The sequence below is a fragment of the Schistocerca serialis genome, chromosome 5 (assembly GCF_023864345.2).
Source record: "Schistocerca serialis cubense isolate TAMUIC-IGC-003099 chromosome 5, iqSchSeri2.2, whole genome shotgun sequence".
Classification (NCBI taxonomy): domain Eukaryota; kingdom Metazoa; phylum Arthropoda; class Insecta; order Orthoptera; family Acrididae; genus Schistocerca; species Schistocerca serialis.
Window position 1 is genome coordinate 484,424,698 of NC_064642.1, and position 72,089 is coordinate 484,496,786.

The following is a 72,089-nucleotide window of genomic DNA, read 5'->3' on the forward strand; positions in this document are numbered from 1 at the left end:
AGCAACCATTTAACAAACTACCATTCACTGTGCAGTGAACATCGACACTCCACTGCGACCACACCCAGAAGCAGCAGTCTTTATATGGTTTACGGTGGCCATAAGCATCTTCGGCTGTTGGTGAACTGCTGCCAACTCCTCCTGTGTCTGAAAAGAGCACGTACATGCCCAATCCATCTTACTGACAAAAATTAAACTGTGAAAATAACCAGAAAACTAGATATGTAACTTTCTAGTCTCCTAGTGCTTCATCAATGGAGGCTGGCAATTGATGGAGCTGTAGTAATCAGTCAGCAGCCATCCAAAACTAAGAAACAAAAAACTGACTGAATCTTCCTGGCAGATTAAAACTGTGTGCCCGACCGAGACAGCCTAGTGAAAATAATATCTCACATTGAGTATAGTAGTGACTTCAGTAGTTGGCAACAGTTACATAGCCTTTTCCCAGTTTAAAGAATGACTGTCAAATCACACCACAACTCTTACTGAATTATTCTTGAACAGTTAAACCTGCTTAAGTCGTCATCTACGCCTTATGACTGGAATCATCAATACATATAAAATTAACATCAGTGGCAGCAATAATGTCATGATACTGTCAGAACATATTTAGATACAAACAATAATTACCTTTCAATAAAACTCAGTTAGATACGCAGTAAATTTTGAACTTCAACAACAAAAAAATACATTGAAAAGTAAAGCTAAACTGTTTGCTACATTGAGATTTTTTAATAAAAGTATCATTGTTCGTATTTTCAATGTTCTCTCTGTTTCTTATTACTTACTTTGGTACTAGATTTTCACTAAGACCCCTTGAGAAGTCGCGAAAACCATCTAATTTTTGTGCAGAATTTGTTGTGTGTTAGCTGTGAGGACGGTTCTAACAGTAATTGAAACCCACATCACAACATGCGTGAAAAATTCAACTAAGTGCTCAAGTCCTTACATATTTAAACCCCGAACTCATTTTTACATGAGTATAAGACACCTGGTCTGGGCAAGAGTTCTAGCCTAGATGTACATTCGTATTTATCATGTTCATCTAGAAGTAATGAAAGAAACAGAGTCCTATCATGATGCTGACGTTATTTTGCACTCCAGTAGCCTCAGTACATTTTTGGAAAATAGCTTTTCTTTAAGAAGAGAAAAAACTGACTTTTTATCCTAAGATAGACAGCGATACTTTGCAACTAGTAGATCTGATATTTTAATAGCTAATGTCGCCACTGCACCTTACGATTAACGATATCCATCTCTCTCTCTCTCTCTCTCTCTCTCTCTCACACACACACACACACACACACACACACACATACACACACACACACACACACACACACACTCACACACACACACACAAACACCGTGACTTTGATATCTGTTGAAAAAAACTACATCCTATTGCAGCGATAAACTGTAATTACGACATCTTTACTTACTGTAGGTAACTTCTTACATTGCATCAATTACTTCATTCGTGAAGAGTACTTTCCCCTCCATATGACATGATTCATTGTTTTCAAAGGCTTTACCACACATAGAAGAAGACAACATTGCACATTTGCCATGCATAGTGCATCTATTTATTACGAATGTTGTGAATTTGGATTACTTAAAGACATTTATGTTTTATTAAATATCAAGTAGTGGAACAAGATGATTTGCAGATCAGATATTATTTAATATTTGACCAGATGTATTGTGTTATGGATCCCAATCCTTTTTCAGAGTTCAGTGTTTCTGGTCACATCATTTCTAAAAACGTATTCATAATTTCTAATAAATTTCAAATTCTTAACTTTCACTTACTCAAATTAATGGATAGTACAAGTATACTATAAACCAAAGTGAGTGATTATATTGACTTTATATTCCGTACTCTAAATAACTAGTGAATTCTTATGTACCTAGAAAGTGCCATTCCTGATTAATGATAAACCAAAACAAACAAGAGATTGTGACTGGAAATGGTAATGGTCATGCCGTGCACAATACATGAAAACTACTTATTTGTATTTTCAGACTCTGTCAAGTATCAAGATTTATTTCAGTCAACAGTAACAGGACTCACACTCGTGTCGCCAAGTTTAATATTGCCGACGATAGTTTTAGGCTCAAACTATGAAAAATGTAACTTCATGGAAATATAAAAGAAAGTCTTTCAATAGAGGTTTATCACTGCTAATTGTTTTAACTCGATGACTTCTTATCTCACTCCTTCAGAAATGGAGCCAGTAATACTGTAACACTCCTTACTCCTTATTTGTATCAGGGATTTGGAACTGGACGAGAATGACCAGATAGGTCGTCACAGCTGCCACGAAGCTCTTCAGCAACGACAAATCCAGCGCGAAGAAGCCAGCTGCGCTGTAGTGTAGTGGACTGCGTGCCAGCTGTTCCTCAAACAGCAGCAGCTCTTCCTGGCAGCCACTGCTAGCAGGCACTGGTAACATCTGAAGTTTGGTGACCAGCCGCTGTGTGCGGCTAGCTTCCTGAACGACCATCTCGCTGCTGTAGGCTAATATCACCAAGCGAAGAACCATCAGGCCAGTCCATAGTGACAAACTAAGTAATGTGTGTGTTTTCTGTGGGCCTTGCAGAGTACTATCTATGTCAAACAAATAGATTACAAAGAAGTACATGTTCATTACAATACATACAAAATAACTGGAAATTTCTGATAGATTTGGCACACCATAGGCATTGTTTACAGATGTTGCTATTTGATGAAGAAGACAGTAATTTTTACGTATCATTTTCAGCAGCACGCAACTTTTCCGTCTAAGTATAAGTTCGTGTCGATTTGACACATTCTTCGGTGGTCCATTTAAAGTTGTTTCATCCTCACGCTTTACTGTAGGTAGGTGGACATAGCTGACGAATAAACAGTTAGCACGTTGCGAATTTTTATTTACTGAGCAAGAGCGTAGTGCTTCTGTAATCTTGATAGTAAGGTCATCTTCTGTACGGATACCGAACACCTGCAGTAAATACTTATTAACTTGCCCAAACCACCTTCTTATGAGCAAGTTAAAGACCAGAAACTGTATCGTAATGATGTTTGTCAAAGTCTGAGTATAAAGAACACGCATTACTCGCGAGAAATAAAATGAGTCGCCTGTAAGAAAGAAAGTATAACCTGTTACAACAGCCAAATACGCGCTCAGCGTGGCCGTTGCCCATTTGTGAGAAGATCCCAAATGGAATAACTCTGTGTGCTTGACGTGGTTCATGTACGTGGTCATCGAAGCAAGTCTTAAGCAAAATGTGTCAACATCTCGTTGCTTCAATGTACAGCTACACAGAATAAATATCAAAGCAATGCTCGTGGCAAATATAAGGGTGCACAAGTCACAGAACAACACTAAACGATTTGAATACTTCTTTCTGTTTGTCAGCCTTACCGTTATGTCATAAAGGACAAAGAAAAGGAGCACCAGTGCTATAGATAAACTGTAAAATTTAGCCTTCTTACTCACTACCACTCGAGCGTTCTCACTGTTAATGTATACTGGAGCACAACTAAATATTTTACAGAAAAAGAGAGAAATCCGAAGTTCGCCAAGTAAGCCACATAGTGCGTTCATCTGTGGTGATGCCATTTTCACTAACCTGCAGTCTATGGAGTGCCAGCACACCTCACCGATGTACTTTACCTAATGAGAGTACACCGATTTTATCAATAGCCATTATATCGAGAAGAAAGCCGTAGGTAATCAATATGTCTATTGAGAAACAGTTTCCTGTCATGTATGGAGAATAATGGGCTAAATACATAGAACTTATACTGTACGTATTCACTTTTACAAGCGCATCAGATTATGGGCATCGACAATAAAAACTGTGGTACATTTCGGGGAAATAAAAGCAGATACCGGTAGGAGCTCAAATATTAACATACAGTTTTCCAATTTATGTATTATTACTGTAATCTTTAATTTTAAATACCAATTTATTTAAAAAATTTCGAATTGATGGTTTCCAGAAAACACCAGTTTGGTTTACAATCGCACTGCACAGCTTTTGATTTAAAATGTTGAGAGTCTTTCAATAGACTGCTGGCAGGAACTAAGCAGTGTGATACATTTAACAAGATAGCAGTGTTCTCTCTTCTGTTTGCATCACTTTCGCTGAAATATTTCATATGAGAACTGAGATAATTTAGTTCGCTGGACCAGCACTGTTCCACACCATACGCTAGCTAATGATATTAACATTAGCACTCTGTTCAACATATTGTCAGCTGGACTTAAAATTTTACTTGTTTTCATCATCACAGTGCTCATTGCTGAGTGTCGTGACCCCCATGAACGAAGCGTTTCCATTTCAAACGGTTAATAGCTGTCCTTAGAGCCTTCCAAAGAAGTTGAATGGAGAACTTGACTTGTTCTATCCAATAACTTACATTTCTACTGACACGAGAAGAAAGGCACCTGGAGACGAACGTCCCGATAATGGACACATTTACTCTTATCTCGGTCCGTTCTATACCCAGCATCGTGGGCCACCACCAAAACTCAAAAGCATCAATGCGCTCCTTATCTACGGCCGTGTTTCGCAGCCATTAAGAAGACGGGAAAGACGAGTGTTTCAATAAGCCGATCCGTATGCTGTTTATTATCGCCCTGCTCTGCCCGATCTTTCTGAGCTTCCTCATAGCCACGCGCCCTAGCGTGATCCGACTTCTTATCTCATCTTCACAGCTCCGTGTGTCGCAGATAGTTGACTGAAGGTAGATGAAAAATTAGATGATTTCCAATTCCTTCTATCGATCTGTGAGTTGAATATGTGCTCTTCTATCAATTATCAAGAGTCTGGAACTACTGAGATTGTTATCTAATCCATACGTTTCTTAGTAGGTCAGCTAGCTCAACTTAGCTGTTGGCTAACGGAAAAGTGTCACAGCAAACGGGGGTTGTTAATAATTTTCCCACCAATTGCGATGACTTTAGTCCACCCATCAAGGACATTACTACAGATGTGTTCTGCAAAGGTGTCGCACAATTGGTGGGAAAGGAAACAACACTTTCTGAGCATGCAGAAATGTATGAAGAAGTCAGACGTGCCAGCACTTGTCTTCATAGCTGCGAGGCCATTATCGTGGAGACTTGTGATCAATGCTATCAAGAGTGGTGGGATACCGAACTCTACAAGCACCTGCCACAACATTCACCAGATAAAACAGCCAAAGGTTGTCTTATAGTCAAGGAAGCAAGATGAGATCAGGAACACAGATCTCTCACGACTTCTCAACTTTTTCTCGTATGTTGAAGATCTGTTCATTAGTTCCTTTCCATCAAATAAAACCTGCTTCTTTCGATGGATATGTAAGACTGAATGTACGGCTTCAAACGCTGGTTTAAGATGAAGAGCAAAATTTTACTTACATGTGATATGACAGCTTTTGCTCAGTAGATGGTGCAGTTCCTGATTGCCCCTTTCTTGTTTAGGAACAGAGACGTTGACCAGTCTTCCGGCTACACCCAAGTTTCAAGTGGTTCAAATGGCTCTGAGCACTATGGGAGTTAACTTTTGAGGTCATCAGTCCCCTAGAACTTAGAACTACTTAAACCTAACTAACCTAAGGACATCACACACATCCATGCCCGAGGCAGGATTCGAACCTGCGACTGTAGCGGTCGCGCGGTTGTAGACTGAAGCGCCTAGAACCGCTTGGCCATTCCGCCGTCACACCCAACTTTCCCACATTCTCTTACACAAAGAAAGAAGCACAACCTCTTTTTGCCCCGTTTCCTTGAGTGTCTCCTAAGACACACCGCCTAGACGAAGAGAGTTTTAGTTCTTCAGATGTTGAACTGAGTACTCTATTTTCTTGAGCAAGATTCTAGGTTTCAGTGCAAGTTGGTCAACTGCTTGATTGTCCAAACCGTTGTTGAACCCAGACTACAACTTTTCACAGTAGTGTTTCCACCTCGCAACAATGTCTTCCTTGTCTCTGACAAGATAGCCATTCTCGTCATCTACCACCCAAGCACGAATACCAAATTCATCTAAGATGCTATTGCGTTTCTTGAATAGATCACGTATTCTGCTGTGATTATGATTTTGTTCTATCTCATCACTGGTATCGTCAATCAAATGTGATATGTACTTCCTACAGTTCCTTGAATTTCTCTGCACATGTTCTTATATCTGTCTTGATGCCGAGTAGTGTGGATTCGAAATTTCTTCAGATTGCTTCTCTCTTCAATTAGTTGTATTGTGCATTGTGATATCCCAGGATGTTCTGCACTTTGCAGTCGTGCAGATGTCAAAAGCTACAGGGAAACAACGTCCTTCATTCGGGCCCATGTCCATGATACTCGCGGTACCTTATAAAGATTGATGACGTGGAGATTTGATTCACCATATTTCAGTAGAGCTTCTTAGTGTATGAGTCCTGGCTATCTTTCTCCGCTTCTCTTCCTAGATTTGAGCTAAATCTGCATTTTCGTGGATAGGAAACATTCGTCACTTGCACAGCCAGGACTTCAGTCAAAGACCGAAGTCTGCTAACGTCTCCGCTCTATCCAGCAGGCAATCTGGTTTCTAAATCTGTCACCAGGTGATGTTAGAACAGAGAGTTACAGGCGGTCACCTCGTTACTGGCACAGAAATTTAGTAAGTACCTGCTCCGTTCAGTTTTCTCATCTGGACCATGCTGCGCAACCACAGATTTCAAGTTTTTATCTCGGGTATTATCTCCAGTTTTAGCTTTGAAATTATTGACTCTCCTCTTTGAGCGATCTTATTACTGACTTGTTCCAATTGCTTATAAAATTTCTCTATTTCCTCATTCGACACTCAGTTGGTAGGGGCCTAGATCTAAATGGTGTTAAGTTTACTTTGACAAGAATACAGTTAGAGAAAGAGGTCTGTCATTAACGGATTCGTAACCTATATCACAGCTGTTCAGATTCCGAGGATTGACTGTTGGAATACAATTTTTATTTTGGTCCTTCTCCCTGAAAATCACATGGTGTTCCCTCCTTCGGTCAAGAAATGACCACTTCCTTTCCATTCAGTGTCACTAAACCCGATAATATTAAGCTCATAGGCATTCATTTCTCTTTTTGCTACGGCAAATTATCCTGTCTGAAGCGGTTCGTGCACAATCCATGTTGCAGTCTGGTTTTACCTGACCTCGTTACAGTTCTTCACCTAGCCAATAGGCAATTATTTAATATTGAAGTTGCTGCACTATTACTCATAGATAACGTATGTCATAAAGCTCACGACATTTATGTAGCACATAACAAAAGGGGGACTAAAACCTACTGCTCAGAAACCGTTATTAAACAAAGACTTACCGATGTATAAGAAAAAAGTAAAATTATGATGAAATGTGCAATGAATCAGGCAGCTGAGATCTCAAGGTGCTGTAACATCCACGAGATAAATTTTAGCTACAGTGCGACGAGAGGAAATTATGCCTCTAACAGTTATAAACATTATCTATTCAGCATTTGAAAAAAGAGTGAAAACGATGATAAATATCAATTATTTATATAATATTTTATGATGTAGTTGGACATATCGTTGTGTATCATACAAAGACAATGATAAGTGTAAATTCCTTTTATGATCTGCGTTTGTCTTCCTTTGTTTTTTTTTTACCTTTTGTTGGTTGGCTTTTGTAGGTTGCGGACGCATATCAAACTGAAGTCTGTTAAGAATTGTAATTATTTGTTAATTATTACTTGAGAATAGAGTTCATTATTATTATAAATATCAGTGAATAATTATTTGTAACTTTAATTCCTCTTTCAGTAAGCATCATCTGTGTTAATTATTTCTTCCCGGTGCAAGGAGCGCAGCCATTGATGATAGCGATTTGCATCGCGTTTTTGTCTATGTTTTCCTTAGAAAAAAAATCAAATGTTTGCTTGATGAAGTCTAAATAGTGCGCAATACGAAAGTGAAGTTTAATAAGCATTACAAATTCTTATCCTATTTGCTCTAACAATAGAAAGTCTCCATCAATTGTCTGCCGCCATCTTAACAATTATATCAGCGGCAAATTCAAATTACGCAACTCTGCAGACATAAATGCCGAACGTAATACAAATGTGTAAAAATAAATGTGCACCGGTGGTCCAGAACTCATTTTAATGAAAATGATTCGAATCAGATTGGTTCTTTAAAAACAGTGCTCGTAGCAGGATCCTTATAACAAACTTTTCTAGCTGATGTATGGAGCAGACATTAATTACGCTCGAGTTGCGAAGAATATTATTTCAGGTAACATACGTCAGTGTTGTGCGCGGCTGATATTCGGTGGTTTTAATGATCATTTTGCTGAAGATAACTATTTCCATCATAATCAATAGTTGTATAGAATCTGTTGTATGGACTGTGATTTACTGACGCTTACACAGCTTACAGACAACACTTTAACACAACGTTAACTTGGAGAACTTTAGCAACTTGACCAATTCTTTAGCCGGCAGAAAAATTATTCAGTAATTAATCAATGTAATAAAATAAGATTATCATTTTCATTTACAAATTAGTTAAATACCAAACCACTGAATAACACAGCGAACGCCACAGTGCCTTCGTAGGTCTGAGTGATACGTTACATGATTCCACACTCTATAAAATGTTGATCATTGTCCTATTTTGAGAAATGACTAACATTGTAATTTCAGTGGTCTGTCACATGGTTCTATTCAGTATTTACTCTGTCTGAAAATGTCTCTTTTCTTTACTGTGCTGGGAGAATGGACACTCGTAGTGACAGTTGAAGCCAAATACAACATTTTCTCTTGTGCGAAGCAGCTCAGGCGAGTCGGCATCGTCCTGGGTGGCGGGTGGTCACTTCGAAACACAGGGTTCTTTCCCTAAAGCTTCTCAAAGGACGCGAAATTATAAGAACGCAACAGGTTGCCCGTGACTTTTTGCCCGTTCTTGTCTGTCGGCAGGACAGAGCGTGGCCTTTGAAGTACAGGAAGTTTCGTTGAGCCCCTGAAGTGTTCGCAGGTGTACGAAGTTGCTCTCCCTTTTTGGGCACTGAAGTACGCGACTCCGCCATGTTGTACTTCCACAGAGTGAGAACCTTTTGTATTATGAGAGCTCCAGCAGCCGTCCCCCTGGTTTTTGGTTTTCCCAATGAGCGGTGAGACAAAAATCAGTGGGAAAGCCTTCAGACAACTAAGATACACACAGTGGGCTCTGTTGAAGAATTTTAGCAGTTTCCTCCCAGCGATTTGTGCTGGAAAGAGAAATCTTGGGGTGTCAGGCTGGTAGTTGTGACAGACTCTTTCCTCTAGGACGAGGTGTTCTGAAGCGAGAGTATGTGGCTGCAGAGAGGGCGGCGAGTGGTGTATCGATCAGGGAACTCCGAGTTTCGATCGCCAAGATGCTGGTCTGTGGCCTTGGACTAGTTTACTGTTTGAGTAAGTGTCGTAATTTCACACCAGTGCAGTCTTTTCATTTCTCGCAACTTGAATTGCATTTGTATTAACTCGGATTTGTGTTAGTTCAGATTTAGTATTCAGTAGTTCCCTGTATTGAATTTTTGAGGTGCACAGACCTACTGGGACACTACCTGCACATCCGCTAGCAGTGTACCTTGTTATTTGATTCAACTGCTCTTAAATAATGGGGTATCACCCATACTAATGTAATTGTTACTAAAATAATCACAATCAATTGACTGGTTTGATAAATCGGTCTTCTTTGTGAAGAATTTTGGTTAATAATTAGCTTAAGGTGTTGCACACCTAAGTTCATTACTCTCTGAACATTTAGTGGATAATTAAGATTCCACGATTTTTAGTTTCAAGGTAGCTTTATCTTATTTTACCATTCTTGCTGCAAATTTTACTTTTTATAAGTATCATTGACTTCAGATTGTATTGTATATTCCACACGATCAAAATAAACTATATTTATTACAATTAATTCATTTAACTTATTTCACTCAACTTGATGACTCTTAAGAGGTGGCCCTTCATTAGTGAAAATTTTATAAATAGGTTCTGTCACATTTTTTATTTTAATCTGTGCTTTCTTTGCGCCAGCGGTCACTTGCAATGATGTTACCCTCTCCGAGTTCAGTTTGAGGACTTATTAGAGACAAGACTTGAGTGTTGTATCCTGGGTGAATGATTATTCAACGAGAACAGACTTTTTTTCTTTTTTTTAGGCGAGAATTCGAAGCGAGAGTTTTCCTTTCCTTCTGAGTTCGTGAGAGTGGCAGGCAGATTACACGGTCCCTCATGAACCCCAGAATGTCTCATTTCAAAATACAATCAATATAAAAAGGACAGATCAAGGAGAGAAAGTAACATTTCAATATACGCATACGTATCTGCTGTATGAATTACGCCGACATAGAGCACATCGTCACTCTCTGCCACTTGGCGGTATATGAAATCGTTAAAAACCGTTATTTCATTTCTGGATCTTACTTCCCCTCCAGTTACTACTGTATACAGTATCATCAGTAATGTCCTACAAAAAAGACACCTATCAGCCTGCTGTCTATAACGTACAAAATATTCATAAATATTTTCAAATGGATAGCAAAAAAAATTCGATATTAATCAGAGAGAGTATCAAGCTGATTTTACAAGTCGATATGGCACTATGGAATACTGGTATTTCGCGAACGAATAGTGGAACTGAGCAGTCACAATGAATTTTAACTTCCTCTGCGGCTGACAGAATTGCGTGGGATTTTGTCACAGTTCTACAAACCCTTCCCTTCAGTGAAACAATCACTGAATCAGTCTACAGGTTAGCGCAGGAGATTTTGAGGTGTCTCATATTTACTTCATGGTCATAACATTAAAGTGACGTAGGTATTTGTGAACTCTGGTCCCACACACAGTGGTTACTGGGCTGTTCGCTGGGGCTCACCTCAAATCAATTGTTTTAAATGGCCTTACAAGGGACGATTGGCTGCTTAAGAGAGAGCCAAGTTAGCGCTGTTATACGCAGAAACAAATACGCAGAAAGAAATTTCTATGACCATTTTAATAAAAATTGGGCTCCCGCTAAACACACAATATGTGGCTAGTATCAGCTATTGGAAAATAGCGGGATATTGAAACCAAAGTGGCTACGTGTCCTTCACATTCGATCACCTGAAAATGTGGAAGCTATGCGGGAGAATACTAGACCGCTCTCTTCAACACGTTCTTCATTCAGACCTTCATTTTTTGCTGTACAAAATGACAGTGCTCCAAACTTTCTCTATTAGCAGAAAGGAGACAGACGTAATTCTACTGCTCGGGTTATGCTCAGGGAACGAGAAGGATTTCCTCACAACTTCTGGATCTCTGACAAGGCTGACGTCCATGTTAATGGCGTGGCCAGCAAATAAAATGTCATGTTTTAGACCACTGAACGTCCATTGACCTTTCGTGAAGGGACAATTACGGCTAAAATGTGTTTTAACTGCCATATCAAGCCACGAATTAATTGGACAGTAAATTCCTGAACTTTGTTCTACTCGACTGCCAACGCACACGCTGGCGTTTGTGCAAGATGGAGCCCACTCACAGACAGCCAATGTTGTTGTCGACTTTCAGCATGAAGCATTTTAAGAAAGAATGCTTTCTCGCCGCTTCCCTAAGTGTCTTCAATGTGGTCAAATTTAGCAAGCTGACTGCCCCATCATCAACCACTGTGATTATTTTCTTTGAGGTTATTTAAAAGATGAACTCTTCCGTCAGCATCCTCGAGATCTAGTGGAACTCAGAGCTCGAGTCATGGAAGCGTACAACGCAAAAGATGTAGAACCGAGCCGGCGAGTAGAGCGGAATATGAGTGTTCGTCTTGAACAACCACGATAGCCACATTGAAAATGTTCTCCATTGATATCAATTCTCCATGAGTTTATAACTATATTTATGTAGTCCGTGATGTTATGTGTCACAGTAATAAAATAACTTTTAGTACACAACATCTATTGAACCACCCAGTACGTTACTCCGTAGAATAATATATGCATCTCATACATTTATTATACTATGATGAAAACATATACATGCCGACAACACGTTTGGACAAATGTGCACAATCACAAGCTCGTACAATCTTACATCTCCAGATCTAGTTCCCCAATCGCGACATCCTACGTGTAGTGAATGACCATTAACGTTCCTTTGTAAGAACAAGGAGAACAGTCAGCAACGGCATGGTGGATTGAGTGTAAGGAGGCGCCACAGTGACAACTCGCAGAACTAGCGCCACCCCACTCTTGTTTTAAATAACCACAGTTGCCTTGGTCTTCTCATATATTGTTCACGATCCTCCAAGGACTTCTGGGGAGATCATATTCTTGTATCCACGTGGAATGGTTTTCGAATAGATGACTGCTGACTACAGATTACTGCTCCCACTGCATTTTCCGTGAGCGGTTGAAACTGCAAGAAAACCCAATAAGCTTGTTTGCTATACATTACGGCAGTTTCATCGATTTCAAGTGTTGCTACAACTACATCTACATCTACATTGATACTCCGCAAGCCACCCAACGGTGTGTGGCGGAGGGCACTTTACGTGCCACTGTCATTACCTCCCTTTCCTGTTCCAGTCGCGTATGGTTCGCGGGAAGAACGACTGTCTGAAAGCCTCCGTGCGCGCTCTAATCTCTCTAATTTTACATTCGTGATCTCCTCGGGAGGTATAAGTAGGGGGAAGCAATATATTCGATACCTCATCCAGAAACGCACCCTCTCGAAACCTGGCGAGCAAGCTACACCGCGATGCAGAGCGCCTCTCTTGCAGAGTCTGCCACTTGAGTTTATTAAACATCTCCGTAACGCTATCACGGTTACCAAATAACCCTGTGACGAAACGCGCCGCTCTTCTTTGGATCTTCTCTATCTCCTCCGTCAGACCGATCTGGTACGTATCCCACACTGATGAGCAATACTCAAGTATAGGTCGAACGAGTGTTTTGTAAGCAACCTCCTTTGTTGATGGACTACATTTTCTAAGCACTCTCCCAATGAATCTCAACCTGGTACCCGCCTTACCAACAATTAATTTTATATGATCATTCCACTTCAAATCGTTCTGCACGCATACTCCCAGATATTTTACAGAAGTAACTGCTACCAGTGTTTGTTCCGCTATCATATAATCATACAATAAAGGATCCTTCTTTCTATGTATTCGCAATACATTACATTTGTCTATGTTAAGGGTCAGTTGCAACTCCCTGCACCAAGTGCCTATCCGCTGCAGATCTTCCTGCATTTCGCTACAATTTTCTAATGCTGCTACTTCTCTGTATACTACAGCATCATCCGCGAAAGCCGCATGGAACTTCCGACACTATCTACTAGGTCATTTATATATATTGTGAAAAGCAATGGTCCCATAACACTCCCCTGTGGCACGCCAGAGGTTACTTTAACGTCAGTAGACGTCTCTCCATTGATAACAACATGCTGTGTTCTGTTTGCTAAAAACTCATCAATCCAGCCACACAGCTGGTCTGATATTCCGTAGGCTCTTACTTTGTTTATCAGGCGACAGTGCGGAACTGTATCGAACGCCTTCCGGAAGTCAAGAAAAGTAGCATCTACCTGGGAGCCTGTATCTTCGTCATAGAAGGCAGCCGTCATCGCCTCCTTCCACTTCTGTACGCTGATCTGCAGGCAATTGTCTGTGAGCAGAGATGATCATGAGAGGGAGCCAAGCCCGGTTTGTACGGTGGGTGACCAAAAAGTTCTCATCGAAAACGCTACAGGGGCCTACTCATTGCTACTGCAGTGTGTGGCCAGCAGTTCTCTTTTTTTTGGTCATCAGTCTACTGACTGGTTTGATGCAGCTCGCCACGAATTCCTTTCCTGTGCTAACCTCTTCATCTCAGAGTAGCACTTGCAACCTACGTCCTCAATTATTTGCTTGACGTATTCCAATCTCTGTCTGCCTCTACAGTTTTTGCCCTCTACAGCTCCCTCTAGTACCATGGAAGTCATTCCCTCATGTCTTAGCAGATGTCCTATCATCCTGTCCCTTCTCCTTATCAGTGTTTTCCACATATTCCTTTCCTCTCCGATTCTGCGTAGAACCTCCTCATTCCTTACCTTATCAGTCCACCTAATTTTCAACATTCGTCTATAGCACCACATCTCAAATGCTTCGATTCTCTTCTGTTCCGGTTTTCCCACAGTCCATGTTTCACTACCATACAAAGCTGTACTCCAGACGTACATTCTCAGAAATTTCTTCCTCAAATTAAGGCCGGTATTTGATATTAGTAGACTTCTCTTCGCCAGAAATGCCTTTTTTGCCATAGCGAGTCTGCTTTTGATGTCTTCCTTGCTCCGTCCGTCATTGGTTATTTTACTGCCTAGGTAGCAGAATTCCTTAACTTCATTGACTTCGTGACCATCAATCCTGATGTTAAGTTTCTCGCTGTTCTCATTTCTACTACTTCTCATTACCTTCGTCTTTCTCCGATTTACTCTCAAACGATACTGTGTACTCATTAGACTGTTCATTCCGTTCAGCAGATCATTTAATTCTTCTTCACTTTCACTCAGGATAGCAATGTCATCAGCGAATCGATCATTGATATCCTTTCACCTTGTATTTTTATTCCACTCCTGAACCTTTCTTTTATTTCCATCATTGCTTCCTCGATGTACAGATTGAAGAGTAGGGGCGAAAGGCTACAGCCTTGTCTTACACCCTTCTTAATACGAGCACTTCGTTCTTGATCGTCCACTCTTATTATTCCCTCTTGGTTGTTGTACATATTGTATATGACCCGTCTCTCCCTATAGCTTACCCCTACTTTTTTCAGAATCTCGAACAGCTTGCACCATTTTATATTGTCGAACGCTTTTTCCAGGTCGACAAATCCTATGAAAGTGTCTTGATTTTTCTTTAGCCGTGCTTCCATTATTAGCTGTAACGTCAGAATTGCCTCTCTCGTCCCTTTACTTTTCCTAAAGCCAAACTGATCGTCACCTAGCGCATTCTCAATTTTCTTTTCCATTCTTCTGTATATTATTCTTGTAAGCAGCTTCGATGCATGAGCTGTTAAGCTCACTGTGCGATAATTCTCGCATTTGGCAGCTCTTGCCGTCTTCGGAATTGTGTGGATGATGCTTTTCCGAAAGTCAGATGGTATGTCGCCATACTCATATATTCTACACACCAACGTGAATAGTCGTTTTGTTGCCACTTCCCCCAGTGATTTTAGAAATTCTGATGGAATGTTATCTATCCCTTCTGCCTTATTTGACCGTAAGTCCTCCAAAGCTCTTTTAAATTCCGTTTCTAATACTGGATCCCCTAACTCTTCTAAATCGACTCCTGTTTCTTCTTCTATCACATCAGACAAATCTTCACCCTCATAGAGGTTTTCAATGTATTCTTTCCACCTATCAGCTCTCTCCTCTGCATTTAACAGTGGAATTCCAGTTGCACTCTTAATGTTACCACCGTTGCTTTTAATGTCACCAAAGGTTGCTTTGACTTTCCTGTATGCTGAGTCTGTCCTTCCGACAATCATATCTTTTTCGATGTCTTCACATTTTTCCTGCAGCCATTTCGTCTTAGCTTCCCTGCACTTCCTATTTATTTCATTCCTCAGCGACTTGTATTTCTGTATTCCTGATTTTGCCGGGACATGTTTGTACTTCCTCCTTTCATCAGTCAACTGAAGTGTTTCTTCTGTCATCCATGGTTTCTTCGCAGCTACCTTCTTTGTACCTAAGTTTTCCTTCCCAACTTCTGTGATGGCCCTTTTTATGGATGTCCATTCCTCTTCAACTGTACTGCCTACTGCGCTATTCCTTATTGCTGTATCTATAGCGTTAGAGAACTTCAAACGTATTTCGTCATTCCTTAGTACTTCCGTATCCCACTTCTTTGCGTATTGATTCTTTCTGACTAATGTCTTGAACTACAGCCTACTCTTCATCACTACTACATTGTAATCCGAGTCTATATCTGCTCCTGGGTACGCCTTACAATACAGTATCTGATTTCGGAATCTCTGTCTGACCATGATGTAATCTAATTGAAATTTTCCCGTATCTCCCGGCCTTTTCCAAGTATACCTCCTCCTCTTGTGATTCTTGAACAGGGTATTCGCTATTACTAGCTGAAACTTGTTACAGAACTCAATTAGTCTTTCTCCTCTTTCATTCCTTGTCCGAAGCCAATATTCTCCTGTAACCTTTTCTTCTACTCCTTCCCCTACAGCTGCATTCCAGTCGCCCATGACTATTAGAATTTCGTCCCCCTTTACATACTGCATTACCCTTTCAATATCCTCATACACTTTCTCTATCTGTTCATATTCAGCTTACGACGTCGGCATGTATACCTGAACTATCGTTGTCGGTGTTGGTCTGCTGTCGATTCTGATTAGAACAACCCGCTCACTGAACTGTTCACAGTAACACACCCTCTGCCCTACCTTCCTATTCATAACGAATCCTACACCTGTTATACCATTTTCTGCTGCTGTTGATATTACCCGGTACTCATCTGACTAGAAATCCTTGTCTTCCTTCCACTTCACTTCACTGACCCCTACTATATCTAGATTGAGCCTTTGCATTTCCCTTTTCAGATTTTCTAGTTTCCCTACCACATTCAAGCTTCTGACATTCCACGCCCCGACTCGTAGAACGTTATCTTTTCGTTGATTATTCAATCTTTTTCTCATGGTAATCTCCATTCTCATGGAGAAGGAAAATACATGACAGGTAAGTTATGTGGGGGTGCGTGAAATCAGGTGAAACTTCGCAGCGGTTACCCATACTTGGCGGGAGACACTGCTGTTCTAGGCATCTTCATGCCATCATTACGAACTCAGAACTTAAAAGGGCGATGTGAGGCGATGGACAGGCACTACCCAACACATCTGGGCAAAGCTTCATCGGATTTTCAATGTCGTTTCCATTTCGCAACCCATCGGCCCTTACTTTCCGACTAACCCTCGTAGAAATTCCAAACAGAGAGACGAGGCAGGCCAGTCGGAGATCGTATCGTTAATATTGTTTTCGGCAGTCTTAAAAGAAAATTTCAGATCGTTAAATTCGGTAAACAAAGAAGAAATATACTTTTATCCAACGTGCACGCACCTTCTTTGTGTTGATGAAGACATAGTACTGTTTTCCTCTAGTGTAGATCTACCAGAGGAAAGAATGGTAGAACTTAATACAGCAAACGTCATTCTACTCCTTTAAATCAGTAGGTCTAAAATAATGAACGCTGAAAAAGTTGGAAAGATAGTTGCACATATTAAGATTCAGATCCAAGAGTAAGCAGATGAATTCTTCTTCTTATTTCAATTGAGGATGGCGACAGGCTGAATAAATGTATGACAATGAGGTAATGCATAAACTGTACATGCAGTAACATGATCATCGGTGAAGGAAACAGTATCTTGAATTAGAATCATGATATTATGAAATTTTGTTAGATGAGCGTCACAGGTTTCTCATTGACGCATGACGTAAGGTTTAACTAACCCAAGATCCTTAACTCTAAGCGATGCTTGTAGCTATCTGAGAATTCTGTAATCCACTTCCGATTTGAACTTTGGAATGGAAACTATATCCTGCAAGTCTTCTCACTGCTTTTCAAACATAGAAATTCAATTCCACATTAAAAATTCCACAATTTCTGTTTCTCCGTACATGTCATTTATCTCTAAATTTCGACATTTGAAATCTAGCTCGCCCAACTCTAAAGACCGCCCTTTTGCCTCAAAAAATGAAATACAACCTCCAATAATCACTTCCAGTCATTAAGGTCTATACGAATACCTGAACTTATCATCCAGTGTTATGGTACAAACTGCTAAACTGTTACGTTAATAATTTAAGTGCCAATACACTTGTCTTTGTCGCTAATTACCAAAGAAGTATAAAGTCAGACCTCATAAGAAATGTTTTAAAACTATCTGTGACGAGAACCAAGTAAAACTATACTGACGACAGACAAGGTAACGAGTAAAGTTATCTTCCTTCACTGGAGGCTCTATATCGTCTCAATATAACATTTTTTTAAAAATACGATGTTTTATGAGAGATAATAAATGGTGCCTCTGGTCTTGTAGCATTTGTCTACGACGTCAGAGATCCCACGAGGTTAACGTGGAGACTCCATTATTCGCTAACAACATTAACTCCAATAATACATGGGATGTTAAGGTCAATTATATTCAAAGTACTGACGTCTGATTTAATATTTCTGGTCATTACTATAACAGAGGTTTGTTGAACTATTGAAGGCAGCAGGGATAAAATATAGGAAGCGAAAGGATGTTTACAACTTGTACAGTAACCAGACGGCAATTATAATAGTCGACGGACATGAAAGGGAAGCAGTGGTTGAGAAGGGAGTATGACGTTGTACATCTGTCAGATACTGCAAACGACTTGAGAGAGCAGTTGAACAAAATGGATAGTTTCTTGAACGGAGGATATAACATGAACACCAACAAAAGCAAAATATGGATAAGGGAATGTATTCCAATGAAATCAGGTGATGCTGAGTGAAATACATTAGGAAACGACACTCTCAGAGTAGTGGCTGAGTTTTGCTATTTGGACACCAAAATAACTGATGACCCATAATTTACAGGGGATGTAAAATGTAAAGTGGCTATGGCAAGAAAAGCGTTTCTAAAGAAAAGAAAATTGTAAACAGTAAGTATAGATCTGAATGTTAGGAAGTCTTTTCTGCAAGTATTTGAATGGAGTGTAGCCAAGTATGAAAATGAAACACGACCGATAAACAGTTTAGACAAGAAGAGAATGTGGTGCTCAAGAAGAATACTGAAGATCAGGTGGGTAGATTACGCAACTAATGAGGAGGTATAGAACAGGGAGGAATTGGCAGAAAATAATTTTTTGTCACATTCCGACTCGAAGAAGAGAGCAGCTAATACGACACATTCTGAAACATCAAGGGTCGCCAGTTTAGTATTGGCGGAAAGTGTGGGAGGTAACAATTGTAGAGGGAGACAAAGATATGAATAAAGTAACCTCGTTCAGATGGAAGAACGTTGCAGTAATACTCAGAGATGAAGAGGCTTGCAGACGATAGAGTAGCATGGAGAACTGCATGAAACCTGTCTTTGGACTGGAGACTACAACAACATATAAGTTTGCAGAATCCTCACGATAAGAGCAGCTTAGCCAATGCCTTAGCCCTGTCATCCACATCGTTTCATCATTGTGACACATTGTGGTTGCTGAATAACGCACAGAGCGTACAGCAACGATGGACTGGTGGCGCGTACCAGGCTCTAGTTTGCAATCTCCTGGTTCCCCATACTTGCACTTGAGGACCCTCAGGCAATATTACCCATTGGCTCACATGGCTTACCGAATTTCATAGACTGGTCGAGTCTGTGGAGGACACGACGAGGAGTCCCATCTCTTCACGCTACCAGTTGCAACGTTTACGCTCAATCATCAGTGGAAACCTATTTTGTTATTTACACCTGAGTTGTCTTACATTGGAGACGTACAAAACTCGAGTGTTTTTTATTCATATGATAACGTGAAGCTAATACTCTCTATTCAGGAAGATCACTACACATCACATATTCATCTATGTTGAAAATATGTGTTACATTTTTATCTACTTCTTACGTAAAAGTACTTGTTCGTGAGGCTGTTACTTAGCTGCGAAAGTATCTATATTTTGTATGTTGGTGACATTTACATAACTTGTTGAAAGGATGCTGTCAGTTCTCATTAAACGACTATGAAGCTTTGCACAACAGTGAGTAAATTGCGTGAAACACTTTAGTACATGTAAACATTTTTTAAAAGAGGAATCACATTTACGCTCCGCAAAAGAGATCTTCGATGACTCGATGGAGACATATCAATTATGATCTGAAATACATGAGGAGGATTATTCAGAAGAGGATACTGGTTACATACATTTCAAGGCAAAGAAAAGCGTTTTTGCATATTTATATAGTGGTAGATAAGGTGACCTATTCTCATTGTTACTGTTTTCATTATTGCAATTATATGTTATTCATATTATATACAATTCATTTTGTTTGTGTTTCAAAGGCTTCTACTTCAATTTGTTGTATTGCAGGAGTTTGACAATTCGAATTTTCAGGTCACGATTCTTTCAAATTAATATTCTTTAATTGTGACCTTCAATTGTGAGTTTTAGCACTTTTGTAGATCATTCATAAATATTAGGCTCTCTTAGAATGATGGCGAATGTTTTCCAAAGGTCTCAACTGAAAGTATCCTTGGCTTCACACATCCTTTACAAAACAAATATCCCTTATAGATTTCAAATATTCTTATGCTACGATTTGCTTCCTAGACTTATTAGATCTACTTTTCACCTAAGGTCATGTTTTTTCACTACTTTGATCCATTCGAAACTATATATTTATTGTGGGGCATGGTAGACAATCTGTCGATGAGATTAATCCCCTGGTGTCAATATTGGCACTTAGCTCCCAAATACTTGGTACAGGTGTCTTGCGTATACCGCGATGCACTATATCAAGTTACATGTGCATTGCGCATTGTTCTTAGGCAGATGGGAGAACTGTATTGAACTTCAGAAACTGCATAGGAAAAGTCTCAGTGTACAATTAATGTAACATCTAACAAAATGGGCACTTATGTTCGTTCATAACATCTAAAATCACTAAACGGTCTGCTTTCAAAGTTTCTGGGTACAGAAAGTCTCCTCTCGAGTGCAACAATTATGCAGTATGATTCTTGTTATAATTATAAATAGATAGTTTTGTTTCATGACAGCTGATGGTTTCTGACATAACATTTAACACACACATATACACAATTTAGGGTGCATGAGGAAATTAACGAATCAATAAATTTACTTATAGTTCCCAAATATCGTCCAATCCTCAAACAGTAGGAATACACGTTAGTAGGGGAACAAAGACAGTACCAGCGCAATTTTTTATTATGGGTTGCCACATTCAGGGGCAAGTATACATTCAGAGGCAGACCAATGGTTCTCTTATGATTGACAGGTGCTCAACCTATTGTTCTGCCAAGCAGATTATGACTCCATGAAGATAATCCGTCCATAATCCAATATTCAGTTAAGTGGATGTTGATGTCGCCCTTATCCTCTCACCCTCTCGAAAACCTGGCATCAAGCACAATATCTAATTAGCTGATTCATATTATTAATTAAGTGGAGGGAAAGTAATTTGTGGTAAATGGCTCAATTGCGCTACCTTTAGTATTCACGAGCTGCTTCAGGTTATTCAAAAAGCCCTCCTGCCCCGCTACCATCATATCAATTTGATTTCCTACCTCAGCTTTCCTTTCCTCCCACCCACTTCTGGATATATTTATTGTTTGACTGAAGTAAAATGGAATATTGTTTAAACAATTTAAACAATGTGATGAATATTGTTCATTTAAAAATTTACAGGATATGAGGTGGTATATGGAATATAGTTAATTTAAGTAATTTGTCAGGAAATCGACTGCAGTGCATGGACTATTAAAAACGATTGCGATGCTTTTTTCAATCAGACCGCATAAAGAAACTCATAATTACACTGTCACAGATCGCGTAAACGTATCACAGAACACTCCTTGTGTCTCACAACTCATGCAGGTTACCCGGCTGCATGTCCCAGGGCCTGTGACGTCTGTCGGCTGCCTCACCATGCATGCCTGTGCAGCAAGACGCTTGGGCTTACGCCAAGGGGGCCACGCAACCGCCAGGATCCTTGCCGGCCGCTGGGAGCAGCAGTGAGCTGATCCCCGGGACCAAAAGCTTCAGGAAGCGGCAACCCTTTGACAATTGATACCTGAGAAATTTCAGTTGGTTTCTCCCGCCATCTAAAGTAGTCTGTATGCGTGAACAAACCTGTCAGATACCACTTGAGAGACGCCTTCCTTCCAAAGCAAACATCTGACTGGGAATTGATCCAGTAATACTGCTGAAGGTAATAAATAATTAATTTTAGTCACATTATCGAAATGTAAGGGATATAAGGCGGACGCCGTAGTTATTTCATACACACACACACGCACAATTTGACAATGTTTGAAAAACAGAAGCCGGCTGATTCGAAATACACTATAAAATAAGATCATTGCGTAGAGAGGGTTGTAGTTTGCTTTGCAGATGCCACAGTATCTAGCATGGAATATTTCCTTTCACCTTGCACTGTAAGCTGTCTCAGCTCCTCTGGCACATTTTCTTGTGGTACACTTCAAGTTCTGCTTCAGGAGTTATTAAATCTGGTGCAAAATGTCATGCCTTGAAGATGTTACAAACGTTGCTTTAGAATATGTGCCATGGCAAATATAAATTAAATCCTTAATACAGCGTGTAAAGAATTTGCTTCACACAGTTTAAAACTACTCGACATAAAAGATATTGACAATTTGCAGTAGTCTGCGTGCGTAAAAAATAGTATTATGTTCATGACAAGAAATTTCATTAAATATTCCAAACCTATTATTATCTGACGTCACGATTGGAAGCTGTGATGTATGAAATAATAGTTGCAATTTCGGATTTCGGGATGAATTTATACCGTCATGGTTATAGACTTCCCTACAGCTAGAGGTCCGCTAAGTGTACTGCCTTTTTTTAAAGTATTATAGTATTCCTAAGTGGACTGTTTCTCACCAGGACGAAGAAGGAAGTAGGAAAGGGTCTACCACGATCTATTCACGGCTACATGCCTGAGAAGACTGAAAACAGTCTAACATCCCACATACTCACCTTCCGGACGTCCACGCGCAGTGCGCTGTGCCGCAGTACAGCGACAATGCTCAGTGCCCGGAGATAACTAATGCCGGAAATGCGGCCAATGGTTGCAGTTGCCGAAGGTAGTGTGTGCGAGAGAGAGGCACGTCAGCCATGGTGGATCTTTCCATGGATGACATGAGTGGTAGAAACTCGAATGCTATCAGTACCCCCAGCGCCAACTCTCGTCATATTGAATCTTCTCAAATTACGATGGGGTATACATGCAACACACGCGGTCCCAAAGGCAGCTCAGTGCCAACTGGATATTAGTTCACCTCCGGTAGCAATGATCCCATAAGCTAAAAAACAAAATCATGGAAACCACCAAAATCTGATGTAAGACGTATTTATTTATTGATAGACAAACAGTCTCGGTCAAGCGACCAACTTCAAGACACAGAGGAACATTTCATCAGTTTACACTGTAGCATAGATTTCAGATCAAGAAATTACTGTATTCTTTACGCTTCCAACAAGAATGTCTATCTACATCTACATTTATACTCCGCAAACCACCCAACGGTGTGTGGCGGAGGGCACTTTACGTGCCACTGTCATTACCTCCCTTTCCTGTTCCAGTCGCGTATGGTTCGCGGGAAGAACGACTGTCTGAAAGCCTCCGTGCGCGCTCTAATCTCTCTAATTTTACATTCGTGATCTCCTCGGGAGGTATAAGTAGGGGGAAGCAATATATTCGATACCTCATCCAGAAACGCACCCTCTCGAAACCTGGCGAGCAAGCTACACCGCGATGCAGAGCGCCTCTCTTGCAGAGTCTGCCACTTGAGTTTGCTAAACATCTCCATAACGCTATAACGCTTACCAAATAACCCTGTGACGAAACGCGCCGCTCTTCTTTGGATCTTCTCTATCTCCTCTGTCAATCTGACCTGGTACGGATGCCACACTGATGAGCAATACTCAAGTATAGGTCGAACGAGTGTTTTGTAAGCTACCTCCTTTGTTGATGGACTACATTTTCTAAGCACTCTCCCAATGAATCTCAACCTCGTACCCGCCTTACCAACAATTAATTTTATATGATCATTCCACTTCAAATCGTTCTGCACGCATACTCCCAGATATTTTACAGAAGTAGCTGCTACCAGTGTTTGTTCCGCTATCATATAATCATACAATAAAGGATCCTGCTTTCTATGTATTCGCAATACATTACATTTGTCTATGTTAAGGGACAGATGCCACTCCCTGCACCAAGTGCCTATCCGCTGCAGATCTACCTGCATTTCGCTACAATTTTCTAATGCTGCAACTTCTCTGTATACTACAGCATCATCCGCGAAAAGCCGCATGGAACTTCCGACACTATCTACTAGGACATTTATATATATTGTGAAAAGGAATGGTCCCATAACACTCCCCTGTGGCACGCCAGAGGTTACTTTAACGTCTGTAGACATCTCTCCATTGATAACAACATGTTGTGTTCTGTTTGCTAAAAACTCTTCAATCCAGCCACACAGCTGGTCTGATATTCCGTAGGCTCTTACTTTGTTTATCAGGCGACAGTGCAGAACTGTATGGAACGCCTTCCGGAAGTCAAGAAAAGTAGCATCTACCTGGGAGCCTGTATCTAATATTTTCTGGGTCTCATGAACAAATAAAGCGAGTTGGGTCTCACACGATCGCTGTTTCCGGAATCCATGTTGATTCCTACAGAGTAGATTCTGGGTTTCCAAAAACGTCATGATACTCGAGCAAAAAACATGTTCTAAAATTCTACAACAGATCGACGTCAGAGATATAGTTTTGCGCATCTGCTGGACGACCCTTCTTGAAGACTGGGACTACCTGTGCTCTTTTCCAATCATTTGGAATCCGCCGTTCCTCTAGAGACTTGCGGTACACGGCTGTTAGAAGGGGGGCAAGTTCTTTCGCGTACTCTGTGTAGAATCGAACATGTTGTATTAAATAAAATGCGCCTAAGTCGTCAGTAAATTTTAAACATCAACCACTGACATTCAGTACTGATAAATTGTTAAATCAAAGGTAAGATATTTCTCACCCCCCGAGCTGTTGATAAAATTAACTATGGTGGTAATTTAATGCACCTCTCGTACCCGACATTGATACTGCATTTCCGCTGCGATTGGTAACGACCTCGGTAGATGAAAATGACCAACTACCTATCGTACAGAACTAAAATTGGCTCAGCTATGGAGAAAAAATTCACAAAAGCAAGATTCACAGCCACAGTTTTAGAGGTTTATATGCCTAGTAGCTCCATAGATGCTGAAGAGGTTTATAAATGAATGTAAGGTGAGATAACAAAAACTATTCAGATTTTTAACGAAGACAGAAATGTAATAGCAATGCTTGACTGGAATTCTAAGGTATAAAAAGAAAGATATGGATTACATGAAGGGGAACCGTGGCATCTTTCGTATATCTTAGGATAATGTGACAACATGGGAATTCTATGATGTGCATAGAACTAGTGAAGCAGAGGCCATCTTTTGGAATTTCTATGTTGTTGCATTATCCCAGGCCATACCATATATTTACCAGGGCTTATCGAGCTACCCTTCTCATATATATATATATATATATATATATATATATATATATATATATATATATAAGGTGTTATCAGTGTTTAAAATATGTTCTCCGCCAAATGCTATCCATCCTTCCATTCTTTCCACAATGGCCCTTGCTTCACTAGTCCAATGCACGTTGTGGGGTTTCCATTTTGTCGCATTACCCTAAGATATATTATATTTGCATAGTTTTATATATATCCTGGAAGGATGTTTTTATTGCCGTGTCACTGAAATTGCAATCAAGTCAAACCACGTACTGTTGCTTCCTGAGCGACTGTCATACGGACACAGAAACTACTCATAGAAAATTGACCAAATAGACAGTCTATAACTCACGGAATGAAAAATGTTGAGCTTAAACCATTGATGAAGGTAATCAAAGTTTTCTCTCAGAAATTCGTATAAAATGTTTTCCGAATGTTTTTCAGTAAACTTCAAATCAAAACATTCCAAAGAACATTTGGATCACTTGATCCACTGGTATGAGCAGTTTCAAGGCCACATATAAGTGAAAGTGTCGTTTTTCCAATCACACGTTCCTGCCAAGTGGTTGTGTTGTGAGCAATGAATGTCGTTTATGCTTTCACAGGGATATATCACTGAAGGAGCAAAAACGAAAAAAAAGGGGAAACTTAGCTTATTCAGAATTATATAATACGGGCCGTGCCCCTGCAATTGAGAAACTGAATTAAGACGTCTGAAGATTAAAATTGCATTTAAATAGAAACAGAGACATGACAGTGGTACTAGGCCCACGGCTACAGCTTCTGTTTACCAGAGTGTGAGATAAACCCTCCAAACAAATGAATTCTGACTGCCTTAATAAAATTCTCTAACAGTAAACATTCCATAAGTATGAGACGAGCTGTTGACAGAAATCTCTTATCTTTGTTGCACACTACTCTTATCTAGTACACCATATTAAGAATTCATGTAGCGTTATTGATTTCAGACAGTATTAAAATTAAAGTTACAGATCTCATATTGTACTTCAGGTTCATTTGTTTCGGTCTGTTGAGAGCTACAATAGCATAATGGCACTTCAGAGCGACTTTTCGAGCTGAGACGGCAGGATGCGGCCACGCCGCTGTCATGGGCGCTCACCTGGTTTCGAACGAGGGACCTTTTCCTGTCTACTTAGTCTGAGCAGCCAACAGCGCACCAGCCGCTCGTCCCTGCTCTTCAGCAGTCCTGACCTCGAGTCCGGGCACTGTCGTGCCACTGTGACGGAGTGACCTTCGTTATTAGGGAAGACTTGGTGGACGGCCGCGACCGCTGTGAGGCCGCATCCTCACGTCGCAGCTCGCCTCACGCATCTGATCCGCCAGCGCCACACTCTGTCTCCCGGGCAGCCTCTGCAGATACGACTCCGTAGTATGGAATACAATCAGAAAAATATCTGAACCATATGAATTAGTAGAGAACAAAAGGGGAGTTGTTGTATCTTCACCTTTACCTGCTTCTGCTGCAGTAAACAAACCCCACCTTTGGCAGACAACCCAACCCACGTCCAGTCAGCCTACTTATCTCTCCTTTGCACTGGTGTCATGAGTGACACTTCCTCGAGAAGGCGGATAAAGGACATAATCCTGGTCACACAGGTTAGCCTGCTGGGGCCTCTGGGTTGACGGTGGCTTCTCTGCCCCATCAACGGTGTCTCTTAAGTCAGCAGTGCAGCTGGCGGCACCAGCGTCCATCCGGTCGAACTTATGTCTCCACAGATGATGAACAAAAGCTAGACGTGCCGAGGGTCGACCTCAATAGCCTGCACTCCCACTAGATAGTTGCGAATGGCACAAGGGCTGAGACTACACACTGGACTGTCAGCAGCCCGCACCCAGCTATCAGACATTTGTTAACAATATATATGAAGATAGTAACTGTTCTCGAAAGAACAGATATCATTGATGACCATCCAGCTCCTCTAGAATATATGATAATAAATTGAAACCCTCAGCTGCCGACAGGTATTGTTGATAAACCTCGATGGGGGCAGCTGTAAAGGTGTGCCCCGACTGGGACTCGAACCTGCGATCTCCTGCTTACATGGCAGACGCTCTATCCATCTGAGCCACAGAGGACACAGATGAATACTGTAGTGTCGCGGAATAGTAAAAAGTTGGAAACGTGGAAAATGGTCACAGTTTCGTTGCCTATGCCGAGAGCCACAGGCAGTAGGTTAGCCTAGAGGTAAGACGATTGCACATGTATGGAATGTGTCGTCACGCCGGGGCAATGGCCTGGTTATACACAACAGGCGAGAGCAAGCTGCTTAGCCTGCAGGTTTGTGTTGGACGGAGGCTTTTGTAGAGTGCAAGACAGGGATATAGCGTCAGCTGTACTGCATTTCACAACTTTGCGTAAGTCTGCCGTAACAACACGTAACTCTGTCGCCCTAAGGGGCGAGTACGACAGATGAATCAGCAGTATAAGTGGAACGAATGCGTTCATTACAAACGAGCATGACGTCAGGACGTCGCTCGTGCTTCCTTTAAATACGCCAGCTTTGATAGCAACAAGGCACTCGCAGTTAGACTTACAGTTAGATGCGTATTGGGTCGCTGCATAGCGCTCAGCTCGGTGATCGACATGTTAATCATTATTAAGGAGATGTTACAGTAAGGGTGGCCCATCCAGCAGCAGACGTGAGGGGACAGTACTAGCTCTGGTCCTCTCCGCTGCAGCTGTCAATCATCAACCCAGGATTAGCAGACATCGCGGCAGACTCGCTCGCCGCCAATGCTAACCACATCAGTGAGCCATCATCGAGATCGTGTGGGGCCTAGACCCTGTGCATCCGCCATAACAACCGGGTGAGCCGACGACGCGGGTGGACTGCAGCCCGTTCCACCCGTCCACCGCGGACGAGCCTCCAGGAGGAGCAGGGAAGAAGACGGGGTAGGATGGAGTACACTCCGCACTACGAGAACGCCTCTCGTGCCGACAGCGCTGGGACTCCAACCAGGAGCCTCCCGCTGTCCACCGCCGAGCCGGCCGAATTATGAAGTAAGGATATTCCTCCGCTACGTCACAGCACGCGGCGCTGCGCTAGCAAGACTGTGCGGCCCGGAGCTGGTGTCATCGCTACGAGTCAGCGAGGACTCAAGGAAAGTCGTTGATATCACCAAGCTCAGCCAGCCTGTGTTATGCGGGCCACATTGTACTCGGCAGGAATAAAGGTTTTATGAATTAATAATTTTTCTTTGGCGTTTCTGACACGTCCACAGTCATTTCCTAGCATCTTGACAACTGGAGAGGTCACCGCTCGGCCATCCAGTCCACCATAGGCGACCGGGACCTGAGGGCACCTACAGTACTGCGACTACAGGAACTTATCCCTTGCAGGTTTCCCGTGAGACCCACATTCCCAACTGTCCACAAATTACACACATAATGTACCTAACAGAGCCGGCCGTAGTGGCCGATCAGTTCTAGGCGCTACAGTCTGGAAACGCGCGACCACTACGGTCGCAGGTTCGAATCCTGCCTCGGGCATGGTTGTGTGTGATGTCCTTAGGTTAGTCAGGTTTAAGTAGTTCTAAGTTCTAGGGCACTGATGACCTCAGTAGTTTAGTCCCATAGTTCTCAGAGCCATTTTTTACCTAACATATGTTTGCCCATCCATTCCTTACTCGCGCTCATTAAGGCAATGATTCCCGTAAGAGTTCAGGCAACCTGTGTGCATTCGCACAGACGAGTGCAAGGGGTAAGTCACTGCAGTGGCACTATTCATCTGTGTCCTCGGTGGCTCAGATGAATAGCACGTCTGCCATGTAAGCAGGAGATCTCGGGTTCCAATCCCGATAGGGGCACCCATTTTCAGCTCTCCCCATCGAGGTATATCAACAACACCTGTCGGCAGCTGAGGGTTTCAATTAATTATCATTTATTCTAGAGAAGCTGCACGGTCATCAATGATATCTGTTCTTTCGAGAAAAGTTTTATATATAGTTAAAGACTACCCAGCCATTGACCTTCGTCCGTGCGAATGCCCACAGGTTGCCTGAAATCTTACGGTAATCGTCACTTTAGAGTGCGCGAGTAATGAGTGGACGGGCAAATACCTGTTATGTACATTACGTATATAGACTGTGGATAGTTGGGAATGTAGCTCCTGCGGGAAGCATGCAAGGGATAAGTCCCTGCAGTCGCGCTATTCGTGTGTGTCCTCGGTCGCTCAGATGGATAGAGCGTCTGCTGTGTAAGCAACAGATCCTGGGTTCGATTCCCGGTCGGGGCACACATTTTCAGCAGTCCCCATCGAGGTGTATCAACAACACCTGTTGGCAGCTGAGCGTTTCAATTAATTATCATTTATTTGTTAAAAAGCTTGGGTATTTTTGCTGGCGCTTCCCGTGCGTTCTGCGGCTGTGGGTATGGAAATAACGTCGTGTCGTGGTGTTCTCTCGCCGTCATCTCTACTAGTGACTCAGGCTTCCATATTTTCACCTTTCAGAGGCTCTTTTTTTAAGGTATGGAACCTGTATATTTATTATTGCGCAGTGCATAGGCCTCCTTACAACGTTCTTCTTTATCGCTAGTATGACTATATCTCCCAGCTTCTGTGATTTCATTGTGCTCCGTATGCAGACTTGGGGCTATGTCGTTCCCCCGCGCTGGCTAGCTTCCATGTCCGCCGCAATTCGCTCAGTATTCTCCCCTAGCTGGCAGTCTACACGCCATTGACACAGGTCGTTCGGCTTCCGTGAGCTGCCCAGATAGCACCTGGACGAATTTTTAGTGTCCACTGAACTTACCATAACAGAACATAACTATATACATAAACTGAGTGAGTTTAAGAACATCCTGGTCTATGTAGTTCTCAGAGAACTCTACAGGATGTGTTGTAATGTCAACAACTTAAAAGCTTTTTTTTTATTGTTGGATGATTACAATCTCATCCAATGATGACAGTACGATACAGGAAGATAAGTGTCAAGAACACAACAATGTTTTGTGGTACACACAAAAGAATTGTCTGAACTAAAAGGAGATGAGAGGATGAAAATCACTTGAAGATTTTATAAATGGGAAGTTAAGTCTCAAAAACTCAACAATATTTTGGAGTGTACGCAAGAGAACTGTCTGAACTCAAAGGATATAGGGGGATGGAGATTGGTGAACTGATGTCAAGCAAATCAGAATAGAAAAATTAGCAAATGCCGCTTCAACATGCTTCAGTTACAAATATCACCATATTGCGTTGAGAAAATATTACAGAGCTGAAGCGCTTTTACTATGATCGAGTAGGTTATCTGGAAGGATTCGCGACAGAAATATTTCGCATTCCTGCAGTCAATCACTGGATACATCATGAACGCTTTGATACATCATCCTCACCAAGAGTAACTTACTATGCCAATGATAGCTCTCTCCCATGTACATCTGGAATGACATTAGAAAGAAATTAATGCTAAATACATTTACACGCTGCCACGAAAACCAACAAGTTCACTCGGAACGGAAGAAATGCAGCTACAGTTCAGTGACACTGATGTACATACGCCGGAAATTTGAGAGAGCGCGCTGAAAAGTAGTTCCGATGAACTTTTTTACGAAATCTTAGAGCTTTTTCAATAAAACAAACGTTGTATTTCTCTGACAAGTGATCAACTGCAATTTGCTGAGTTTTGTGGTGTTAAATATTGGAACCGTTATTTATAGGATTTGTTCTCCTAATTGTACCCGTAAAACTTATATGATTTGTAAAAAATAAGTAAAAACGGAAGTAGTAATTCTTATATTCCAAAAGGTCAAATTGAGGTTTTCTCTGGCTTGGGAGTATCCTTTCATCAAAATCATTATGATAGTACTTATGTTTACTATATAGTATGCCATCATTTAATTTCTACCGTGTAACGGAACAAGCTAAGGTGGTGCACTGAAAATAATCAGCACCACTGTCTATACATAATGTACTTTGTCTAATAGTGCAGCTGATGGTGTACTCTTCAATTGAGTTGCGGTTGAGTTGTAGAACCCATATACGATATTCAGGCAGTAACGAAATTGAGTAAAGTTGATTATGTGTGAAGAATACCTTAAAAGCCTGAGATTCTCCAATTTCCACCTCTTTTCACTTAATATTGTGTTACGGTGGAATATTCTAACGTTCCTTCCTCTAAACACATACGAATGAGAATAAAATTCTTCATAATTGGCCTTTGAAGTGAATTTAAAATTAATTAGCTCTTGTAATTCCACAGATGAAACTTCTAGCAATATTATAGCGTGGTACTTTCTGACGATGATGATGATGATGATGTTGTCTTCAGTCGTGAGACTGGTTTGATGCAGCTTTCCATGCTACTCTATCCTGTGCAAGCTTCTTCATCTCCCAGTACTTACTGCAACCTACATCCTTCTGAATCTGCTTAGTGTATTCATCTCTTGGTCTCCCTCTACAATTTTTACCCTCCACGTTACCCTCCCATGCTAAATTTGTGATCCCTTGATGGCTCAGAACATGTCCCTTCTTCTTGTCAAGTTGTGCCACCAACTCCTCTCCTCCCCCCCCCCCCAATTCTATTCAATACCTCCTCATTAGTTATGTGATCTACCCATCTAATCTTCAGCATTCTTCTGTAGCGCTACATTTCGAAAGCTTCTATTCTCTTCTTGTCCAAACTATTTATCGTCCATGTTTCACTTCCATACATGGCTACACTCCATACAAATATTTTCAGAAACGACTTCCTGACACTTAAATCTATACTCCATGTTAACAAATTTCATTTCTTCAGAAGCGCTTTCCTTGCCATTGCCAGTCTACATTTTATATCCTCTCTACTTCGACCATCATCAGTTATTTTCCTCCCCAAACAGCAAAACTCCTTTACTACTTTAAGTGTCTCATTTCCTAATCTAATTCCTCAGCATTACCCGACTTAATTCGACTACATTCCGTTATCCTCGTTTTGCTTTTGTTGATGTTCATCTTATACCCTCCTTTCAAGACACTGTCCATTCCGTTCAGCTGCTCTTCCAGGTCCTTTGCTGTCTGGCAGAATTACAATTTCATCGGCGAACCTCAACGTTTTGATTTCTTCTCCATGGACTTTAATACCTACCCCAAATTTTTCTTTTGTTTCCTTTACTGCTTGCTCAATATACAGATTGAATACCATCGGGGACAGGCTACAACCCTGTCTCACTCTCTTCCCAACCGCTGCTTCCCTTTCATGCCCCTCGACTCATAACTGCCATCTGGTTTCTGTACAAATTGTAAATAGCCCTTCGCTCCCTATATTTTACCCCTGAGACCTTTAGAATTTGATATCTTATGGTATTTTTATTGCCTGAATTGTGTACTAGACTCTCGCTTTTGTTTGCCAATTGAGCAATTTGAACATCAGTAGGCCATTAGTACTATTATTTTGAGTATAAAAGTACGCCATTTCACAACACATTTGTAGCATTAAAGTAACAATCTGACGCTGAAGATGTCAAGAAGGATTTTACTGAAACAGACGCTGTCCGTGGGGTGCGAACTGTTTATCGTATTAAATGGGTTCATATCCTGTTTTAATGCTTCTGGCATAGATTACACTAGTTTTCTCCAGTTCGGTCCCACAGCGTCAGTAAAGGTGGTTCTGGAATGTCAGCTACTTTTATATAGTGTTGGGATGAGACTCGGGATAAATGTAGCAAAACAATCTCACTATACGATCATTATTCCGCAACCATCTTCAGTGGCATATTAAATGCCCTAAAATTACATTCGTTTTCTTTTTCAAATGTAAGACTAAATTATGTACTTTTTATTGAAATTGAAAAGGTGCGAATGCTACGATCAGATTGCACGTTGTCGTGTAATTGCAGGTCCTCTTAACAGTGTCTGGAAAAGTTACATATCAAGAGAGTTGTAAGGAGTAATCGCTGACACTTCTCACATTTATGCGCTTGCCTTTATGAATTACATTCAAATTTTCATCAAAAGGGTCTTAATACGTATTTTATTTATCTCTTTAATGATATCTTACATTCCATGAACAAGGAAATTCCAGCAAAAGGCTTTACTATATGTCTCAATAATCAGCTGGAATGACATTACATAAATTGTACAGTATTTTAGTAGGAATATTTCACACAGTGAGTTCAGTTTTTTGATCTTGGATATTCTGCAACAGCTACAATGCTTTTGCCTAAATTCTATATTGGCAACCGGATCACAGAATCACATTTTCGTAACCCATTACTTGACCCCAACTGCGACATAAGTTCAGATTTGGCTCAAACCCTACTGTGTAACGATACAAAAGCGTAGAACCATGCGAAGTCGCCCTTGGGCTCGACTACGCTTCGACCAGCAAGATGTCGATACACGCGAAAGAAGGTCAGTTTCCGGCCGCAAGGGTGTGACACTCAACGTCCCAAGAAAAGGACTGGTATCGTTGAAGCTCTTTATGATACCTCTTGAGGCTTCCCCTTGTCGATTCTGAGCGGGAGTGTGTCTGAAATGTTTTCCTCGATCATTCACAGGAAATCCGCGTGATTTCTATGTTGAACGAGGCGGTTCTGATCTGCCGCCTAGAGAAGAAATCAAATGTGAATAAGAGGGGCTGTGACGACGTTCCTATATTGTGGCACATCCACGGTGACGAATACCCGATTTTCCATAAAATTTGTTGACAAAGTGACATGATTAACCCACTTTACACGTCACATGAGCTTCTGAGCTCTGGCCTTGTTCCCGCGTATGTCGACACCTTTATCGTCGAATCCATGGGTTGCGTCGCAGGGCGCCACGCTTTCGTACCGTTACAGAGGATGTTTGTAGCCACCTTCGAGCCAAATTTTTAACTTATGTATCGTACCTGGCGACAATTAAGACTTTCAAAAAAATGAACCTTTATGCGCAGGTGAGTTACAAGAGCTTCATGAGAAAATCTGCTGCAAAGACATGGGTACAAAAATGTTCAAATGTGTGTGAAATCTTATGGGACTTAGCTGCTAAGGTCATCAGTTCCTACGCTTACACACTACTGAACCTAAATTATCCTAAGGACAAACACACACACACACACACACACACACACACACACACACACACACACACACACCCATGCCCGAGAGAGGACTCGAACCTCCGCCGGGACCAGCCACGCAGTCCATGACTGCAGCGCCCTAGACCGCTCGGCTAATCCGGCGCTGCTAGACATGGGTACAACACTTCGTAACATTCAAACGCTAAAGACGTCAGTCTAGAAATTATAAAAGAAATTTCTATTACGTCATACTGTAAAAATGCTGTTATGTTACATTGAAGTGTATTAATTGGTTCTGAAGTTTCCCGGCAGAGCTTCTGCTTGTGGCTGCGTGATCAACTGCTGCACGAATCGCCTTGCTGCTTACTGAGACTGGGCAGACCGAACTCGACGAGAATGACGAGGTAGATGGAGATGGCGATGGCGGCGATGCAACTCGTCAGCAGTGACCTGTCAATGTGGAAGAGTGCGGCAGCACTGTAGCTGATTCGGTCGCAGCTCAGCTGGTGGGTGAAGTTGTGCAGATCCGTGTGGAGCCTACGGTCTTCCAATGGAGTCACCAGTAGCAGCAACTTACCAACCAGCTGCTCGATATGGTCGACCTCCCGCATCACCGCGTCACTACTACACGCTATGCTCAATAGCCGCCAAAGTGAGAAGAACGACCACGGTAGATACTCCAATAACACTTCTCCTGTCGATAGACTTGACGCCACTGATCCGTTCATGAGATATTGGACCAACATTACGTAAGCGTTCATTACGATTTCAGAAAAGAACACGTTACTTCTGAGACAACCTGCACCCCATACGCTGCACTGGCAGTCCTTCCCAAGTAACGAAGGAGACAATGCGAGTTCTGTAAACTAGCCAGAGAGGTGTGGCGTTCAAACTTTAGCACCGTTGGTATACTTAAATTCTTGGATATTTTCGTCATTGCGCCTAATCGATTTTTTTTTCGTCGAGTAACACGAGGATGTTCAGCAGGTACTTTGGAAGAAAATAATGACGAACCATTTCTTGCGTTGGTTCCCAATGAGGACGATATTGCGCAATCAAGTTCGTCCTCTGAAGAAACACCAAATAAATCTAGTAAAAAATGGTTCGCCCGGTAAAACCTTCTGCACAGTAACACGTTAAGGGAGAAAAAGTGAATAATTATTGTATTCCTTGCACAGAAGGATGTAGAGGGATGACTAGAGGGAGCAGTCACCGAATATTACGGAAGTATTATAACGGATGAACGTGCTCCACAACGAGGGGCTCACGCGTTAAACTATCCTCGACCGTATTGCTGCCCAGAGGAGCGGCCGAGGAATCTTTCTGGGGCTATTTAGTGAAAGCGAAATGATTCAGGTGTAATGGTGGTACAGAAAGAGGCCCTCTGATTTGATACAAATAAATGTGACGGAGATTACCCTACGGTACAGATCTCAGCTGTAAAAGCAGATACTGAAGGACTTCCAGTTACTGTTGGTTTGGACTCTGTTGTTTCTGTAAATGCGAACTCGCACAGCCTCTTTGAAAAGCTGTCACAAAGAAAGTGTAAGTAGGCTGTTTAGGTTTTTCTATTGGTAACGCCACGTAGCGCTCTGAAAATCACTGGCTGTGCTGTGTGCAGTCTGTCGCTGGTTGGTATTGTAATATTCGCTATTGCAGTGTTGGGCAGTTGGATGTGAACAGCGCGTAGCGTTGCGCAGTTGGAGGTGAGCCGCCAGCAATGGTGGATGTGGGGAGAGAGATGGAGGATTTTGAGAGCGGATGATCTGGACGTGTGTCCATCAGAGACAGTAAATTTGTAAGACTGGATGTCATGAACTGATATATATATATATATATATATATATATATATATATATATATATATATATATATATATATATATATTATGACTCCTGAACACTATAAGGTAAATACACTGTTTTTTCTCTATCAAAATCTTGCATTTGCTAACTATGCCTATCAGTAGTTAGTGACTTCAGTAGTTAGAATCTTTTATTTAGCTGGCAGTATTGTCACTCGCTATATTGCTGTAGTTCGAGTAACGAAGATTTTTGTGATGTAAGTGATTTATGAAAGGTATACGTTATTGTCTGTCAGGGCCATTCTTTTGTAGGGATTATTGAAAGTCAGACTGCGTTGTGCTAAAAATATTGTGTGTCAGTTTATTGATGATCCGAATAAGTAAAGAGAGAAATGTCTGTGCACGTTCAGTTTTGCTCAGCTGTTTTAAAATCAAATAACGTAAGGGGTTTATCAGCACAATCATTCATAAATTTTTATAATGGGAGTTTTCAAAAGGAATTGCCTAATCTACCCGTTAATAACTGTGGAACAGTCGGAGCTGTCGGCAACCGGTGGCAAATACTGAGGATACATACGATGCTTTCTCTAAAGCTAGAAAATGTAGCGATTACATGCACGTTCTTCATTATTATTAAATTGATGGTCGATTGTACTGTAGGATGGGTAGTATACGCCAAAGGACGTAAGAACCAACTTCTCTGCTGGGAAGTTTAGCATTAAGTCAGATGGTATCCGAAGTTCAGCTAGACTTGTTGAGAAAGATGAGAAATCATCAGCGATGCTGTCGAGAGCCATGAATAAAATCGATTATTGGTGGTAACTGATGGTGTTCCAAGGGACTGGAACAAATGGAAAAGACAGGCAGTTTGGATGATAAAGTCTAAGAAATTAGAAGAGCCCGAGAATCTCACACGGGATCGGAAGTCAATTAGCAAATTTAATTAATAATTATCACAAGATCTTTGACGGAAGGCCAGGTCGTGTAAAAGGATACATTTGCCACCTTGAAGTCTTCGAACTGCAAGCGTTTTGCCGTAGTTCTTATCCCATTCCCTGGAAGCTCAAACCGGCAGTAGAAGGGGAGATTAGTCGCTTGATTTCATCGGATTTGATTGCACCCTCGAGCAGTCCCTATATTGGTGCGCTAGTAGCACTAGTAACTCGTCTAGTGCCCGGGAGTACAATTATTGTTCCAGTACGCACACATCCAGAAAATATAGAGTCGATTCAAAAATTTCACCGTGTTCAGTACCTAACCAGTATCGAAATGAGCGCTTCTTAATGGGAAATAAGTGCCAGACAAGTCTCAAGGAAGGATACAGAATTAATTTATTCATGGAGAAGCTACCATTTCAAAGTTCCTCTGTTCGACCTTAATGGGGGTGCTCGACTTGTTTTACGATCCGCCTTGCGAAGTTCGTCTGACTATTTGTGGCTGATTTGTAGACAGCCACATCAGCGTAACAAGAATATGTAGAATTATTAGCTCGTGTACTGGAAGCTTTCAAGTAGGTCGGAGTGACAGTTAACCTGCAAAAATCGCATTTCACGTTAAAGAAGATCAAGATCCTAGGTCACTTAATTGATTCCAAAGGAATTTTACAGGATTCGGAAAATGTACTTGAAATAAAGAACTTTCACGCATCCAGGACCACTAAATGTGTTCCTCGGTCTCCCATCATTTTTCCACTGATTCTTTCCAGATCAGTCGTTAAGTGGTTCAAATGGCTCTGAGCACTATGGGACTTAACATCTGTGGTCATCAGTCTCCTAGACTTAGAACTACTTAAGCGTAACTAACCTAAGGACATCACACACATCCATGCCCGAGGCAGGATTCGAACCTGCAACCGTAGCAGCAGCGCGGTTTCGGACTGAAGCGCCGAGAACCGCTCGGTCACAGAGACCGACAATCGTTTAGTGCCGAAGCATTGTTGAACCTACTGAGAAAAAACGTAGCGTGGCTGTGGATAAGTGCATGTAAAGAAGCGTTCAGTAACATAAAAACAGCATTAGTGAATTCGAGATTATTATATCATTCGGTTTGATAACGTGAACACATCCTCGGACGGACTGAATGCGTGTATATTCCAAACAAGCATAATTGATGGAATACCGACATTTTGCCCCATAGCATTGGCGAGTAGGACATTGTCTCCATGTGGGCGAGGTTATAAGTCAACAGAGCAAGAAGCGGTGGCTGTCGTTTGGGTTTTCCTAGATTTTAACTCTTATCTGTATAGATAACACACGATTGTATTTGTGATCTCTAAGCTCCTAACATTTTTACGAAATTGTAAGTTATTCCATTCAAGTCTTGCAAGATATATATCGACTTTATAGGTGTATGCTCTTAAGACTGTATATATTAGTGGAAAGGAGAATGTAGTTGCGGATGTCCCATCTCGATCGCCACAAGGGCTCAATCAGCAAATGGCTGTAGAAGAACAAACAGGGGATTTTGCTATTTTGCTAATATAAGATCGATTTATCGAAGATATTACTTGCAACTTTTCCGGAGTAAGGTTGGATTGCAAGAACAAGATAGTAGATAGTCAAAGGTGCGGCAATTGCTTCAGCTACATCAGCATCGCCGCTTACATAAGTTCTATAATATTGTAGTTTAAGTACTGTTTGATAGGAGGAGTGAAAATGCTAAGAACTGATGTGGTTTCATACCTAGTGACTATGAAAAAATGTGTATATGTTACACATACCATGAATGGGGCCATTTTGGAGTTCGTAAGTGGTCAGAAAGGTAACAGACAACTGTTACTTCCTGGGCATCAGGCTTAGTGTTGAAAGAGATTCACTATTGTCAATTATGTAAAAAGATGAAGCCAAACAATCGTGGCAGAAAGAGTCCATTGCATTCAATAGTATCTGACAAACGCCTAGCCGTCGTTTGTGGAAATGTTTGTGAGCCAGTGCCTAGGACTAGAGGTGACAGTAAGCATATAATTTCTTTCTTTGATGTTTTAACGAAATATGTGAAGGCTTATCTGTTAAAGACAGCAACCTGCACAACCATTTTAATGTGGTTACTTGACGATTTCAGTCCGCTTGTGGGCAAGCTACGTGCAGTACTGTCAGATAACGCTTCCCACTTTGCATGTTTTGCTTGGAGATATGCCTTAGCCAGAATGGACATTAAACGGATACTTACCTCAAGGCACCATCCCGAAGTGAATCCCGTAGTACAGATGTTTACAGAGCTAAATAATTCTTTGCGTACCCATTGTCATGCCAGACAAACCACATGCATTGACTACCTGGGGAAATTTGCCCAGTAGCATCACAAATTTCACATCAGCAGAACTGCTGTTTTGCCAAGAACAACGGAGTGGATGGGTAGATAAGATCCCTAAGGCACCGAATGAATCCTCAGCGGGAGGAAAAGGTTATAGACGCCCTGGTTAATGTCACAGAAAAGGCCAGACTATGTCAACAAGTGAACGATATAAGGACATTCAGGGTGCAAGGTTCTGATATACGAGAACGAGTACTCTGGAGGACGCATCTTCAGTTATCGATATTAAATAACAAGAACAAGAAATAGCAACTACTCTGCATTGGGCTATTTACCATTTTGAAAATTCCACGTCCCAGGCCGTATCTACTTGGTTATCCAGGAACAAACCGAACTAAAGGGCGTTACCCACATCAGGATTTGAATAAATACTTCTCCTGATGTGACCTGGACTCATATGTGAACTATAGCCTGATGCAGATGCGGCAATGATTAATGAAAGGTTAATGATGTTGTGGACATTAAGATGTAATGAATTTCTCCGTAAGGTTGTAGTATAAGTTAATGTGTGTTTCATTCACAAGGATGGTCTGAATATTCTTATATTACAGTATGTCTGTAAATAAATGTGCACCAATAATGAGTGTTTTCCTTTAACAAATAACTGAAAAATATTACTGTTTGTTGTAAATGTGATGAATATACGTGTACTTATATTTTGGCTAAGAATACAGGAATTTCGAATAATTTGTACGTAGTGATAAGTTTTAATTTCTGAGATGTTTATTTTCAACTACAGTTTTGTTTGATGATGAAAAGATATTCTTTCATAAATTCAATAAGTAATTGTGTGATAGTAATGGCTAGTTTCATTTTGATTAGTCATTTTATGTATCTCGTTGAAATGAAAATGTGTACCACTGTGGTAGCTGATGTAGGAAGGAATTTCGTAAGTTTTGAGCTGTAAATCGGTACCTCTGTCGTTAAAAGTACCTGGTACAGGTGATTTACTGTGGTAGAGTATTAATCTGTGTCTTGTGCTGTCAGTATTTCGGTTTGCTGGAGCCATCAGATCAGCATGTACCATACAGAGTAATACAGTATGCCTTAATGATATTTTTCCGATTCGAAAGTCGTAATCTAAATCAAATAAATCTTATCTGAAGAAGCGTTTGTGAGATGTTTGGCTTACGAACTTCAGTAGAATTTGTGTGCGTCAGAATGCAGACTGCTGCAAACTTCTAGTAAAGATGCGGTATTGTTTGTGGTGATTGTACAACTCTTTACCCTAGAGGAAAATCAGATCCATACTCTTAAAACACGAACTTTGAATGATTCAGCAGTATGCAGATCTTTGGCGTTACAAGGAATGTACCACAATAATGAAACTGTGGGTGGATATGTGACACTTCCATAAACTTTACGGGGAACCACAATGCACCAATAACTTGCAAATACGTAACAGTTCAACCAACAATTGAATTGTGACAATCTTAGATATATAAAGAGTACTTACTTGTAAACTACGTTTACATTCGGAGGATTCGGAGAGGCAAGTCCATGACAAGTGTGAACCAACCCAATATTCTTTCAGAAACCGAGTTATAGAATTTTAGTTACACAATTAATATTTTTTCAAAGTACCCTATCCCACATTGTCTCGAGTATAATGGTGGTGTTCAATCTCCTGACGATCAGTGGCAGCTCCTGTTCTGTCCACCTGTTTCTCTATCAAGGAAGTTGTCCGTTCTACCGTCTTCCAGACAGTCCACAACTTCACTTTTTTTAATGTGTGTGGTGTGGCGGTAGTGCTACCATCTTCGATGACTGGAATTCGTGTTGTATGGTCAGGTAGAGGTTATCTTTTTATTATCGTTGGCAGGCTTTGGGCCCAAGGTCCTTTAGACCTGCAATTACTTCAAATTCTATTTATTAGGAAATTATTGGTCGTGACACCTTGATTATGTGCCACGGCTCTTGATCTACTACTCCTACGTCTTCAAATTGCCTTGTGGCTGGTCGTAGGGTGTCAATTTTTTCGAAAAGTGCTCTAGTTTTGTTAATGATGAAATCTGTTATTCTTGGTAAGCCTGTTTCTTGGTGCAGTGTGCGTTTTCGAGTCTGTCTGGGGGCGAGGAGTATAATCCGGAGGCAGCGATTTTGAAGAATTTGTAATGTCTGTATGTTGCTTTTGCATGTCATACCCCATGAGGCACAACCATATAGCATCATGGGGACGATCGTGGCCTTGTATAATCTCAGTTTCGTGTGCAGTGACATGTCTGTGCTACTGAGGAATGCGTAAAGGCCATGGATGGTGCGGATGACTCTTTCACGTTTGATCTGTATGTGTAGATTATATGTTAGCTTGTTGTCGATCGTTACGCCAAGGTAGCGGGTACTGGTGGTCCAATCCACTTCTTAGTTTTGTATCGTAAGTCTTCTGTCTAAGGTCGGACGTTTACTGGTAAATAAAATAGCTTTCGTTTGGTAGGGTTGATCTTTATCTTGTTGTCGGTAGCCCATAGTTGCAGAATATCCAATTGGTGTTGTAGTCTATTGATAACGGTATTTATCAGTCGGCCGCTCGTTATCAAGGCTGTATCATCGGCAAATTCTGCTAATAGTGCGTGTTGTCATTTGTGTAGATCATTTACATAGACTGTGAAGAGGATTGGTAAAATCACCGATCCATGCGGAATCTCCTCTCTTTGGTCTTCGTTTCAGACCTGTAACCTTCTATCTGTACGAAAAAACGTCTGTCCTGTAGAAAGTTGTCTATTAATTTCAGGTAGCATTCCTGTAGATCTGTGGTATCGTGTAGTTTGCTATGAGCTTGTCCCGCCACACTTTGTCATAAGCTTTCTGGATATCTAGAAATATTGCAGCCGTGTAGTTTGACCGATTCATGTTATAAGAAAGAAACTCATAAATCCGTAGGAGTTGAATCTCAGTTGATAGTTTTTCCTGAAATGCAAACTGTTCCGGTCTGATAATATCATTGTCCAACAGGGTGGGACGAATTCGTGCCAGCAGGAGTCACTCTAGAAGTTTCCCAAGGGTTGGGAGCAGACTAATAGGTCTATGGTTCCTTGGGTCTTGTATATCTTTATCTGGTTTCGGAGTAGGTGAGAGTCGAGCAATTTTCCATTGAGTAGGAAAGTATTCGTTCAAGGAGCAACTGTTGTAAAGTCTAGTCAAGAGAACGAGAGGCTTCCTCGGTAGGTGTTTAATATGTAAGTTTGTAATTTAATCCGGTCCTGGAGCAGGCTTCCCTTCTGACCCACCTCCACGCCCTACCGACGTCAACTTCGTCCCCGAACTCTGAGTACTAATGTCGTGAATTGAAAATTATGGTTACCTCCGACTCTGACAGCGAAACAAGAGATATACAATTGCTGAAGTTGAAACACAGTTACAATAAAACAGATTACTGTGGTATAATGTTTCATTTTGCACCTCTAACACCAGAGTTAAATTGTTTAATCGGTTCAGCAACCCATGTAGGTTAATCTGGAATTGAATAGTCTCTGCTAACTGCATTTTTGTCTTTCACGGCGCGCAGGGTAGCCGCGTGGTCTAGGGCGCCTTAAGATAGATTAAGTAGTGTGTAAACTTAGGGACCGATGACCTAGCAGTTTGGTCCCATAAGACTTTACCACCAATTTTCCAAATTGTTTTACGAAATTTAATTGAATTAAGAGATATACAAGCACAAGCTTGATGGGTCTCTTTATGAGTTTTCTATGGTTTTCCTTCGAGACTTGTCCGAATAGTAAAACTTGAGAGTAAATGTAGCATAACGAACTAACTGTTCGATTGTCAACTGAACAGCTTGTACAGTTAGCCTTGAGTAAGTGGTACCTCATCATTCTCTGCTATACCAGTGAAAGTATCATATTGTTTTTGGCCACTGTAGAAACCGCAGCATTATAATGGAACACTCTGAAAGACACTTATCTCTAAATGGTCTGTAGTATCAACGAAATCTGTTAGATTAAAGATTTCATTCCCAAGAGGGCCATTGTAATAAATCATATGAGTGTTGACAATCAAAAATGCAACTGTCATGAAATATTACTGTGTCAGTTTTCCTAAATATTTCTTGTAAGAGCTGTAGATAAACGAATTAAGTGTTTAGTGCAGGAACGAAGGTCACGATATCAACGCAACATTCAGAGACACGTTATCAACTGCGAGCAAGATGCCTCTGTAATATGGACTACTCTGAGAGGTTATTGGGACGAGAAAAAGAGATGTAATGGTGACTGTGACCTTTGTCTTCAGGTGATGGTGAGACATGGGGGAGGATGCGGAAATTTTTCTGTTGTTGAGAAGGCGCCATTGTGATATTTTTTAAACATGAAACTTTATTTAGCGCTAAGATGTTTAAAAGTCAGCTTAAGTGTAATAAAATGTTACTAAGACTACAAGGAAATTAAATAAATAAAAGCTTGTGAAGAGATAAGCTGTTTTTCGTTCACAACGAACTTTAGTGGAATGTATAAGTGTTCACATATATGTGCATAGATAGTGGTCTCCCTTGATATGTGAGTGTCGATTCGAGCCTGCGCACGGTGCATTTCCTTCGGAACAGATCTCCTTTCTTCGGAGCACTTTCAATTTTATCAATAATCTTCCTCCAGTCTGACGCCAGTATTCAAGAACCCTCGGAGTGTACTGCTGCACCTACCTCATTGTCATGTCTGTCTGTATCTAAGCTGTATCAGTATAGAATGTTTCAGAGAACGACGGAGACTTGCAACATCAGCAGAGCAGAGCAGAACGCAAGCTGCAACGTCTGAGCACCATTCTCTTTCAGATTACGGCGACTGTGAAAATTCAAGTAATGTAGAAATTCCTTTAAAGCTTGCTAGGTAAACTCTGTCCTGATGAACAACTCATAGGCATTCAAGAGGCTATAAAGACTTTTTAGTTTTACAGATGCCATATAACAGATAGATTTGAAACTTTACTAATTTGCGAGTAGGAAGTAAATATACAACCATTAAAAGTTCTTTCTCCTTCTCATCGCCAACAAATTTAAAAATGCTAAGGTTTGCCCGTGGCAACATTCGGGACGTGCTAACGTGAGTATATCGAGTCACTTAACCCATGTTAAGGCCTGGCCAGACAGAATACGACCTGATGGTGCGGCGGGGGGGTGGGGGGGGGGGGCGGGGGGGGGCGGGGGGGGGGGGCGTAGAGCGTCAAGACACACAATAGGCAAGAGCGGCTGGCTGCGGCGACCTATGACGCTGTGCCAGCTTTTGCTGTTTGGAAGCGGCCGAAACGGCTTTGACAGCTGCTTGCATGTGTTGTGAAATTGACGTGTTGGTAGACTACTTAGTCACATCACTCGGAACGCGTTATCTTTGTGTGCGCCATCCGTTCATAGAGTCACTTAATTCTATATTTTTGGTATAAGAGCAGAAATGAGTAGCTCGGATGATGAACAACTCCTCGTATTAGCGCTACGAAATGGTAGCAACGAGAGGGGATGTTTGGTGCACGGCATCAGTACGAAGACAGAAAGCTCAGGGGGAACGCGTGCGAAACGCATACTATCATGTTATCAAACGGTATGCCTAAGATATTAAAGATGAACAAGTAGAATGGCGCATGGTGATCAGCATTTTAAATTTAATTTACAAAATTTTTCTTCGAATTTTAAGATTACTACAAAATTAATAATTTCGGTACATGTATAATTGTTTTCTTTCGTTTTCCTCGAAATCTGTTTAACTGCAACTGCCAAAGTTGAACTGTGTTAGCTTGAATCTATATAAATATTTACGTAATCAACTTCCAATATCTTTAATAAAAAATATTTTATTTTACATATTTTTGGTATGAATGGGTGAAAGAATTTCAGCATATTTATTTACATGTATAAGCTTAAACAAAACATTTGAAAATTTATCTCTGTAGGTAAAAATTTGTAAAATTTGTGGTAAGGTCTTACGGGACCAAACTGCTGAGGTCATTGGCCGCTAAGCTCCATCTCAATAATATCTTTGTTGAATCCGGTATGTTTGTTATTAATATGTCTGATATCCTGGGACTCGCTTGTCGAGCTAGTGGCTTGATGTAATTTTAAGAAATTACATTCTACATATACTCTATACTCTGGAAGTCACATTCATGTGTATACCACTGTAAGAAGAGGAGGTCATTTCTATTTTTGTAAGTTATCGATGTCCACGTCACAGAGACAGCTAGTTACGTTACTGTTCAACAATCTTTGGTCTTGTTGTGGCACAGTCTTTGCCTCTACACATTTTTAGTTGAAATGTGGTAGGTGAATGGACGTTTCAGTGGGGCTGTGTTCATTTGTGATGGTATCCGTTAGATGAAGAAAGATTTACTATAAAGAACAACAAAGATAAGTATGATGTATGTTGAAAAGCGAAGAAATATAAATTTTGAAAAACGTTATTATTTCTGAGAAGAAGTTCGAGGTAAGACTGCAGCCTTGTGCGGCTAGCTTGTTACAATAATTCTCGTCAGCTACTTAACTTGCTCAGAGCTGCGAGGATGACCACCAGAGTTTCCTGAGACATGCTTTAAGATATCAACTGATTAAACTGTTTGGTTTAAGTAGAAATAGAAATTCTATGTTAACATTGTATCCTTTTCAAGTCATTGTCCACTTTGTGAAGCTTACTATTTCTCAGAGCACTGTTGTGTGTGAAGGTTAAGCAAAGATTTACTTTGTCTCTCTTAATACATACTTCATTCTAAAATCGTTATCTTGGAATATCAGTTCACTATTTAAAGAATGTTTATCATTAAATCATTGGAATATCATTTTGCGAGGTTCCGGGGTGGAGAACAGTCAGTACCTCTTTAATTCTGACAAATTTCGCATGAGAATGAGTCATGCACTCGACCCCCTCCTTACCTATGACCTAATTTATTATGTGCAAACCGTAACGAAAGGAAATGATGGTGGACCCTGCTAGTTGGTAAAATAACGAGTGCACACTCATAATAATTTAATAAAATCATAATCTAGAGAAAAAAAGAGAACTTTATCTTAATAAACAACAGGAAATGGGATTCTGCATATATCTACGAAAAGATATGCGGATTAAATATTACAATGAGATTTATTGTGCATCAGAACATAAAGGCACATGATTATCGACACAAACAGTAGGTTAAAGGATAGGGTATACTGAACAATTATGAGAATAAGAGCTGGCTCTAGAACAGGGGGCTCCTTCTCTGTGATGCAATAGATTCACGATAATGACTGGAGGTCCTAATGAATCAAAAATTACTCTCCCGACTATATTGCAGCATCGCGAATAGTAGTGAGAGCTCAAATAGGATCACATGGAGAAACAAGCAAGGTGGTCTTGTAGCAATGCGATCTGTTGAGGACTTCAGTACAAAGTTGATGGGTCTTACAATGCCGGAGTCGTAAAATCCTTTACCAGTCCTGAAATCTGTAGCAGGTCGTCGTTAGGCAATGTTCTGATGAAGGCGCCGACTTCTGGTGTGCAGCAACTCTGTTTATACCCCTGGCCTCGAAGGCTGTCCGAGAATTCTAAGTTCTGCCGAAAAAGTGCGACTAAATCGCAAGACCGTCAGCGATTCCTACGAAGATCAGATCCCGAATGCGTCCGCGCAACGCAAGAGAGAAGCAAACATTGCTCAACTACCTACTATCCTCGAAAACCTCGAATCAGCATTCAGTGCTGATTCCAAAATTCCCCCACACTATCTCAAAATATCATTCGCGCCAATAGCGACCGTTCCCTCCAATTTATAGCAGGGCTTTATGACGTCAACTAGCCTCAGTTTAAGTTGACCAATCATGCCTCTGCTATTCAGCTGAGAGCACTGAACTTGCCATTTGACCGGCTGCGAAAACAACTTGCCTAGACCACCGGCCATCTGGCGCCAGTCTCGCCCAGCAAGGCACGGTCCACAAGTATTCTCAGAATCATGAGGAGAATGTAGTCAGTCGGTGCCAGCAGTCTTCGTTCCAGATGCACCGGAACAGTAAACACATAAACTGCGGCGACAGGTCCTTTCGCCCTGCGAATACCATGGGAAAAACTCGACCGACGTCAGTGGTTCTTCCAGGCGCTTAAGCCCATTGATGTATCATCCTCTCAGTATTCCCAGAAGTGCAGTCCCCAGCCGGAACCGCGGTGTGCCGCGTCCCTCGCACAGGCCACCCAACATGCACGGGAATCAAATGAAAAGTATTTTGAGCTTTCGGTACACATACTCTCATTACGATAACCTTAATTGGACTGTTACCACCGTCCAATGACATGAAGCATTAATTAAATTGATGAAAATGAGAGGCGACATGTAAAAGAAGGTATGGAACCTCTCAATTTCATGTGAATAATTACTCTCCCCCCATCCCCCCCAAACACACCGTTTAAAGAAGGTTTATCATTACGCATTGCCATTCTGCATCAAGTGGCACGCAACAGTTTGTATATTCATTTAGAAATAGAAATGTAGCTTAGCAACTATCGGCTTCCTGTTTATTGTTGTGCCTTCGAGAAATCTGTTACAATCTTGTCAAGGTGCGAGATAGGTGGAAATTCTGATTAGGGCCAGATAACTGATTTACTTCCGTTGTGTATTTAATAGAAAGACTAGTTGTATTCAGACCTATTACTGTTCAGTTCAAATTAGGCTCTGTTTAGCCAAAGATTGTCATATGAGTTTAAATTGAATATCACTCTGTGGTTACATGATATTGGTAGTACATAGATTCTTTTATAGAATGGGAGGTAAGGTTGGCCTTGATTTCATACAGGAACATATAGTGGAGAGGTTACATTTGGCGACAGCTCTAGGATAATCGATGTTTTTTTGTTAATACATAGTCAGATATCGATGCATGTCTCTAAAGCAGAAAAAAATTGCTGCGCTAACTTTACTAAAGCAGTACTTCTTTTTCAGACAATTGATTTAAAATTTTGTGTACATTTTATGCATTTTGTCTCGTGTGATGGTTATCAGTTATTTTATTACATGACTTCATAGTATAGTATCTGTGTGAATTTCATTCATTGTTGCGCATTTGTGTGAACAGCAGTACAGTTTCAGTTTTTGGTTGTTTGGTCATAGTAGCAATTTAGTTTTTCCGAGAGATAGTGTATCATCATGTTTGGCACAACGGAAAACATTATGGGAATTCGTCGTAGCACAAGCCAACACAATGTGTTACAAAATAACGATTCGGTACAGGACCAGATAAACCACACTGAGCACTTAGCAACTACCAACTGTTTACTTGAGACTACAGGAAATTGAGGGATCTACGATTATTATCCAGTTTAGCGAAGTATAATGAAACAGAACAAACAATGGGCAATGAACACGGAAATTCTGAAGTGGAATCGGTCGCCGATAAGTCGCCACAATCTAGCGAAAGTTTACTGTAGTTTACACAGTCGTGCGAAATTTCACCACAACTGGTAACAGACACCTCGAAGCAGGTTTTGTGTGAATGACTTTTAAACGAACATAACATACATCACCTTCAGTGAACAACAATATAGAACTCTACTGCAAGCATCTGATAAAATTTTCTACAATTAATTCGTTAGATGCTTAAAAAAACACAAGATGAAAACAGAAAATCGCAGGAAGACAACAGGAAATCACAGAAAGAAAGTAGTATATCACTTAGTAGAGGAATGAAAGAATCGAAGTGAGAGGACAGAAAATCACAGGAAAAGCACAGAAAATCACAGGAAGAGAAAAAAATTGCAGGAAGAAATGAAACTGAAAATACAAAGTTTATAAACTGAGATTAGGGAAGAAATTAAAAAGACCTTCGCCAGTAATTAGCAGTTTTACAACTAGAATACGTGACCTTGAAATACAGCACGAAAGAATGAAAAGAAACGAGCGTAATGACAAGGGCTAATTGTTACCTAAAATCAGCACTGTAGTTTCGAGTGCTTTAGTTACACAGATACAAGAACAGAACGAACTGCGTAACACAATGGTAAAAGAAGTCAGCGAACAATTGGAAACTTTGACATTGATATCTGAAGAGCAAAAAGAACACTTCCTGGCAGATTAAAACTGTGTGACAGACTGAGACTCGAACTCGGGACCTTTGCCTTCTGTGGAAAAGGGCTTTACCATCTGAGCTACCCAAGCACGACTCACACCCATCCTCACAGCTTTACTTCTGCCGGTACCTCGTCTCCTACTTTTCAAACTTTAAGAATCTGTACTGCGAACCTCGCAAAACTAGCACTCCTGAAAGAAAGATGGTAGAGCACTTGCCCGCGAATGGCAAAGGTGCCGAGTTCGAGTCTCGGTCAGGCACACAGTTTTAATCTTCCAGGAAGTTTCATATCAGCGAACACTCCGCTGCAGAGTGAAAATATCAATTGGGAAACATCCCCCAGCGTCTGGCTAAGCCATGTCTCCGCAATATCCTTTCTTTCAGGAGTGCTAGTTCTGCAAGGTTCGCAGGAGAGCTTTTGTAAAATTTGGAAGGTAGGAGACGAGGTACCGCCAGAAGTAAAGCTGTGAGGACGGGGCATGAGTCGTCCTTGGATAGCTCAGATGGTAGAGCATACGCTCGTGAAAGTCAAAGGTCCCGAGTTCGAGTCTCGGTCCGGTACACAGTTTTAATCTACATCTACGTGATTATTCTGCCGTTCACAATTAAGTGCCTTGCTAAGGGTTCAATGAACCACCTCCAAGCTGTCTCTCTACCGTTCCACTCTCGAACTGCACGTGGGAAAAACGAGCCCTTAAATTTTTCTGTTCGAGCCCTGATTTCTCTTATTTTATCGTGATGATCATTTCTCCCTATGTAGGTGAGTCGCAACAGAATGTTTTCGGAATCGGAGGAGAAAACTGGTGATTGAAATTTCATGAGGAGATCCCGTCGAAAAACGCCTTTGTTTTAATGATTGCCACTCCAATTCACGTATCATGTCTGTGACAGTATCTCCCCTATTGCGCGATAATACAAAACGAGCCGCCCGTCTTTGTACTTTTTCGATGTCATCCGTCAGTCCCACCTGATGTGGATGAAACACTGCACAGCAATACTCCAGAATAGGGCGGACAAGCGTGGTGTAAGCAGTCTCTTTAGTAGACCTGGTGCACCTTCTAAGTGTTCTGCCAGTGAATCGCAGTCTTTGGTTTGCTCTACCCACAATATTATCTATACAATCGTTCCGATTTAGGTTATTTGTAATTGTGATCGCTAAGTATTTAGTTGAATTCACTGCCTTCAGATTTGTGTAACTTTTCGCGTAATCGAAATTTAGCTTACTTCTTTTAGTACTCACGTGAATAACTTCACACTTTTCCTTATTCAGGGTCAACTGCCACTTTTCGCACCATACAGATGTCTTATCTAAATCATTTTGCAAGTCGTTTTGATCATCTGATGACTTTACAAGACGGTAAATGACAGCATAATCTGCAAACAATCTAAGATGGCTACTCGGATTGTCTCCTATGTCGTTATAATAGATCAGGAACAATAGAGAGCCTATAACACTTCTTTGGGGAACGCCGGATATTACTTCTGTTTTTCTCGATTACTTTTCATCTATTACTACGAACTGTAACCTTTCTGATAGGAAATCACTAATCCAGTCCAACAACTGAGGCGACACTATGTAGGCATGCAGTTTGGTTAGAAGACGCTTGTGAGGAACGGTGTCGAAAGCATTCTGGAAATCTAAAAATATTGAATTAATTTGACGTCCCCTGTCGATATCACTTATTACTTCATGAGTATAAAGAGCTAGTTTTGTTTCACAAGAACGATATTTTCTGAAACCGTGCCGACTATGTGTCAATAAATCGTTTTCTTCGAGGTACTTCATAATGTTCGAAAACAGTGTATGTTCCAAAACCCTACTGCAAATAGACATTAGTGATATAGGCCTGTAATTCAACGGATTACTCCTACTTCCCTTTTTGGATATTGGTGTGACTTGAGCAATTTTCCAGTCATTAGGTAAGAATCTTTGTGTGAGCGAGTGGTTGTACGTAACTGTTAAATATGGAACTATTTTATCTACATACTCTGAGAGGAACCTGACTGGTATACAATCTGGACCGAAGGCCTTGCTTTTATTAAGTGATTTTAGCTGCTTCGTTACTCCGAGGATATTTATTTCTGTGTTTCTCATCTTGGCAGTTGTTCTTGACTTGAATTCACGAATATTTACTTCGTCTTCTTTGGTGAAGGAGATTCGGAAAACCGTGTTTAATAACTCTGCTTTAGTGGCACTGTCATCAGTGACTTCACTGTTGTTATCACGCAGTGAAGGTATTGATTAATCTGCCAGGAAGTTTCATATCAGCGCACACTCCGCTGCAGAGTGAAAATATCATTCTGGAACGTCCCCCCAGGCTGTGGCTAAGCCATGTGACCGCAATTATCCTTTCTTTCAGGAGTGCTATTTCTGCAAGGTTCGCAGGAAAGCTTCTGTAAAGTTTCAAGGTAGGAGACGAGGTACTGGCAGAAGTAAAGCTTTGAGGACGGGGCGTGAGTCGTGCTTGGGTAGCTCAGATGGAAGAGCACTTTCTAGCGAAAGGCAAAGGTCTCGAGCTCGAGTCTCGGTCCGGCACACAGTCTTAATCTCCCAGGAAGTTTCATATCAGCGCACACTCCACCGCAGAGTGAAAATCTCGTTCAGCAAAAAGAACAGTTAAGCACAGTTAAAGAAAAACGGGCTGACCAGACAGTGAAAATGACAAATTTGTCAACCAAGTGCAGATAGAGATTCAAATGAGATATGACCAGTACAGCTTTCAGACACAGAAGAATACCACTCATTAGTAAATTTTAAAGACAACCAGGTGAAATGTCATCGGGAAAATAAGCGATATAGAAACAAGAAGAATGAGAAAGTCTACCGTATTGAAATTCAGTTTAACCGCGACGACGAGAAGGACGAATTCGATCGTTGAGATTCATGTTCAGAAAACTTTGGTGACCATACAAAGTGCGACACATCCAGATATGACAGTGAATGTCGACGTGATGCAATAGACAACGGTCTGGGTCACACAAAACACTGTAAGTTTAAATACAAACTCTTTTTGACAGTAAGTTAATTTTCAGGAGTCACAGTATCGAAATTCACCACCCAGCTTGGATTGATCGTTTTCGATATTCTTTCCACCAAATTGTTCACTCTAGCACAAATTAGATATTCTCTGTGGTTATACGCAAAATGGAAATGAAGAAATAATGCGTTCGATAGTGAGAGATTGTCAAAACGTGATGATTTCTACTGAGCGTTTTTGTCAGCCTCCTGGTCCCGGGCCCCACAGGATTGTGTAAAACATAGAATTATGATGTTACGAGAGTTTGAACAGTCTGACTTCTGTAGCCCAGAAAAGTACTTCGGACATATGGTATGCAGAAATCTGTACTTACAAATACATACAGTCCATCGGAGTTAATACGCGTTTTTTTAACAAAGTAACCTATACATTTGTGACATGTAATTTTGGCCCGCGGATGTAAAGACAACTTAGAAGTATTTCAAACGTTAGTTCAGAAATTGGAATTGGACTGTGACAACAGTTTAGCGAAAAAATGTAATACTAATAACATCGAAAACTATTACATGCTAGACGCGTTTGTGCTATATGAAAACAAAAACTATAGTAACTCTCATAACAAACCCAAACACAGAAACAGTTACAGACGGAAAAACGCACAATTCTCGCAGTTGAATAATGAATATTGCGGTATAAGTAATGTCCAGAGCTTCTTGCAGCGCCTGCAGAGCAATTTGCCCAGGTGAAGCCTCTACGCCCGCGAAGGAAGCGGATATGGTCCCCCTAAAGACGTCTACAAGGAAGCGGATATGGTCCCCCTAAAGACGACCATACGCAACAACTCTCGGCGGTTCTGTGAGAAAGCGGATGGCCTGCGGGACACCGTCCATGGGCTACGCAACGTTGGGACCACACTTCGACGCCTCTGGCATCGACATCCGGTTCCCCCAACCATCCTAGAGGACCCGGATTCCGACCATGGCCAACGATAGGTCTGGCACGACAACCACGAACGCATCCTTTGGCGGGACTAGTTCCCATTCTACGTCCAATACTTTCCAATCATACCTGCCCACGTTAGGCAAAATTTTTCTGCCTGACTCATGTAGTACTGTCACCGTCAGAAGGTGGTACGGGCCTACAAGTCCCACCGCCACACCTCCAACCTCCAAAGTGAATTGCAGTGACGCAGTAACTGCTCTGTGGATAAATTTACTGCCTCACCAACACAGTTAGACCGGTGACCGGTGATGCTGTATAGAACAACATGTCACCTGTTTCTAAAACGTTCCTTGCATTACATCGCACAGCAACAGTTAGTGGTAAACAACGCTATTGCACCACTTGCCAGACCGACTCTCAACGCGTGGCAGGGAACTTCTGGCAGTAATAGGGCGACTTTTCAGGCGTAACAACCTTCATTTATCGCGAAACATATTAAGCGATTTTCTGCCATGTCACGCACTCCAAACAAACTGCTAGAACTACGAAATTTCATCTAGAATTTAAAGAAGATCAACATTTTTCTAATAAAATGAACATTGTTGGTGCTTTTAAAACCTGTTAGGGGAGGATATACAGGTTATCATTAATATGCTGTTCACATGAGAAATATTTTTAGCTAAACACAGTGATGACTGCACATAAACGTATGACATTTTCTACGACTGTTGATGAGTAATTGTGTTGTCTAGAACGAAGTTTTTCAGATCTATTGTGAGGTAGTGAAGTTCTGCTTACTGAAGTGAAAATTTGCAGTTATAGCTATGAGGTGTTGTTTATGTGGAAGAAAGTGGACGAAATCAGGGCAGGGAATTGTTATTTGAAGTGTATAGTGAAACAAAGACAGCGAATATGATTAGTATTGTAGTAGAATAATGTGATTTATGATGGTTGGGTACATGGCGTAATAATTATATGATTTATGATGCATACTGTAATAGATTGAGGCAATGATTATGATGATTAATGTAGAGGAAGTGTGAGTGAGTAACGGTTCTGACACAGTGACCATGATTCTTGTTATAGTCAATGTTTATGCCATGTGGATGCATTCCTTGTTTATAAGCGTAAGAGCATAGAAGGTAAGTTTTTGGGAAGATGTGGTTAGATAACAATAGTGAATGAACGTAACTTGATTTGAGAAAAAACAGTTTTTTTTTTTTTTGCTCTGGTGTTTATGGCTATCTGATGCAAATTATATAACTTTTTTGTGACACTGCCTTCCAGCATAAGGCAATTGATTGAATGATTTATAATTTGTCTTTATGGTAGTGTCTACTTCCTTGTTTATATTTATGAATGATATTTTTCTGGTTTGTATATAGCTGCATGCACGCAAAATTTAGTTTCTACTGAATTCTTTAGAACTAATCTGCCTTTTCTTTGCCTTACACATACACTTTACATTCAAATATCGCAATTTCATGACAATATTGTCCTTCAGCCTAGGTGTTTGGGAAATTTTGGAAAAGAGGATGACACAGACAGACAGTACACTGCAATCATAGAAAGGGCATTCAGGAAGTATGTGTGATAGTAATGACTACTTTTTTATTTTTCAGTTTCAATCGTTTTGCAGTGGCATAGATAAGATTCTTTTATTATGTTTTCTGCTAACACATGTGACTTATTGGACTAACTGTCTTTGGGTATTTTCAGGTTGTAATTACCTCTTATGCTCACGTTATTTACTGAGTTTCTTTATAATGCGTATTCTGTGTATAAATTGTTACTATAAAATGTGACGCCATTAGTATAATAATTATGTTAAGTGTAGCACTGTAGTGAGTTTACATAAATCATGAAACATATGTTACAAGTCATGAAAGTTGTATAGGGAGGATCTAAAGAGGAAAAGGTTAGTAAGGAAGTAGTACAATATATACATTGGCAAAGAAATGGTTACAAAGATGAAATTTAGATGAAATGATTAGACAGAGTAAATATCAGATGAAGTATGATTAGGCAGGGCAAAGACGACAAATGATCAGGTAGGGTAACGGAGCTAAATGATATGCACTCAAAAGAATGTATGAAATATATGGCAGAAAGAGAAAAGAGATAAAGAAGGCAGTGGTATTTAATGGAAGTTTGAAGAAATTATGCTTAAAATGATAAGGCGGTGCACAAACTAATCGCCGAAATATAATCAGATAGCATCCTAATTACTCACAATATTTGGTATAATCATATATTGATATAAGACTGGCTGCGTACAGTATCCTTCGATGTGAAACTTGGTAACTCCCTAAACCATGTTTTTCCTAATAAATTTTTGTTTTTAAGAGATTAGTTAAGAGTTTAGCCAGGAATAATCAATATGCAAAGAAGTGGTACACGCAACTACTGAGAACGACGAGATGCGCTTTAAGTTCTCTAAGGCTACAGATACGGCAAGGTAGTACAGTTGAAGAGGTATCGATATCTCTAAAAAGGGCGATCGTAAAAGATGGAAAGAAAAACATGGGTACAAAGAAGATAACTGTGAAGAAACCATTGGCAACTTCAGATGATCGATGAAAGAAGGAAGTAAAAAATGTTCCGGAATATTCAGGAATATAGAAATATATGTCGCTGAGGAATGAAATAAATAGGAAGTGCAGGGAGACTAATAAGCAGTGGCTGCATGAAGAATGTGAAGAAATCGAAACAGAAATTATTGTTGGAAAGACTGACTCAACCAAACATTAAAATCGAGTTGTTTACTAACGCTTATTGGCAAGGAGAATTATCTACCTACTTTCCTCGTGCAGATTACTACTGCCATATATGACAGTGCTTCAGAAGTGTAAGCCTTGTGTGATATACGCACTCTGACCTAAATTCCATGTGCTACAAAAACTGTGTAAAACACCAATACTGCTTACTACACTGAAACGACAAAGTAACTGGTATAGTTTACGTACTCAAATACAGAGATATGTAAACAGGGCCGGTCGGACTATCCGAGCGGTTCTAGTCGCTACAGTCTGGAACCGCGCGACCGCTACGGTCGCAGGTTCGAATCCTGCCTCGGGTATCGATGTGTGTGATGTCCTTAGGTTAGTTAGGTTTAAGTAGTTCTAAGTTCTAGGGGACTGATGACCTCAGAAGTTAGGTCCCATAGTGCTCAGAGCCATTTGAACCATTTTTTATGTAAACAGGCAGAATACAGCGCTGCGGTCGGCAACCTTATATAAGACAAAAAGTGTCTGGCGCAGTTGTTACATCGTTTACTACTGCTACAATGGCAGGATATCAAAATTTAAGTGTTTGAACGTGGCGTTATAGTTGGCGCACGAGTGACGGGACACAGCGTCTCCGAGGTAGCGAGAACGTGGGGATTTTCGCGTATGACCATTTCATGAATACACCGTGAATATCAGGAATCCGGTAAAACATCAAATCTCCGACATCGCTGCGGCCAGAAAAAAATCTTGCAAGAACGGGACCAACGAGGACTGAAGAGGTTCGTTCAACGAGACAGAAAAGCAACCCTTCCGCAAATTGCTGCAGATTTCAGTGCTGGGCCATCAACAAGTGTCAGCGTGGGAAGCATTCAACGAAACATCATCGATATGGGCTTTGGGAGTCGTAGACCCACTCGTTTGCCCTTGACGACTGTGCAACAGCGTTTGGCGTCGCCTGGACCCGTCAACACTGACATTGGACTGCTGATGACTGGAAACATGTAGCCTGGTCGTACGAGTCTCGTTTCAAATTGTATCGAGTCAAAGGACGTGTACGTTTATGGAGAAAATCTCATGTATCCATGAGCCCTGCATGTCAGTGGGGGACTGTTCAAACTGTTGAAGGCTCTTTAATGTAGGTTTAATAATGAATAGGAAAATAGGAAGTCCGGTAAGCTACTACAAACAGCATGGTGAACGCATTATTGTGGCCAAGACAGATACGAAACTCACGCCTACCACAGCAGTACAAGTTTGTATACCAACTAGCTCCGCAGATGACGAAGAGATTGATGAAACGTATAATGCTATACAAGAAATTATTCATATAGTGAAGGGAGACGAAAATGTAATAGTTATGGGTGTCTGGAACTCGATAGTAGGAAAAGGAAGAGAAGCAAACGTAGTAGGTGAATATGGAATGCGAGTAAGGAATGAAAGAGGAAGCCGCCTAGTAGAATTTTCCACAGAGCATAACTTAATCATAGCTAACACTTGGTTCAAGAATCATAAAAGAAGGTTGTATACATGGAAGAAGCCTGGAGATATTGGAAGGTCTCAGATAGATTATATAATGGTAAGACAGAGATTCAGGAACCCGGTTTTAAATTGTAAGACATTTCCAGGGGCATATGTGGACAATGACCACAATCTATTGGTTATGAAATGTAGATTAAAACTAAGGAAACTGCAGAAAAGTTGTAGTTTGAGGAGAAGGGACAAGGGTAAATTGAAAGAACCAGAGGTTTTAGAGAGTTTCAGGGAGAGCATTAGGGAACGATTGACAAGAATGGGGGAAAGAAATACAGTAAAAGAAGAATGGTTAGCTTTGATAGATGAAATAGTGAAGGTAGCAGATGCAAAAGTAGGTAAAATGGTAAGTGCTAATAGAAGTCCTTGGGTAACAGAACAAATATTGAATGTAATTGATGAAAGGAGAAAATATAAAAATGCAGTAAATGAAACAGGCAAAAAGGAATACAAACGTCTCAAAAATGAGATCGACTGGAAGTGCAAAATGGCTAAGCAGAGATGGCTAGAGGACAAATGTGAGGATGTAGAGGCGTATATCACTAGGGGTAAGATAGATACAGCCTACAGGAAAATTAAAGAGACCTTTGGAGAAAAGTGAACCACTTGCATGAATATCAAGAGCTCAGATGGAAAACCGGGTCGAAGCAAAGAAGGGAAGGCAGAAAGGTGGAAGGAGTATATATAGGGTCTATGCAAGGGCCGTGTTCTTAAGGACAATGTTATAGAATGGAAGAGAATGTAGAAGAAGATGAAATAGGAGACATGATACTCCGTGAAGAGTTTGACAGAGAACTGAATGACCTAAGTCTAAACAAGGCTCCGGAGAAGAGGACATTCCATTAGAACTAATGATAGCCCTGGGAGAGCCAGCAAAGAGAAAACTCTTCTATCTGGCGAGCAAGACGTATGAGACAGGCGAAGTACCCTCAGACTTCGAGAAGAATTTAATTATTCCAATTCCAAAGAAAGTAGGTGTTCGCAGGTGTGAAAATTACCGAACTACAATTTAAATAAATCACGGCTGCAAAATAAGCAAAAGAGTTCTTTCCAGACGAATGGAAAAACATGTAGAAGCCGACCTCGAGGATGATCAGTTTGGACTCCGTAGAAATGCTGGAGCAAGCGAGGCAATACTGACCGTACAACTTGTAACATAAGGTTAAGAAAAGGGGTAAAATACATGGAGGGAAAGGCTATTTACAGTTTGTACAGGAACCAGATGGCAGTTATAAGAGTCGAGGGGCATGAAAGGGAAGTAGTGGTTGGGAAGGGAGTGAGACAGGGTTGTAGCCTATCCCCTGTGTTATTAAATCTGTATATTGAGCAAGCAGTAAAGGAAAAAAAAATTCGGAGTAGTAATTAAAATCCATGGAGAACAAATAAAAATTTTGAGGTTCGCCGATGACATAGAAGCTTTCGAAATGTGGTGCTACAGAAGAATGCTGAAGATTAGATGGGTAGATCTCATAACTAATGAGAAGGTATTGAATGGAATTGGAGAGAAAAGAAATTTGTGGCACAACTTGCCTAGAAGAAGGGATCGGTTGGTAGGGCATATTCTGAGGCATCAAGGGATCACCAATTTAGTATTGGAAGAGCGTGGAGGGTAAAAATCGTAGAGGGACACCAAGAGATGAATACACTAAACAGATTCAGAAGGATGTAGGTTGCAGTAGGTACTGGGAGATGAAGAAGCTTGCACAGGATAGAGTAGCATGGAGAGCTGCAACAAACCAGTCTCTGGACTGAAGACCACAACAACAACAATATGAAAGACAACGACGCATTGGTTACCGTTCTTAAGGGTGTGGCCACGCAGTCGACGCTGTTGCTTGCGGAAAACCCGACTACCGCGCTGTATGCGGTGCCGGGGTTGTCGACTTCACAAACGTGCGCTGGTGACGACACACCTTGCCTCGTTTCACACCTAACTTCTGCCGCTGCCATACTGGGGTAAATTTAGACACAGAGAAACTTATTTTCGAAATGGAAAATCGTCCAGCCATCTGGAATATGAGGGTGAAGAAATACAGGGACAGTATTTCAAAGTATAAGTAAGGAATTTTGGCTTTGATCCCTTCATCCTCAAAGTTAGGTATTCGTAAATTTCCAACCATCAGTTGTTTGTACAAGAGCGAATCTCAGAAAACCGACAAATCGCTACACTTTCCGTATGCCCACAACATCAGCATATATTAATTTATAATTGCTGTCACAAAGTGCCACTAAAACTACTGAGAAAAATGTTTAAAATTGTATTAAAGCGATCCTGTATTGCTGGTTTTATTACACGGATATGTTTCCCGTCTATAGTTCCTACAACAAGAGGAAACTCTGCTCTTCATTCAAATATTTCAGGAATACCCAACCAAAATTCTATTGTCGGTAGGGGAAGACATTCTGTTTTCACAGTGACCCATATCGCTTTACAAAATTGTTCCACAATTTCGCTCACTCTAGTTCTTCCCAAGCGATTGGCGTAGTGTATGTGACCAAAAGAGTATCCAGAAGTACCTAAAACATGAAAAATACCGGGTGATCAAAAAGTCAGTATGAATTTGAAAACTGAATAAACCACGGAATAATGTAGATAGAGAGGTACAAATTGACTCACATGCTTGGAATGACATGGGGTTTTATTAGAACCAAAAAAATACAAACGTTCAAAAAATGTCCGACAGATGGCGCTTCATCTGATCAGAACAGCAATAATTAGCATAACAAAGTAAGACAAAGCAAAGATGATGTTCTTTACAGGAAATGCTCAAAATGTCCACCATCATTCCTCAACAATAGCTGTAGTTGAGGAATAATGTTGTGAACAGCACTGTAAAGCATGTCCGAAGTTATGGTGAGGCATTGGCGTCGGATGTTGTCTTTCAGCATCCCTAGAGATGTCGGTCGATCACGATACACTTGCGACTTCAGGTAACCCCAATGTCAGTAATCGCACGGACTGAGGTTTGGGGACCTTGGAGGCAAGCATGACGAAAGTGGCGGCTGAGCACACGATCGTCGCCAAACGCCGCGCGCAAGAGATCTTTCACGCGTCTAGCACTACTATTTTTTTTGTTCTAATAAAACCCATGTTATTCCAAGCATGTGTGTCAATTTTTACCTCTCTATCTACATTATTCCGTGGTTTATTAAGTTTTCAAATTTATACTGACTTTTTGATCACCCGGTACTTTTGTTTTCAAGTCTGTCGCTGCAAAAGAAATGAAATAATCTGCTAGACAGTTTTGTGAAAGAATATTGGAAAGTCAGCAGTTTCAAAAGTGGATCAGGTGCTCCATGAAAATCCGAAAATCGACGTACATCTACCTCAATCAGCTTATGTTTCTTTCAGACTTTGTAGCAAGAAATAATACAGACCATGCTTCGAGCTCAATGGAAGTAGGACAGAAGTACATAGAAACTGAGCCCACTGAAGAACTTAGGATTGCAAGTCAAGACCAAAAACGAGAAGTGCTAATAATAGAGAAACAGGATACATAGAAGTACAGTTTGTTGGGACAGTGAAGTCTAACACGAAGCGACTATCATCCAGACCGCCACTTTCTGTTGTCATTGGTGAATTATTTTAAACGAGTACCTGAGCACCTGGAGGCAATAACCAAAATCAGTATTATGAAATTAATCATACATGCTCTTGTCAATAGAACTCGCCACCCCAGAACTACCCACGAAATACCGGTTAATACCGGCAAGCCACCAAATATATACGGGTGTAAATTTTAAGCTTGCAAACCAGAATAACTCGAAAAATGAGTTTCACACGAAAAAATTTGTAGACTCCAAAGTTGATTATTTTCGTGGGGGACATTGCTGGTGCTAAAATTAGCCCGCCACCCCAGCCCCCTGGGGGTGGTGCGGGAGGCAAGTTTAAAATTTCAAATGGGAACCCCCATTTTTTATTGCAGAATCAGATTCTACATAAAAAACTAGGTACATTTGTCATAAACATTTGTTTTGATTCTTGGTAGTTAGCGCTGTAATTCAAGAAAATCCAAGTTCTCATTTTTACTTGCAAAATGGTTACGGATAAATAAAAAATACTTATTTACCTCGTAAATTTTGATTCCCTAAAACTAAAACTTTCCCACTATCCCCATAGGGTGGGGTTTGAGAGAGAGGAATTAGAGTTTTACAAATGTTGACCCAAAAACTAATTTTTTCCGCAGATTCAGATACGTTTTGCTTGTTTTGTGGTCATGAGGCCACGCAAGTTTTAACAATTGAACAAATCATCTGACTAGCTAACTAACTAACCAGATATCCTACTTACTAACATACAACATTCTAACTATAACATTCTCAACTACTCGTAATAATGAGGTTGTTCATAGTTACTCATGATCTGCAACAGTCGTCGTCTTAAGTGCATTGACAGTCACTGTAAATTAACTACTCGAGAGTTAATTTAGTTCAATCTTGTGTTAAGTTTCATCATTTTTATTATACTTTCAAAACAAAATCAAAGTGTTACTGCATTAGCCTACAGTACTTACAGTACAATAGGAGTAGCTACATGCTCATTGCATGCAAACCAGACTGACCTACTATTTTAATTGTAGTGTGTATAAACGCTTAGGTATCAAATGTTAACAATACACTTGGTATATTTACAAATTACAGAAGATTCATATCATATAAAATGTTCCTACCAATTAATGGACTTCTATACATTAGTGTAATTAAGATTCTGTAATTGTTTTCTTTGTAAATTTTTCACAGGTACATATTTCCATACCCCTCTGTGTCAGAAATTACTGTTTATGGTTAAAATTTATGTGTTTAAATAGATTTTGATTAGACTGTTACGTTTCAAGCTTATTTTTCGAGTTATTCTGGTTTGTCAACTAAAGATTTACACTATATGTATATATACTGACGAACAAGAATATATACATATTGACGAACCAGAATATACACAGGGTGGTCCATTGATCGTGACTGGACCAACTATCTCACGAAATAAGCGTCAAACGAAAAAACTACAAAGAATGAAAAATGTCTGGCTTGAAGGGGGAAGCCAGATGGCGCTATGGATGGATCACTAGATGCCGCTGCCTTAGGTCAATTGGATATCAACTGCGTTTTTTAAAATAGGAACCGTCATTTTTATTACGTATTCGTGTAGTACGTAAGAAAATATGAATGTTTTAGTTGGACCACTTTTTTTGCTTTGTGATTGATGGCGCTGTAATAGTCACAAACATATGGCTCACAATTTTAGACGAACAGTTGGTAACAGGTAGGTTTTTTAAACTAAAATACAGAATGTGGGTTACGTTTGAACATTTTATTTCGGTTGTTCCAATGTGATACATGTACCTTTGTGAACTTATCATTTCTGAGAAAGCATGCTGTTACAGCGTGATTACCTGTAAATACCACACTAATGCAATAAATGCTGAAAATGATGTCCGTCAACCTCAATGCATTTGGCAGTACGTGTAACGACGTTCCTCTCAACACCGAGTAGTTCGCCTTCCGTAATGTTCGCACATGCATTGACAATGCGCTGACGCATGTAGTCAGGCGTTGTCGGTGGACCACGATAGCAAATATCCTTCAACTTTCCCCACAGAAAGAAATCCATGGTATGGTGCTTCGACAACCAAGCCACCTGTCATGAAATATGCTATTCAATACCGCTTCAACCGCACGCGAGCTATGTGCCGGACATCCATCATGTTGGAAGTACATCGCCATTCTGTCATGCAGTGAAACAACTTGTAGTAACATCGGTAGAAGGTTACGTAGGAAATCGCCATACATTGCACCATTTAGATTGCCATCGATAAAATGGGGGCCACTTATCCTTCCTCCCATAATGCCGCACCATACATTAACCCGCCAAGGTCACTAATGTTCTACTTGTCGCAGCCATCGTGGATTTTCCGTCGCTCAATAGTGCATATTATGCCTTTTTTACGTTACCGCTGTTGGTGAATGACGCTTCGTCGCTAAGTAGAACGCCTGCAAAAGAGCTGTCATCGTCCCGTAATTTCTCTTGTGCCCAGTGGCAGAACTGTACACGACGTTCAAAGTAGTCGCCACGCAATTCCTGGTGCAAAGAAATATGGTATGGGTGCAATCGATATTGATGTAGCATTCTCAACACCGACGTTTTTGAGATTCCCGGTTCTCGCGCAATTTGTCTGCTACTGATGTGCGGATGAGCCGCGACAGCAGCCGAAACACCTACTTGGGAAACATCATTTGTTGCAGGTCGTGGTTGACGTTTCACATGTGGCTGAACACTTCCTGTCTCCTTAAATAACATAACTATCCGGTGAACGGTCCGGACTCTTGGATGATGTCGTCCAGGATACCCAGCAGCATACACAGCACACGCCCGTTGGGCATTTTGATCACAATAGCCATACATCAACACGATATCGACCTTTTCCGCAATTGGTAAACGGTCCATTTGAACACGGGTAATGTATCACGAAGCAAATACCATCCGCACTGGCGGAATATTACGTGATACCACCTACTTGTAGGTTTGTGACTATTACAGCACCATCTATCACAAAACGAAAAAAGTGGTCCAACTAAAACATTCATATTTCTTTACGTATAACACGAATATGTAATAAAAATGAGGGTAGCTATTTAAAAAAAAAACGCAGTTGATATCCGTTTGACCTATGGCAGCGCCATCTAGCGAGCCAACCATAGCGCCATCTGGCTTCCCCCTTCAAGCTAGACGAGTTTCGTTCTTTGTATTTTTTTGGTTTGATGCTTATTTCGTGATATATTTGGCCCGGTCACGATCAATGGATCACCCTGTATATTATGTAAATTGTAAGAGACGTAAGATCTCCAGCAATTTCATCTCTTATATTGGGTCATTCTCAAGCATGTGACTATTACGAACTGTTTACATGTGTAATAATGTAAGCTTCGATGAAAATGCCTATTTTAATCACCCTGATAAGGAGACCTCACTTACCGTGAGGCCATTTTCTAGGATGGCCTACGGCTGTGCGTCTGAGAAGGACTTTGAGGTTTTTAATTCATTGAGGTTAATTAATCACTCACCCTAATGTCCTAAAGCCTAAAACTTGAATATAGTGCAGCGAGGGCCTCGTAATACTAGGCCCCTCGCTGCTGCACTACGCAACTTCGCATAACTTGATTTTCGTGCCAGCAGCCTTATCAGCAATAGCAATTCCCGTAAGAAATACACAGGCGGAAGTTGCGCAATCTTGATTTTATCCCGCTCGGAGCTGAGTAATATATACACGCGCTCCCATGTGGCATAAGGTAGGAACCCTCACCAGAGATAATAACCTCAGAAACAGGTATAGTACGGTAAGCCAAAATTTCACGAGTCTCAAAGGATTCCAGACCAGCTCTCCCTGCACTGTTACATGCAACAAAAGCGACAGTAATCCAACCATTACCAAGGCTGGAAGAAGTGGAACTCTTCATTAGAGAACTCTGGGATGCTCTGGGTATAGTACGGTAAGCCAAAATTTCACGAGTCTCAAAGGATTCCAGACCACCTCTCCCTGCACTGTTACATGCAACAAAAGCGACAGTAATCCAACCATTACCAAGGCTGGAAGAAGTGGAACTCTTCATTAGAGAAAAATTAAATCTCGCGCCACAAAACAAGGTAGGCCCATTTAAAAGAACAAATTGAGCAGTTTTACCTACTCCTCTAACAACATTTTTCCCCTTACCTGTAGATGCAGCAGCACCAAGAGTGCCGTCCACATTTACAAGTGTCCTAAAAAAAAAGGCCCTTTTAAGGGCCAAAATACTACACATTGATCTTGCCAAAAGCCGAGAAGCGATTCTTCTTGGTGTTGTAGCTCTCTGGGGCACTCTGGGATGCTCCCTGGGTTCTCTGGGTGCTCAATAGATGGCAGCACAGTAAGTCACGTGACCAAGTGGCGCGTGACCTTGAGTGTGCGAGAGAGAGCGCATGGAGCTGCGAGCCCTAGTATTACTAGGCTCGCAGCGGGATAAAATCAAATTTTTGCAGAGTCATTTCCGGCGCTTTATCAATGGGCGCCCAGCAGTCCACATTCGCTGCGTGCGCCAGGACTGATGCTATATAAGGAGCACACTGTCCTGTCTAGCGCATTCACTCTTGTGTGAGTGAATAGCCACTGAGGCACTGCTTCTTACAATGGTTCGTAGACGTTGTTATCGTCGTCGCCGACGATTGCTCGTATACAAAACACTTGTAAATGTGGACGGCACTCTTGGTGCTGCTGCATCTACAGGTAAGGGGAAAAATGTTGTTAGAGGAGTAGGTAAAACTGCTCAATTTGTTCTTTTAAATGGGCCTACCTTGTTTTGTGGCGCGAGATTTAATTTTTCTCTAATGAAGAGTTCCACTTCTTCCAGCCTTGGTAATGGTTGGATTACTGTCGCTTTTGTTGCATGTAACAGTTACCCAAACCAGAAGAAGTAGAACTTTTCATCAAAGAAAAATTAAACCTCGCGCCACAAAACAAAGTAGGTCCATTTATAAGAACAAATTGAGCAGTTTTACCTACTCCCCTTACTTCGTTCTTTTTCCCCTTGGAGGAAGATGTAGAAGCACCAAGAGTGCCGTCCACATTTACAAGTGTTTTGTAGACATTGTTATCGTCGTCGCCGACGATTGCTCGTTTACAAAACACTTGTAAATGTGGACGGCACTCTTGGTGCTTCGACATCTTCTGCTAAGGGAAAAAAGAACGAAGTAAGGGGAGTAGGTAAAACTGCTCAATTTGTTCTTATTAATGGACCTACCTTGTTTTGTGGCGCGAGATTTAATTTTTCTCTAATGAAAAGTTCCACTTCTTCCAGCCTTGGTAATGGTTGGATTACTGTTGCTTTTGTTGCATGTAACAGTGCAGGGAGAGCTGGTTTGGAATCCTTTGAAACCCGTGAAATTTTAGCTTACCGTACTATACCTGTTTCTGAGGTTATTATCTCTGGTGAGGGTTCCTACCTTATGCCACATGTGGACGGCACTCTTGGTGCTTCTACATCTTCCTCCAAGGGGAAAAAGAACGAAGTAAGGGGAGTAGGTAAAACTGCTCAATTTGTTCTTATAAATGGACCTACTTTGTTTTGTGGCGCGAGGTTTAATTTTTCTTTGATGAAAAGTTCTACTTCTTCTGGTTTGGGTAACGGATGGATAACAGTTGCTTTCGTTGCATGTAACAGTGCAGGGAGAGCTGGTTTGGAATCCTTTGAAACTCGTGAAATTTTGGCTTACCGTACTATACCTGTATCTGAAGTCATTATTTCAGGTGAGGGTTCCTACCTTATGCCACATGAGAGTTTATCTTTGACTTATACATGCAACCTTATAAAATCAAAATTGCGCAACTTCCGCCTGTGTATTTCTTACGGACATTGCTATTGCTGATAAGGCAGCTGGCACGAAAATCAAGTTATGCGAAGTTGCGTAGTGCAGCAGCGAGGGGCCTAGTATTACGAGGCCCTCGCTGCACTACAATCAATTTTAGGTCTTTAGGACATTAGGTTAAGTGATTAATTAACCTCAATGAATTAAAAACCTCAAAGTCCTCCTCAGACGCACAGCCGTAGGCCATCCTAGAAAATGGCCTCACGGTAAGTGAGGTCTCCTTCTCAGGGTGTTTAAAATAGGCTAATAAGTATCTTAAGTAAGTGTGTTTAGGGTGGATGTCGTTGCGGGGCTGGTGGGTGGGCATGTAACGTTACGTCGGACTTAGCCGCTGGAGCGCGTGTGTATATATTACTCATTTATAAGAACCCTTATGATATTAAAATATTTAAACAGAATGGTAACGTGCTTACGCGCTTGCCTTCATGGTCTATACAACAGCTTAAGCTTTTTGTCATTCCAGTTATTGTTCCTCTAATTTTGGAAAGTCGTTCGTCCAAGGAAGATGTTGTCATTTTTGTGTAGTTGCAAAGTTTATCCTCATAGCTTCTTAACTCATTGTGAAAAGCGACAAAAGCGCCATTGGTATATCTTTGCTACAGGAAATGATACACCTAGTTAACATGCTTCCTGTTTTTGCGGCGAGCTCTTTTCCTCAAAAGACGCAACGAAGAGCTAAATGGCCACAACGCATTCCACAGACACTTGCTATTTGGCTTGTTATTTCCAACAACTCGAACGAAAAAGAAAAGGAAAGAAAAGAAAAAAGAAATCCGTGCCTCTGCCGTATTCCGATAGAAATGACTGAGAGAGCAAGAACTGGAACATGAGACGCAAAACAGGGGGCCAGGCCTGTAACAAGTAGTCCACACGCAGCGGCTTTCTGTCGGCCAGCGGGCGAGTGCGCTGCAGCCATCGACGGCGCCCGCCCACCGCCCAACGCGATTCCAAATTTTCTCAGGCAATTGTAAAATAATGTGATTACCCCCTGACTTGTCTAGACTTACTATAAATACACACTATTCCAATTTCCTGCTCTTAGTCGCACCCTCCCCATCATTTCCATTAGTCTACTGTGATAGAAGCTGATGACAAATACTCCAGAATCAGTCGAGAGAGAGGTCTGTAAGCCCCTTCTTTCATGGATGAATTACATACGTTGGGATTCATGGCGTTAATATCGGCCGTACTTCTGTTTCTCCTACAATTTTCATCCGATATATCCAGCACTGCAGACTGTTGCGCCCAGGTTATCCGTTTATGACAGTTTGCAGTGATCCATAACAATTGGCGTAATCTCACATTTCCTTCTTTCGGTAACACATTGAGAAAAAACCCATACGAATTCCTCTCCATGGCACACGTTTTAATCTGTGACTCACCATCTCTGCAGCTGACAAACAGAAACCTCTCCCTATTAAAGCTATTCCTAACTTTCTCGGAAGTGTTTTGGCACTACGAAACATAAGAGAGGCTATTGCAAAAAAAAACTGATTACCCGTCTTGTCTAGACTTGCTACAGATACACACTATTCCAATTTGAACTTACGATGGCGCTCCCATTTCTTTTTTGGTTTCTGCTGGCTTTATGTTCCTAGTACTACTGTGTGGGCATTATTACGTGTTGATGTAGATGGGTGGATCGAATAACAAATGAGGAGATACTGAAATAAATTTATGGCACAGGTACATCAAAAGAAGGGAAAGGAGGATTGGACACATCCTGAGGCACCTAAGCTAGTGGAATTGCTAATGAACTGAGACAAAACGCCTTGAACAGCACAGACCACCATGGACAACTGCATCAAACCAGTCTTCGGACAGCAGACCACAATAGCAACAAGCAGTGAATTAACTCTAGGATCTGTCCTGAAATTAAGAAATACCACATTAAAATTTTCTCTTTCTAGTCTACATCTACATGTACATGATTACTCTGCAATTCACATTTAAGTTCTTGGCAGAGGGTTCTTCGAACCACAATCGTACTATCTCCCTACCATTCCACTCCCGAACAGCGCGCGGGAAAAACGAACACCTAAACCTTTCTGTTCGAGCTCTGATTTCTCTTATTTTATTTTGATGATCATTCCTACCTATGTAGGTTGGGCTCAACAAAATATTTTCGCATTCGGAAGAGAAAGTTGGTGACTCAAATTTCGTAAATAGATCTCGCCGCGACGAAAAACGTCTTTGCTTTAATGAATTCCATCCCAACTCGCGTACCATATCTGCCACACTCTCTCCTCTATTACGTGATAATACAAAACGAGCTGCCCTTTTTTGCACCCTTTCCATGTCCTCCGTCAATCCCACCTGGTAAGGATCCCACACCGCGCAGCAATATTGTAACAGAGGACGAACGAATGTAGTGTAAGCTGTCTCTTTAGTGGACTTGCATCTTCTAAGTGTCCTGCCAATGAAACGCAGCCTTTGGCTCGCCTTCCCCACAATATTATCTATGTCGTCTTTCCAACTGAAGTTGTTCGTAATTTTAACACCCAGGTACTTAGTTGAATTGACGGCCTTGAGAATTGTACTATTTATCGAGTAATCGAATTCCAATGAATTTCTTTTGGAACTCATGTGGATCACCTCACACTTTTCGTTATTTAGCGTCAACTGCCACCTGCCACACCATACAGCAATCTTTTCAAAATCGCTTTGCAACTGATACTGGTGTTCGGATGACCTTACTAGACGGTAAATTACAGCATCATCTGCGAACAACCTAAGGGAACTGCTCAGATTGTCACCCAGGTCATTTATATAGATCAGGAACAGCAGAGGTCCCAGGACGCTTCCCTGGGGAACACCTGATATCACTTCAGTTTTACTCGATGATTTGCCGTCTATTACTACGAACTGCGACCTTTCTGACAGGAAATCACGAATCCAGTCGCACAACTGAGACGGTACCCCATAGGCCCGCAGCTTGATTAGAAGTTGCTTGTGAGGAACGGTGTCAAAAGCATTCCGGAAATCTAGAAATACGGAATCAACTTGAGGTCCCCTGTCGATAGTGGCCATTACTTCGTGCGAATAAAGAGCTAGCTGCGTTGCACAAGAACGATGTTTTCTGAAACCATGCTGATTACGTATCAATAGATCGTTCCCTTCGAGGTGATTCATAATGTTTGAATACAGTATATGCTCCAAAACCCTACTGCAAAACGACGTCAATGATGTAGGTTTGTAGTTCGATGGATTACTCCTACTACCCTTCTTAAACACTGGTGCGACCTGCGCAATTTTCCTATCTGCAGGTACAGATCTATCAGTGGGCGAGCGGTTGTATATTATTGCTAAGTAGGGAGCTATTGCATCAGCGTAATCTGAAAGGAACCTAATCAGTATACAATCTGGACCTGAAGACTTGCCCGTATCAAGCGATTTGAGTTGCTTCGCAACCCCTAAGGTATCTACTTCTAAGAAACTCATGCTAGCAGCTGTTCGTGTTTGAAATTCTGGAATATTCCATTCGTCTTCTCAGGTGAAGGAATTTCGGAAAACTGCGTTCAATAACTCCACTTTAGCGGCACAGTCGTCGGTAACAGTACCATCGGCACTGCGCAGCGAAGGTATTGACTGCGTCTTGCCGCTTGTGTACTTTACGTACGAGCAGAATTTCTTCGCATTTTCTACCAAATTTCGAGACAGTGTTTCGTTGTGGAACCTATTGAAGGCATCTCACATTGAAGTCCGTGCCAAATTTCGTGCGTCTGTAAATTTTAGCCAATCTTCGGGATTTCGCGTTCTCCTGAACTTCGTATGCTTTTTCCGTTGTCTCTGCAACAGCGTTCGGAACTGTTTTGTGTACCATGAGGGATCAGTTCCATCTCTTACCAATTTATGAGGTATGAATCTCTCAACTGCTGTTACTACTATATCTTTGAATTTGAGCCATTTGCATAGTCAGTTCGGAAGGAATGGAGATTGTCTCTTAGGAAGGCTTCTAGTGACGCTTTATCCGCTTTTTTAAGTAAAATTATTTTGCGTTTGTTTCTTGTGGATTTGGAAGAAACGGTATTGAGCCTAGCTATAACGACCTTGTGATCACTAATCCCTGTATCAGTCACGATGCTCTCTATTAGCTCTGGATTGTTTGTGGCTAAGAGGTCAAGTGTGTTTTCGCAACCATTTACAATTCGCGTGGGTCCGTGGACTAACTGCTCGAAATAATTTTCGGAGAAAGCATTTAGGACAATCTCGGAAGATGTTTTCTGCCTACCACCGGTTTTGAACAGGTATTTTTGCCAACATATCGAGGGAAGGTTGAAGTCCCCACCAACTATAACCGTATGAATGGGGTATTTATTTGTTACGAGACTCAAATTTCCTCTGAACTGTTCAGCAACTAAATCATCGGAGTCTGGGGGTCGGTAGAAGGAGCCAATTATTAACTTAGTTCGGGTGTTAAGTATAACCTCCACTCTACGACGATGAATATTTTCTCTATGATTAATATCACCATTGTCAGCAGCAACGCAGGTGCCATTAGTCAGTACGAGTGGAACTGCTACTGGTATTATTCTGGACTCGCATTCGGGAGGACGACGGTTCAAACCCGCGTCCGGCCATCCTGATTTAGGTTTTCCATGGTTTCCCTAAATTGCTCCAGGCAAATGCCGGGATGGTTCCTTTGAAAGGGCATGGCCGACTTCCTTCCCTAATCCGATGAGACCGATGACCTCGTAGTTTGGTCTCTTCCCTCAAAACAACCCAACCAGTATTATTTTTAAATCCAAACTGACCTCTCCATCACGGTTCCAGCACCGGCGGCCTGCTCTATTCCACATTCAAGAAAAAACAGCTGTTCCTCACAGGAACATAGGGAAGCACATATTTGTGTCGTTGATTACTGGAACCCAGTAGTGTGAGGCATGAGTGATGGAAGTAGAAGGAAGCTTAGAGGAATTTAACGTCCCGTCGACACCGCGGTCGTTGGAGATGGAGCGCAAGCTCCGATTACGAAACGCTGACGAACGAATCCGGCCGCGACCTTTTCATAGGACATCAATATACGCTTGGAGCGATTTATTGAAATCACGTAAAACCTAAGGCTTGATGGCCGGACAGAGATTTGAAGCGTCGTATCGTCCTCCTGAATGCGAGTCC

The 72,089-nt window shown here is 41.2% G+C and overlaps 1 protein-coding gene across 1 annotated transcript; it reads right to left on the reverse strand.

Moving 5' to 3' along the window:
* Positions 1-2,255: 2,255 nt before the first annotated feature.
* On the reverse strand, positions 2,256-34,893 carry LOC126482018 (putative gustatory receptor 2a). Its single transcript, XM_050105988.1, has 2 exons — positions 34,650-34,893; positions 2,256-2,722 (listed from the first exon to the last, which is right to left on the reverse strand). The coding sequence occupies exons 1-2, from the start codon at positions 34,891-34,893 to the stop codon at positions 2,256-2,258; spliced, it is 711 nt and encodes a 236-aa protein (XP_049961945.1).
* Positions 34,894-72,089: the final 37,196 nt, after the last annotated feature.

Excerpts from the sequence above, each read along its gene's own strand:
- LOC126482018 (XM_050105988.1), bottom strand. The coding sequence starts at position 34,893 with ATGCGGGAGGTCGACCATATCGAGCAGCTGGTTGGTAAGTTGCTGCTA. Across the intron at positions 2,723-34,649 it reads GTTCGGTCTGCCCAGTCTCA|CAACATCTGTAAACAATGCC; the intron begins GTAAGCAGCAAG and ends TTCATCAAATAG.